This window comes from Centropristis striata, chromosome 7 (assembly GCF_030273125.1).
Source record: "Centropristis striata isolate RG_2023a ecotype Rhode Island chromosome 7, C.striata_1.0, whole genome shotgun sequence".
In the NCBI taxonomy this organism is placed as follows: Eukaryota; Metazoa; Chordata; class Actinopteri; order Perciformes; family Serranidae; genus Centropristis; species Centropristis striata.
In genome coordinates, this window is record NC_081523.1 from 40,511,894 (window position 1) to 40,579,832 (window position 67,939).

Genomic DNA, 67,939 nt, shown 5'->3' on the forward strand with positions numbered 1-67,939 from the left:
AGTAAAAAATAAATAAAATAAAAGTAATTAAAGGGACCTTCCACACACAACACGGTAAAGTGCCATTCATATAAAACTCACATTAAACTTTCATATCAAGGTGGGGGCCACAAAATATCATCAGGATGGCCACAATTGGCCCGTGGGCCGCCAGTTTGAGACCCCTGCTCTAAAGAGTGCTACAATGCAAAAACCAACTGATAAAAAACAAGAAATAAATAACTAGAATTAAGCAAAGACATGCTCAAAACAAGTAAAATGATCTGCCAGTGCAGTAAGTAAATGTTTCTTTGTAAGAAATATTTAAATAAGTAAAAATATCTCGACACTGGAAAAACCAATGATGTCTTGAAATAAATCCAAATATAATTATTTTGAGCCACTGTGGCATGAATAGCCCGACTGTAGTAACATTAAAATAAGCCAGAAATACTTGAAACTAACTCGTTTTGGTGATAGAAAATGCTTTTGAAATATTATTCATGCAACTAAAACTCTCAATTGGAGCCAATATTTTAGGTAAAAACTCATCATATTCAACAATTGAATAGCTTGAAAAGTCTTTAAACAATAAGATAGTTAAATAAGCACATAATAATAATAATAATAATAATTAAATAAGCACATAAAGCTATGGTCAGTGGGTAAATTATACTCAAAACAAGATAATTAAGATACTATTGCTAGATAGAAGAAGAAAATACTTGGTAAGCTTTGTGTTTTTTTCCAGTGTGTAATGTTAACTCTATGGAGTCTTATAGGGCTGTTTTGTCCATTTTTTAATCCTTTTCATGTCTTTTTGTGTCTTTTTTTAGTCATTTAGTGTCTTTTTGTGTCTTTTTTTGTCATTTTGTGTCTTTTTTTAGTAATTTCATGTCTTTTTGTGTCTTTTTTTGTCATTTTGTGTAATTTTTTAGTCATTTTGTGTCATTTTGTGTCTTTTTTTAGTCATTTCGTGTCTTTTTTGGTCTGCTTTGTTTTTACAACTTTTTTACGTCTGGATGTGATGAAGAAGCCATGCTTTGGCTCTGTTGGAGACTCCAGCGGGTTCAGACAGGGCGCTGTGAATGACCATCTCCATCTCTGCAGACTCACTCACTCTGTGGAGTGCTTTAGTAAGTGCTAAATGGACTGCCCTTGTGTAGCAATTTTCTAGTGTTTGCGACCACTCAAAGCTAGAGGAGCGTCGTTCGTGAACATTTTGTTCACTTTGAACTAATCTTTTATATGACTGGGCAGAAATGAGTCCCTCGTCACAGTTATTTTGTCATGTGACAGCAACCTACACTGTAAAAAAAAAAAGCCAGAACTTTACCGTAATAAATACGGTAGAACTTTTTTTAATATTACGCTAAAAAGATATCGGCACTGTTGATTTCCTGTTTAAGATTGCCATTTTATTCCATATTTTACCGTATAAATAAAAAGTTTTTCCATCAAAAGAAACGCTGTTCTGCCATATAATTGACAAGAAAATACTTTATAAATGCTGCATAAATTAAAGATTTTACCATTAAATATTACAGTATATTTTTGTTAGAGATATGGTGTTTAGTACATTTAACAGTGAGAAAAAATATTTTTTACAAAAAATAAATGCAAAAATTACAGTGATGGCTTGTATATATATTACAGAATATTTTAAACACGGTGCTGGTGTATTTTACAAGTAGAGTAATGTATTTTTTTTAAATCCTGTTTTTGCTGATTTATACATTTACGGTGTTTCATTGTTACTGAAACTGAATTAACCCATTTATCATTTTATGGTCTTTTACTGTCATGGTTTAGCAGTTTTTCACCGTAAAATCTACAGACACGGGGCTCATTCACCCATTCATACTGGTGGCCGAGGCTACCATACATGGTGCCACCTGCTTCCATCAGGAATTCATTCACACCCCGATGAACGCAGCATCGGGGCAGTTTGGGGTTCGGTAACTTGCCCCAGAATACTTCGACATGTCAGGGATCGAACCACTGACCCTGCGATCGGTGGGTCACAGTTGCTTTTCTTAGTGTTTTTCAGCTCATTGTTGTTGTTTTTTATGACCCTGGCAGTGCTAATGAAGATTTTGAAACAAATAAAGGAACATTGAGGTAATACGCTGCAAAAAAAGAAAAGTTGGGTGAACTCACAATTTCAAGGCAACAAACTTCGATAAAATTTTAAGTTGGACAATTAAACTCAATATTTTAATTTTTAATTTCTTTGTTTTTGAGTTTGCTCAACTCTGAATTTCTCTGGCACGATTGTAACGCTGCTATGAAATGTCAGTTAATGTTGCGACCACAATTTAGAGTTAGCATTGATACGCTAATGGCTACTCTTGTAGCTGTAACAAGCAGCGCCGCTAGCATCTGTTAGCGGCTAGCATCAGTTAGCCGCTAGCATCAGTTAGCCGCTAGCATCAGTTAGCCGCTAGCATCAGTTAGCTGCTAGCATCAGTTAGCCGCTAGCTTTTGCTAATGACCTAATTTCAGAAATAACTCACCAACTTGTTTTTGAGCAGACAACTGGCTTCCTTTGTTGTGCTAACTTACATTATTGCCCTAAATGTCAATAATTTATATTTCCAAGTTTTACCAAATTAAATCACTGTTTTAGGCCAAAAAAATACAAGTTGGCTTTTTTGCAGTGTAGAGAATCTTAAATCAGTCTCATAGCATAGCTCTGGTCAATCCGAACTCAGCAAACAGACAGACCTGACAGAGCATGAATTCAGCATGCACATTTTAGGTGCACTGGCAGTCATCCAGACAGTCCCAGGAGAAGACGATGAAATCCCTTTAGCTGTATGCACCTCCAGATGATATTAACAATCCAGACAGAGGCAAAGAAAGCAATCACTCATAAATGGTTACAAACTGATCCACCTACAGCAGACAGAGATCGTCAAAGAGATTCATGAGTTGGAAAGACTGACTGTCATTCTGAGATTGTAAAAAGATTTATATATCGCCAAATGGACAAAATGGACATCATGCTGTAAGGAATCAAAGACATGGCTGGTGTTTTCTGCCTCCCTGTTCTTAATGTCACTTGCCTCTCCTCCTCAGTGAACTCTGTTTTTCTTTGTGGTTTAAAAAAAAAATCGTATTTATTGAGTGTGCTTGAAAAAGCACACTATATGTTATTCATCAGGCTTATTCTTATTCTTCTGTGTTTTTTTTTGATTGATTCCTCCTCCCAGAGTTTTGGTCGCACAAACACTTAAAAGGTATCAAATCGACCAGTTCGGCCATGACAAGTGTGCTATGACTTTTCTAAGGGTTTCGGCAAACGGTTTTAAAAACACCCAAAAAAACCCCCCCTTATGTTACCCTATGGAGAGGCTAGAGTGGATGACATCATCGCTAGAGTGCAGAGGGAGAGAAAAATGTGTCAAAAAAAAATTTGGACACAGACCACCATGTTAAAAAGGCGGGAACATTTCTAAAGGAAAGCAGAGGTACCAGTTTCTTCTGATCGCTCTAAAAAGACGATTTCTTCCTTCCAAACTGTAATCCAATAATGTTTGGGTGAGAGTCACAGGTCAGAGTCAAGCACACTCAAAATTTCTTTAGACATTTTTTAGTTAAGTATTATAATGCTTTGAATTTGATGGCTGGAGAAGTCTGGACGTCAGGCAACGATGCTTGTTAGACTGTGTGATTTCTTGCTTTTATCAAAATGAAAATGAAATCTAAGTGGTGAAACAAAAAAGCAGCAATAGTGGTTACCCTGCCAATGGTTAATGATGGAACTTAAATAAACACAAATGTGATCCCGTGGTCAAAAATGACCATGTGCATTAGAAGCGTAGTGATAAAAAAAAGGATTTTTATTTAACCGTTTGATGCACAGCATATGGACCCCCCTTCTAATGCACATTATGGGTAAAAAATGACTCACATTCATTTCCCCTGTTATTTAATACTTGCTGTGTGTTTCTGTGCTCTATCTTTTGATATCAACTTATTTTATGATTGACTATTCCAAGTATTCTTTAAATGTCTTGTTTTTGATAACAACATATCATTATTTCTCATACTTTATGAAGAAAAGAAGGTTTTGTATTATTACATAGCTAACTATTTGGCTAAGTAGCTTGCTTAGCTAACTACTAAGCCAAGAAGTTAGCTATGTAATTAGCTTAGCAAACTACTTAGCCAAGAAGTTAGCTAAGTAGTTAGCTAAGCAAGCTACTTAGCCAAGAAGTTAGCTAAGTAGTTAGCTTAGCAAGCTACTTAGCCAAGAAGTCAGCTAAGTAGTTAGCTTAGCAAGCTAGTTAGCCAAGAAGTTAGCTATGTAATTAGCTAAGCAAGCTACTTAGCCAAGAAGTTAGCTATGTAATTAGCTTAGCAAGCTACTAAGTTAATTTTTGACCCATGTTGTGCATTCGAAGAGTAGTGACACAAGAAGGGATTTTATTAAAAAATGAATAAAGGAAAACATAAAATTAGGATGTATGATGATCAAAAACAAACTAATAGAGGAAAACCTGGAATACTGAAAGATGAAAATAATTTATTGCAAAGAAAACATAAAAACTCTGTCGGGTCACTGTAGACCCATGTTGTGCATCAAAGGGTTAAGCATTTAGCTTTTGGTAGCATGGTAGCTGTCCTCTGCTAAAACCTTAATCAAGAGAACTGAAGGTCCTGGTGCTGATAAGGAGCGATCAGCCCTCTGTCATGGCTGACAGCGGAGGGATTTCCCCTTTCTGTCTCAGTTATCTTCCTTTGAGGTTATAATGAGGTTAGCCAAGGATTTGCTGAGTGGTTTTCGCCTGGCATTGTTTTCCTCCCTATCCCTTCACTCTGGCAGAGGTACTGATCTTTAATCCTCTTCTCGTTTTTGTCTGTCTGGCAAGGTGAGGATAAGTGCAAGGTAACAGCCCGGGGATGGTTTCACGTAAATGTGAGCCACTATCTCCTGTAGCAGCAGCAGAGACGCCACCGCCACCAGAGCCAACAACAAGGTCGGAAAACACGACACAAGTCCTCCTTAGAGCCACTCAGGTAGAAACATGCCTCACTGTTTGACACCAATCTGTCCCTCATTGTAACAGTTCTGTACATGCTGAAAGGAAATCCCAAGAAGTTTTTTTTTTCACATTTTGCACATGATAAACAGAAACTGAACAAATGAACAACTATAATCTTGACAATAAATCAGATAAGATGACAGCCGTCATCCTCACCACCACATGATTGTGATAATGTGTCTCATACATATTTATTTATTATTCCAGTGAGACTGTCTTATTCTAACCAATATTCTTACACACAATCAATCATATATATATATATATATATATATATATATATTTATTTTTTTTTTTTTATTGTTTGTTTTTATTTGTAATTGCATGTTAACTGTAAAGCGTCTTGGAGTACCTTATAAAGCTCTCTATGAATAAAATGTATTATTATTACTATATGTATGTGTGTGTGTATGTATATATGTATGTATGTATATATGTATATATATATGCATGTGTGTATGTATATATATATATATATGCATGTGTGTATGTATATATGTATGTATGTATATATGTATATATATATATGCATGTGTGTATGTATATATATGTATGTGTGTGTGTATGTATATATGTATGTGTGTGTATGTGTGTATGTATATATGTATGTATGTGTATGTGTGTGTGTATGTATGTGTGGATGTATGTGTGTGTGTGTGTGTGTGTATATATGTATGTATGTGTGTGTGTGTGTATATATGTATGTATGTATGTGTGTGTGTGTATATATGTATTTGTGTATGTATGTATGTATATATGTGTGTATGTATGTGTATATAAGTGTGTATGTATGTGTGTATATATGTGTGTATGTGTGTGTGTGTGTGTGTGTGTGTGTGTGTGTATGGATGTATGTATATATGTATATATGTATGTATGTATGTATGTATGTATGTATGTATATATGGATATGTATGTATGTATATATGTATGTATGTATGTATGTAGAGTGTATGTGTGTATGTGTGTATGTATGTTTCTCTGCCATGAGCTCTATGATGGAGTTTGTGGATGTAGATTAGGAGGACAGACATGTTAATCTCTACCTCCTGTGGTTAATAACAGTATCAGACTACAGCTGTCTGAGTCAGGGGAGAATGAACCAGCTGCATGCAGAAAGCTTCCTCACATGAAGGCCCGTCTACACGGAAACTAAAGTACTGAAGGTCAGCACAACAAACACCAGTGACCCCAGAGGGAACAACACTCAGGATGTAGGAGCCTTTAGTTACTGAGGAGGAGTCACTGACCAGCAGGGCAGCAGGACGCAGCCTGAATCAGCAAGTTAAGGACTTCATTCATCCAGATGAAGAACATTTGGAGCTCCAAAGAAATCTTACAGCAGGCAGACTCTTCAGATCACAGACATGAAGACAACCAAGACCACAATGACAAACAACAACAACAACAACTGTAACACACTTGGATCAAAGGGACTCCAGGCGTGCATAAGTGTGAATGAATCCTTTACTTTGTTACTGAGAATACGAGCACATCAACAAACGTGGCTGCGTATGTCAGGTTCCTTCTACTGCAGGGATGGGCAACTGGAGGCCCGGGGGCCACATACGGCCCTCACCCTCACTTGAAGTGGCCCTCAGTACAACTACATGCATTTGAGCATGAAATCTTTAAAGTGCAGTGTAAAAATGCACAAAATGACTTCTTGTAATTAATGTTAGTCTACTGTTCTTGCACTGAAAACAAAAGAAATCACAGTAAGTGGTTATTTTTTATTTGCTTCAAACCTTTTGTATTCCTATTTATACTGAATATATTTATACATGCATTTGAGCATGAAATATGTTTAGTTACTGCACTGTAAACATATTTAATATTGAAACACAAAATGACTAAAAAAAGACACAAAATGACTAAAAAGAGACACAAAATGACTTAAAAAAGACACAAAATGACCAAAAAAGACAGAACAACAGACACAAAATGACACAAAAGACCAAAAAAAGACACAAAATGACAAAAAAAAAGACACAAAATAACCAAAAAGACACAACAACAGACACAAAATGACACAAAAAGACCAAAAAAAGACACAAAATGACAAAAAAAAGACACAAAATAACCAAAAAGACACAACAACAGACACAAAATGACACAAAAAGACCGCAAAAAGACACAAAATGACAGAAAAAAAGACACAAAATAACCAAAAAGAACAAATCACATAAGTGGTTATTTTTTATTTGCTTCAAACCTTTTGTATTCCTATTTATACTGTTAAACATGCATTTGAGCATGAAATATGTTAAGTTACTGCACTGTAAACATATTTAAAATGTCAGTTTCATCATATCTGGTTAAGTGTACCGTCCTATATGTGGCCCTGTGGTAGTGAACATGATAAACTGAGGCCCCCTGCAGCATTTAAGTTGCCCATCCCTGGTCTACTGTGTGTAATCACTCTTCAGTTTTACTCTTTAACATGCATGAAGGAAGAGTTATCAGCTCACTATATGATTCTCCCAGTACAGCCACACTGACGATATCCTGCACACTCAAACAACAGATATCTCAGGAGGGTACAGGTACATTACAGGTTTCTTTAATGGTAAATTACAAGGCAGACAAAATATCATGAATTTAACTTGCAGACTGTGTTAAACTCATATTTACATTACGAAAAGTCCTTTACCATTTCACACACACAAGATGTTGCTGTGTTTATGCAACTGTTCAGCACTTTTGTTCACCTGGAAATACAGAAAATGCAATCACATCCACAAACATGCTGCATACTTCAGGTTCCCTCTACTGTGTGAAACCTGCTTTATCTTAACCCTCTATGGTACGCATTATGATGCCAGTTAGGAAAAAAATGTTTGGAGTGTTTTTTTGTCTTAATATAGACCAAATAAACATAATCTGAAGATTATGAATTTTATCATTTTTGGGGGGAGGAAATTTTTTGGGTTTGTTGACCGTAGGCAAGATTGTACCATAATGGTGCACAAGTGAAAAAGAAAGTTTTTTAAATTCACTTTAACATAATTTATTTAATAAACATGTGTAAAAGATTCAGTGGCTTCAACAGTGTGCAATACATAACATTTTAAATTAATTTTTTTTTTACCAGTTTCTTGTCTGAATGTTGCCTGTAGGCAAGATTGTACCATTGAAATGATTGTCTTGAACAGTCGAAGTGTATGAAACTATCAAAAATGAAGGTTTACTCACCTATCAGTAGGATTTTTTTTTCCCAGATGGAAAAGTGCCAGAAAATTACATTTTGAGTGATTTTTTGTGGGGATAAACGGCAAAGCTGTTTCCTTTGGAAAAGTCTGCAAAAAAGGGTTTCAATATGGCCTCCTGGAGGTCATGTGACAAATTAAAGCATTGCTATTGGTTCCCTATACTCTTCCCTTTTTTTTAAAGTATTGCATCACTCAAAAAGATGCATTGTAGAAATTTGACAGGCCAAAAATGGGAATGTTGCCTGAGGGCAACATCGTACCATAGAGGGTTAACAGCGGACCCCTTAGCTGGCCAACGTGCCTGTGTGAGCTTCACTCCTTGTAACCCTTCTTACCTACTGAAATAATGTTCTTGATCCTTTATTGAACATACAGCTTATGCATTATGAGAACAAAAAAATAATATAATACACATAATGCATGAGATTAATGCCTTAATCACTGTGGACCCCCACAACTGCCTGAGGTAGATCTTGAGATTCCACCATTAAGTAAGTATGTTTATTTTAAGAGCACTTTTAACAGATAAAATCATAAAGTGCTTTGCAGAAAAAAGGACAGTATAATGAATGATTAAAAACACAATGATTAAAACACAATACACAATTAAAATTACAAAATAATCTGTACAGTGCAGGTGGGTCATCCCAACGCCTGTCTAAAAAGATCTTTATCAGAGGATAGAAACAGCAGACTGATAAATATAACTATTCAATTAAATACATTATAAATAAATTAGACATACATGTATATCATGCATTTATTTCTAAATCTATTTTTACTGTAAAATAGTCAACTTTTCATGTCAGAAAACCCTTTTTCAGCTTTGTGAGGAGGCATTTTGTGGCGTCTTCTCTTCTTTTTGTTGTTGTTTTTCCAACACAAACCACTGAGTCACACACTAGAGCAGCTGGAGCCAGAAGCTGCTTCTCCTCCATTTAGTCAGTTTTTATTAAGAGCATGATGGGAAAAAATTGCATGGTAGGAAAAAAAATACTAAATGAATCTAGTTGTAGTCTTGTAAATAGTGACCCTGAAAGATTCACAGTCTGTCTAAAATCTTCGATAAAAAGTTGGACGATTAAACTAAATATTTAAAGTTTTGTTTTTGAGTTTGTTCAACTCTTAATTCAGATTTTTGTCAACTCAACACGATTGTAACGCCGCTATGAAATGTCTAATGTTGCGACCACAATTTTGAGTTAGCATTGATGCACTAATGGCTACTCTTGTAGCTGTAACCATCAGTTAGCCGCTAGCATCAGTTAGCCGCTAGCATCAGTTAGCCGCTAGCTTTCGCTATTGAGCGAATTTCACCGATTTCCCGCATTTCCCAACAAAGAAATAAGAGTTATCAGAACTATTGTCCCTTGTTGTGAACCCCAACTTAAAGATATAAGTAACAACAACTCACCAACTTGTTTTTGAGCAGACAACTGGCTTCCTTTGTTGTGCTAACTTACATTATTGCCCTAAATGTCAATAATTTATATTTCCAAGTTTTACCAACTTAAATCACTGTTTTAGGCCAAAAAATACAAGTTGGCTTTTTTTGCAGTGTGGTAGTCTTCCAGGAGTCTTTTCCAAATCTTTTCCAAGTCTTCTGATGCATTAGTTAGGTAGCATTAGTTAATGGGTAAGCTCTTGATTTTTTATATAATGAAATATAGGATTCAGGGACTTCCGCTGTCCCACGCGCTGACATTTTAATCTGGGGTATAGGCTAGAAACAGTGGGCCATTTGCAGATTTGACCTATGACTGGCCAGTCCCATTAGCAATGTACAATACACCGTGGTATAACCACGAAGGGTCCACAGCAGACTCTCCGAGCCGAGCCCAAAGACTGGCTGATCAGCACTGTTCCCTGCTCCCAATTTCACAGGGGCTTGACCACTTCCACCAGCATGGACAACCTTTGAGAAATAGCGCTCAGCCAGGTTTATTATTGATCACAGCACTCCTTCAGATGAAAACATCACGCTCTGTAACTCCAAAAAAGTACCATCCAAGCTTACTGCAATCATTTTATGACTGTTTGAATTGGGAGGAAATGAAGTGAGAAGTGCAGCTCCGTCAGAAGGATATAAATCAGTTCAGTGGACGGAGGTGACCTGCAGCCTTAGCATGGTAAAGCATGAAGAGCCATTAACAACCAATAGGAATCAGGCTAGCTGCTGTTGGCTTGTCACACATCGCATGTTTCAGATAATGGGGCTGACATGAAGCACGTCTGTGGAGGCCTTACCTCAGCTCTGTAGCGTAAAGCTGGGCCTCCACTGCACTAAAGAACTAGCATGCAATATGCTCTGTTAGCATTCAAGCGCACATGCTACATAGCATTTGTGGGTGAATTTGAGCCAGAGCCGGCCCAAGGCATAAGCAAACTAAACGACTGCTTACACTGTAAAAATGTTGGTAGAAATAACAGTAAAACACTGTCAAATACATCAGAAATAGGGCGTAAAATGAAAAATTGTATATCACTGTAATAGACACTTTTAATTACCGTAAATCAAAGAATAGCACAAAACTTTTTTCTGTCACAAACTGGCAGAAACACACAGTTTTCACACATTTTCATGCAAAATTTATGGAGAAATACCATGATGTGTGAATGAATGACACAATTACCCTAAAAATAACGGGATTATTTATTATTATTATTATTTACATTTAAATTTACAGTAGAAAACCCACTCACTGTCATTTTTACGGTGAAATTCTGGCAACCACAGCTGCCGGTATTTTACCGTAAATTAAACAGATTATTTTTTACAGTGTAGGGCCCCGTGGCCACTAGGGGCCCCCAAGAGCAATTACCAATCATAAAAACAATAATATATTTTTATTTTTTGCATGTATGAGCGATTTCTGTATGATCAAAGATATGTCAACAGAGTGCTGCTGCTGATGTAGGCCTATATGTATATATAATATAATGTATATAAATGTATGTAATATATATTATTTTCGTTTTTAAAATCCCAGGTTGCATTTATAGTTGAATGTGCTACATTTTGAGACTAAAAACCATATGTGACACCCTGGACATCATTCATTTATTGGAATTATTTGTAGTTTTATTGCATTGGTATTATTTATGTTATTAAATTGTTATTAACAATCAATATTATTGGCAGAAATAGAGGGCCCAAAATCGAATTCTGCTTAGGGCCCCATGAAGGCTTGGGGCGGCTCTGCATGCTACGTAGCATTTGTGGGTGATTTGATCTTCCCCCATAGGGAAACATGAGTTGCTCATGTGTTGGTCAATCTCTTCTCTGAGATCAGTTTGAGCTTCTCATATTCATATCATTCTGTGATCATTTGTTTCTGAATTATTTCTCCTAAGGGGCCCTAAGAAGCTAAAAAGAGACATCACTAAGACAGAGGAGGTGAGAACACCATTTGAGCAATACTTAACCCATAAGAACCCAGACCCAGTAATCCTTAAAGGGAAATTATGGGGGATATACCACATATAATACATTTATGATGGGTTTTTTTTAAAAACACTACCTCTAAATGTCAAAGATCTGTGATGTGACATGTACGATACATTGGGCGTTTAAGGTATTTATGTTTATAATATTTCTCATTTTAAAATAAAAAACTAGACACCTTTTCTGCTTAATTTCACACAAATGTGCCTTTTTCTTTTGCATCTCCACAACATATATTAAAATTGTGACATTAATAGTGCTGTTTAAGAACAAATTATTTTTCAGATTTGTTTTTAAGTTATGAAATAATAATAATAAATTAATAACTAGAAAATTTCCTATGGGGAAATTTTGAAAGGGCCACGGGGGCTACTGCCGGTGTGTGTACACTATGACGAGACTCTTCAGAGATTTCAAACTATGCCCTTTAACCTCAAAATGTGTGTGTGTGTGTGTGTAGCGAAAATCGCATAAAGTTACCTGTGTGTGTGTGTGTGTGTGTGCGCGCGCGCTTGGAGCATGTGTATGCATGTGTGAGGAGTGTGAGCGCTTACGTGCATGTGTGTGTGTGTATCTGTAACTGTAATCACATCAAAGATCAAAGCAATCAACAGAATTAACTGACACCTGTTACAGCAGCCAGAGGTGGACTGGAATTTCTGGCCTCGAACAGAAAGCATTTTTGGCAAAACCATAATACCTATCATTGATCCGACTTCACTTTGAGCGTCCTGAGTTCTTCCTGAACGTCTACATATGTTTTTTGTGAAGAAAAAAAAATTGCTTTGTTAGAGCGATCTAAAATAACTGTTAAATATCAGACAGCTCAGAAATCTTCCTGCGTTTTTAATATGGGAGCCAATGAGGATGTTGGTGGTGTTGGTGGATCATCTGTGCGTCGTACGCCCAAACTATAACTCTGACAGCTTTACCAGAGGATTGTGAGTGAGAAGACAAATTTTCCTACGTTTCTATGTATAAATTATTTCTGTAGAGTGGAATTTGCGGCCTGGAGCGCAGTTTTCAAATTAATTTTTTGACAGTTTTACCTCTCCCTCTACACTCTGAGCGATGACATCACACACTCTGACACGAACATTCCGTGCAATACACACCCATTATAATCTCAGAATTTCTCCAAAAATGATCATGGTCATTGAACAGGGATTGATAAAAAACTATATGACCTATCGAAACGTGGATTAATACACCGATACACAAGACTTGTGTCTACTGTTTAAAGTTTAAATGGAGTCTCTAGGTGAAATTATGCCGGAGAAGTAGACGTTTAAAAATCTCCAATGATTTTTCTTTTTTGCTCATTTTTTGTCGGCCGTCCCATTCATTTCAACGCAAAATTTTGAGCAGTTTTTCGCGACTTACGTCGCAAAAAAATTGTATTCTGTAGAGAAAAGTAATAGCACACCGATCCCGATCAAAACGCACGTTTTGATGTATAATTTGTCCTGCAACTCTTCAAGTTGTAGGACTAGTAGCGGGACGAAATTGCGTCCGGAAGAGGAAGAAGAAGAAATCCACAGTATAACAGTAGTGCAGCACTGGTCCCTACAGATATTGCTGTATGGGACCAGTGCTCGGTGCGATTGCCCCGAGGCCCTAATAAATAAAAACAAATAACCATTTGCCTTTTTGTTTATTTTAGGAGAAATAATTCAGAAACAAATGATCACAGAATGATACGAATATGAGAAGCTCAAACTGATCTAAAGAGACGAGATTGACCAACGCATGAGCAACTCATTTTCAAAATGAAAATAATGTTATTTGGGAATAACCGATCAGAAGAGCAAGTGCAGAACCCACGGTAAAATTTGTGTTTCTGTAAGCAGAAAATGCGTCTGTTTTATTCATTTTAAAATAAGAAATATCATAAACATAAATACCATAAATGCCCAATGTAATGTATAAGTCACATTACAGATCTTTGACACTGATGGTTAGTATTTAAAAAAACATCATATATGTGTTCTATGTGGTCCACTTGGTCTCATTTTGTGCCTTTTTTTACTCATTTTGTGCCTTTTTTTGGTCATTTTGTGCCTTTTTTTTCGTCTTTTTTTAGTCATTTTGTGTCTTTTTTTAGGTCATTTTGTGTCTTTTTTTTTGGTCATTTTGTGTCTTTTTTTGTCATTTTGTGTCTTTTTTTTGTCATTTTGTGTCTTTTCTGGTCATTTTGTGTCTTTTTTTAGTCATTTTGTGTTTTGTGTTTTGTGCCATAATTTTCCTCTAAGGATTACTGGGTCTGGGTTCTTATGGGTTAATAATAGATGGGGTGCTAATAGAAAAGGTTCACAAAAACCAAGTTCCTCGGGATAATAATAGACGATCAAATCAGCTGGAAACGGCACATAAAATACATACAGACTAAACTGTCAAGAAAAACTAACAGACATGATTAAATTCCAAACAGCACAAATAATGTACAAAGCAGCTAATAACTTACTTCCAATTAATATACAAAACTTCTTTAAGGGTGGAGACGGGGGATATCAGTTGAGGGGGTCAAATAACTTTAAAGTCAAAATACGTACAAATAGGAAAAGGTTTTGCTTTTCATTCAGCGGAGTAAAAATATGGAAATAAAACAATGTTCAAACATTAAACACTTCAAAATCAAATATAAAGAGCATGTCTTCACACGATATAGGGATGAAAACGTTTGTGTGAAATGACAATAGGCTGTTATTGTTGACGTTTTATGTTTTAAATGTGTGATTACTATTTTTCTTTTTTTGTGTGTTGTTTGTTTGTTTGTTCATTGTTTGTCATTGTGACTACATGGGTGTATGTGTACTTATGTGTTTGTAAGTTATCAACAAGTTATGTGTGTTAATAATGGTAATAACAAGTGTATACACTACATTACTATGTGTTATACATATATACATATATACATATATAAACATATATATACATATATATACATATACATATATATACATATACACATATATATATACACATATACACATATATATATACACATATACACATATATATACACACATATATACATATATACACATATATATATACATACATATATATATACATACATATATATACATATATATATATATATATACATACATATATATATATGTATATATATATATATATATATATATATATATATACATATATATATATATACATACATATATATACATATATATATATATATATATATACATATATACACATATATATATATACATATATATACATACATACATATATATATATATATATATATATATATATATATATATATATATATATATATATATTATTGTTATATAACTGAATATAGTAAATTAACATAGGGAGAAGGGATTTAACAAGCTTTGGCTTCTTCCTGAGTCTTGTTTCATTTTGAATAGAATAGAATAAAATGCCTTTATTGTCACTATACACATGTACAATGAGATTTGAGAGCTGACTCCAAAAAGCAGTGCGACAATAAATAAAATACATATAAAATATAAAAAATATACAATATAAAAATAAACATACTTAGGCAAGTAAATGTAAAGAAGAAAAAAAAGATATAATGTAAACTTTGGCAAGAAAGGGAGGTAAGGTGCATAAGGTGTCTTCAATTCAATTTGCCAGCAGCAGATATGATGCTATATATTGTTCATAAATATATTGCACATTGCCAGTTAGAGTATATTTGTGTTGTTGTCTTGTATTTATTGTTGTTCGTTTGTTTTTAAATGTTCATCTTTTATTTTGTGTTCGAATAAATTCTCAATCAATCAATTTTTTCTACAGGTCTGTACATGCATGTTTCAGTCACATTTTTATACATATACTGTAAAAAAAAAAGAAATTCCGTTGCTTTTACAGAAAAAAAAAATGGCAACTGTGGAATAATTCTGCAAAAAAATACAGCACAAATGTAAACAACTTTACAGAACAACTTGTAAATTTAACTGGTATTCAATGTACAATAAATAATAACTGAATGTTAATGTAATGCTTTTCATTACACAATAAGCAAAATCTGCATGTAAATTTTGCATAAATAAGTAGTAGGCTATAAAAGCAGCAAAATCCTGTTAAATTAGCAGTAAAGGATGCTATAATCTACAACTTTAAAAACGTTTTTTTTTTTTTTTAATTACTACAGTTTTAGGAAAAAAAAAAGTTTATAAGTGGGTGGGAGTTTATAAGTTTTACTTCTTCTCACTCCTTTTCGAATATGTATTCTACGTGTCATGTTAAATATTTTGTCTGACTCTTTTTTTTATTATTATTTGTTTTCATATTCGAAATAAACTTAAATCAATCAATCAATCAATCAATCCTACAGGTCTGTACATGCCTGTTTCAGTCACATTTGGATACATTTAGTGTATGCTCCAGAACAATGTTCACACTGTAAAAAAAATTATGTTGCTTTTACAGAAAAAAATGTCAGCTGTGGTTACCAGATTAATTCTGTACAAATGTAAACAACTTTACAGAACAACTTGTAAATTTAACTGGTATTCAATGTACAATAAATAATAACTGAATGTTAATTTAATGCTATTCATTACACAATAAGCAAAATCTGCATGTAAATTTTGCATCAATAATTAGTATAAAACGTTTTTTTTTAGATTACTACAGTTTTAGGATGTAAAAGTTGTTCTGTAAAGATGTTGACATATGTTCTGTATTTTCTACGGAAATATCCTGGTAACCACAGCTGCCAGTTTTTTTCAGTAAAAACAACAGAAGCATGGAACCTGTACATACGCTGTAAAAATGTCCTAACGGGAATTTCTCCCTTGATGAATATTGACTGTGGTAGGAACGAAGCGGCCATCAGGCGCTGCTGCTGTGGGATGAGTGTCAGAAGTTTCATTGGATTTTCTCTGTTAGCCCATAATTGCTGGCCGATGTTAATTTCCCTCCCTGTGTTTGAGCAGAGGGGAGGGTGGAGTGGGTGGGGGTGATGAATGAGATGAACAAACAGCCCACAGCCAGCCGGACGGGCCCATGTAGTGCTGCTGGACGCTGATCTAGCATGTATTTCCTAATAAATCACCCGTTGGACTGAAGGGTCCAGAGAGGCTCAGTACAGACGCCACCAGCATGAGCCAGACATGATGCAGGAAATAGATACAGGAGGCCATCAATTAATTCTCAGATCCATCCATATCATCGATTTATAGAGATTCAATTATAAACTCAAGTTAGCATGGGCGAGGCTAGCCCATTTTAGGGGTGCTTCAGCAGAAAAAAACTAAATTACTTAAAAAAATCACACAAAATGACAGAAAAAAGACACAAAATGACCAAAAAAAAGACAAAATAACTAAAAAAGACAAAAAAATGACCAAAAAAAACTAAATTACTTAAAAAAAGACACAAAATGACAGAAAAAAGACACAAAATGACCAAAAAAGACACAAAATACCTAAAAAAGACAAAATAACTAAAAAAGATACAAAATGACCAAAAAAAGACAAAATAACTAAAAAAGACAAAAAATGACCAAAAAAATACTAAATTACTTAAAAAAAGACACAAAATGACCAAAAAAGACACAAAATGACCAAAAAAGACAAAATAACTAAAAAAGATACAAAAAGACCAAAAAAAGACAAAGTAACTAAAAAGGACACACAATGACTAAAAGACAAAATAACTAAAAAAGACACAAAATAACTAAAGAAAAAGACACAGAATGACCAAAAAACCTAAATTACTTAAAAAAAGAAACAAAATGACAGAAAAAAGACACAAAATGACCAAAAAAGACACAAAATACCTAAAAAAGACAAAATAACTAAAAATATACAAAATGACTAAAAAAAGACAAAATAACTAAAAAAGACACACAATGACCAAAAAAAGACAAAATAACTAAAAAGGACACAAAATGACCAAAAAAAGACAAAATAACTAAAAAAGACACAAAATAACTAAAGAAAAAGACACAAAATTACCTAAATTACTTAAAAAAAGAAACAAAATGACAGAAAAAAGGCACAAAATGACCAAAAAAGACACAAAGTGGGTGCTCAGCACCCCTAAAGCTCTGACCCGAGACTCGCTCCTGCTAGTATAAACTGGATGAGACCGTGTTGATGTCTGAGGTACAGGAGGTTAAAGGAAATCACTTTCAAACACGTATTTGTGTTTCTTCCATACTGTATGTTCTCTTTTATCTGCCCAGGGGAAATGGAGTGTGCACCAATCAGTGTTTGGATATAAACAAATGGCTATTTGTTATGTAAATGGAACTGCTTGCAGCTATCAACTCAAAGATAATTAGTGTTTTAGTGTATTTGTGCTAATTATTTTATTTTATTTATTTATTTATGGCTCACAACTGGTTTATTTTCCCTGCTTTCATCTTTCCAGACTCAGTGAAGAGGCTACGACTCACTTCAAAGCCTTGATAACATTTATTTACTAGCACTGACTGGTAGTGATTTAGTTATATGTAATTTCAGACATTTACTATATGACTCATTCAATTTTGACTAATCAGAATTTAATTTTAGTTTAATTTATCTAGAATTTAATCTATCATGCGTACAAGTAATAATATATATATTATTACTTGTCCCAATGTTCATTGTAGTTGTTAAAACATGCAAAAGTATCTGCCAGTGGCATAAGTAAATCTTTCTTTGTAAGAATTCTTTAAATAAGTTTAAAAAAAAAATCCATGCACTGGAAAAACAATGATGTATTGAAATAAATCCAAATATACTTATTGAGCAATTGTGGCTTGAATAGCCCGACTAGAAAATGTTTTTGAAATATTAAAACTATATGCAACTAAAACTCTCAACTGGAACCAATATTTTGGTAAAAACTCACCAGATTCAACAGTTGAATAGCTTAAAAAAACATGAAAAAGCTCACAACGTCAATCCTAAAAAGAAGTCTTTAAACAATAAGATAATTAAATAAGCACATAATAATAATACTAATAATTAAATAAGCACATAAAGCTAATGGTCAGTAGGTAAATTATACTCAAAACAATATAATTAACATACTATTGCTAGATAGAAGAAGAAAATACTTGGTAAGCTTCATGTTTTTTGCAGTGTATAATATAACTAGAACTTTTCCTCTGGGGAAATTCTGAAAGGGCCACGGGGGCTACTGCCGGTGTGTGTACACCATGATGAGACTCTTCAGAGATTTCAAACTATGCCCTTTAACCTCAAAATGTGTGTGTGTGTGTGTGTGTAGCGAAAATCGCATAAAGTTACCTGTGTGTGTGTGTTTGAAGCATGTGTATGCATGTGTGAGGAGTGTGTGTGTGTATCTGTAACTGTAATCACATCAAAGATCAAAGGCAATCAGATCAAAGCAATCAACAGAATTAACTGCAGCTGTTAATGAAAGAGTGACAGCAGCCAGAGGTGGACTGGAATTTCTGGTCTCCAACAGAAAGCATTTTTGGCAAAACCATAATACCTATCATTGATCCGACTTCACTTTGAGCGTCCTGAGTTCTTCCTGAACATCTACATGTGATTTTTTTCAGAAAAATGAAAAAATAGCGTTTTTAATATGGGACCCAATGAAGCTGTTGGTAGTGTTGGTGGATCATCTGTGCGTCCTACGCCCAAACTATAACTCTGACAGCTTTACCAGAGGATTGTGAGGGAGAAGACTAATTTTCCTACGTTTCTATGTAAAAATTATTTCTGTAGAGTGGAATTTGCGGCCTGGAGCGCAGATTTCAAATTTATTTTTTGACAGTTTTTTCTCTCCCTCTACACTCTGAGCGATGACATCACACACTCTGACACAAACATTCCGTGCAATACACACCCATTATAATCTCAGAATTTCTCCAAAAATGATCATGGTCATTGAACAGGGATTGATAAAAAACTATATGACCTATCGAAACGTGGATTAATACACCGATACACAAGACTTGTGTCTACTGTTTAAAGTTTAAATGGAGTCTCTAGGTGAAATTATGCCGGAGAAGTAGACGTTTAAAAATCTCTAATTATTGTTCTTTTTCATCTTTTTCAAAAATGTTTTATTTACATTCTACACAGCATTGAAACTCACAATTTTAAAAGTTGTACATCAATAAAACAACAATAGCAGCAAGAGGAGAACAAATAACAGAAGTAGAAATAACACCAGAGTATATATTGAGGGCAATAGGTGGAGTGGAGACTATAGCTCTGTAGTGAAGCACTGATGGTTGGTCTACACCACAGTTTAATTCCTTGAGATGTTGTACTGATTAATACTTTAATTACTGCAGTAAACAAATGTCTTTACTATTGATTCATGCAGCAAAATTGAAAGTAAGTGATCTCATCTTTACTGTCTCAGACTGTGTGTGTGTGTGTGTGTGTGTGTGTGTGTGCCTGTTCATTTTATGAGTGCACCTAAGTGGAATGTGTTTGCATGTGTGTGTTGTCATGCAAACAGCTGCGCCATGTTAAGCATGCTAAAGCAGTGTAATGGCTGGAAACATGCCAGGTGTGTTTATGCATATATTCACCAGCCTGTTAACTCTTCTAGACTCGCACATGAAATAAAACCTCTTTAATGAAGATTAATATAGATGAGGTAACTGAACATAACTGTGGGGATGAAAAATCTCTGTGCAGCTCAGAAATTATTTTTTTTTAACGGGACTTTAATTCAATGGTTTACTAAAAATCCATGTGATAAAAATGACTTCTCACTGTTCTCAGGTCAAATTAAAAAAAATGTTTAAAAAAAATTGTTGCCCCCTCCATCATTTAAGTTGCCCATCCCTGATCTAGTATTTTTTGGGCTATTTTGACCATTTTTGAATCCTTTTCATGATTTTTGTGTCTTTTTTTGTTGTTGTCATTTTGTGTCTTTTTTGGTCATTTGTGTCTTCTCATTTTATCTTTTTTTGTCATTTTGTGTCTGTTGTGTCTTTTTTAGTTATTTTGTGTCTTTTAAAACATATAGCAGCTAGCGGCTAGTGTGCTAAGTGCTAAGCTTTGCACACTACCTCTCACTGTTTTCAGGTCAAATATTTATATGCAATTAAAATGCGATTAATTTCGATTAATTACAAAGCCTCTAATTAATTAGATTATTTTTTTTAATAGAGTCCCGGCCCTAGTTTTTTTGAACATCCTGTTATGAACAAACTGATGAAAAAGGACAAGAGGGTGTAGTCATGTTGAACAAGGCTCCCAGCAGGGTGGAGTCATGGCTCCTCAGTAATGGCCGCCAGCTTGGTATAGTGCGTAGAGTGATGACCCGCAGAAAATGGGAAGACAGAGCACTGCTGAGGGATCTTTGACTCAGAGCTGCGTGTTTGGGATTCTTATTGAGTCTTATTTTGGGCTCAGAGTTACAGCTTCCAGATAGCAGAGAGCTTGAGTCAGACCATAGAGAGTGTATGAGAGGATTACCAGATTCATCCCTCGCCCCGCTACATCCTCCTGTCACTGCTGCAGACGTCTCATTCTGAGCTCACAGCACACATCTTTATATATTTTATTAAAGTGTCCTCTCTAGATGACTGTAATAAACTGTCATAAGGAATAAAGGCTGTGATGTTGTATCACTGACCTTATTAAATATAGTTTGAAAGACAGGTTCCTGTCCAGTTGTTGAACTCTACACTGTAAAAAATGTCTGTAGATTTTACGGTCAAAAACCATGACAGTAAAAGACTGTAAAATGATAAATGAGTTAATTCAGTTTCAGTAACAATGAAACATCGTAAATGTATATATCAGCCAAAACAGTATTTTTTACATTTTTTAAAATACATTACTCCACTGTAAAATACACTGGCACCGTGTTTGTAGCAAAAAATATACTGTAATATATATAAAAGCCATCATTTTTACATTTATTTTTTGTAAAAATAATTTTCCTCACTGTTAAATGTAATAAACACCATATCTCTAACAAAAATATACTGGAATATTTAATGGTAAAATCTTTAATTCATGCAGCATTTATAAAGTATTTTCTTGTCAATTATATGGCAGAACAGCGTTTCTTTTGATGGAAAAACTTTTTATTTTTTAACAGTAAAATATGGAATAAAAGTTGCAACATATTTATTACGGTAAAGTTCTGGCAACCACAGCTGCCGTTTTTTTACCGTAAAAACAGTTTTTTTTTACAGTGTATAATCCAAGATTGACAGATTAAAGCTGCACTACCTTTTTCTATCTTTTAAAAAAAAATAATCAAAAAACTATGTAATTGAAAGTGGTCGCTTGTTGTGACCATCAGAAAATTATAACCCGGCTTTGCAGTTCCCCTCAGCTCTATAGAGCACACACTATTTGCCCAAAATCACCAGCTCTGTGAAAACATAAATTCACTCCAAAAATGTAAACAAAAACATAAATCCAGATGAAGGTGCAGAACAGAACAACATGTAAAAGATGGAAAAAGAAGTCTGCAAAAGAACTGTGTGGTAATGTAATGTAATAAATCTTTGTATAAAATAAGTTTGGGTTAGCCTCACTTGAAGTGGCCCTTAGTACAACTACATGCATTTGAGCATGAAATCTTAAAAGTGCAGTGTAAAATGCACAAAATAACTCCTTGTAATTAATGTTGGTCTGCTGTTCTTGCACTGATAAAAAAAAAAATCACAGTAAGTGGTTATTTTTTATTTGCTTCAAACCTTTTGTATTCCTATTTATACTGTTATACATGCATTTGAGCATGAAATATGTTAAGTTACTGCACTGTTAACATATTTAAAATGTCAGTTTCATCATATCTGGTTAGTGATGCTCCTATATGTGGCCCTGTGGTAGTGAACATGAAAAACTGAGGCCCCCTGCAGCATTTAAGTTGCCCATCCCTGATCTAGTATTTTAACTCTATGGAGTCTTATTGGGCTATTTTGTCCATTTTTGAATCCTTTTCATGTCTTTGTAAGTAATTTTGTGTCTTTTTTGGTCATTTTGTGTCTGTTGTTGTGTCTTTTTTTAGTTCTTTTGTGTCTTTTTTTGGTCATTTTGTGTCTTTTTTTGGTCATTTTGTGTCTTTTTTGGGTCATTTTGTGTCTTCTGTGGGTTTTTTTTGTGGTTGTTCTGTCTTCTCATTTTGTGTCTTTTTGGTCATTTTGTGTCCGTTGTGTCTTTTTCAGTTATTTTAGTCATTTTTTGTCTTTTTTTTGTCATTTTGTGTCTTTTTTTGTCTGCTTTGTTTTCTAGTCTGGTTGTGATGTCATGTGATGAAGAAGCCATGCTTTGGCGCTCTTGGAGACTCCAGAGGGTTCAGACATAGGCCTGTGTGATAGCAACAGTATGTTATTTCCTCTTTAAAATGATCACAGTCTTGCCTTAAGTTTGGTTAGAAATCAGAATTTTAATATTTCCTGAGTTATAATAAGCCATCTTAACTCACAGTGCCATTACAAACGAGTGTCACAGACAACAGTAACACATTAGTCAGCATCTGCAGACCTCCACTATGATCACCTGAAAGCTCTTCATTCATCCGTGAGCATGTAGCTCTCAACAAGAAGCGCTTTCTGCTTGTTTTCCACTCAACCCCCAGTGCTGTTGTCTGCAAACGCATATTGTCTCATAATTGCAATGTGTGTGAGTAATTGCCTGGTGTGCTCCTGTGATGCACCAGGCAATTTCAATCAAGCACTCAACAATGGAGCACTAGAGTGTGTCCAGCCATCTATGTCCGCTTACCATATCTGCCCATTTACCACCAGAGTCTGTGCAGAATATAAATCAGAGGCCCTGCATTATTTAGAGAGTGAGACACAGAGTGAGAGAGGATACAATCAAACTCACTAGTCAACTGTGACTCTGTGATCAGCCAGGCAGTGGTCTGTGTTATAGTCAGGGATCTTAGAGGAGGGGAGCTGCTAACCTGCTACTGTGATGCTATATTTGACCTGAATCTTAATGGTTTTCCTCATAGTGAGCAAAGAACACAGACCAGGAAAGAAACATATTTAAGTGAAATCAGTAGAAGTTAAATGTAACTGAAATCACGAGTCACAAAGTAATAATAATAACTAGAAAATTTCCTCTGGGGAAATTCTGAAAGGGCCACGGGGGCTACTGCCAGTGTGTGTACACTATGATGAGATTCTTCAGAGATTTCAAACTATGCCCTTAAACCTCAAAATGTGTGTGTGTGTGTGTGTGTGTGTGTAATTAAAATCACATAGTTACCTGTGTGGGTGTGTGTGTGTGTGTGCGCGTGTTTGTGTTTGAAGCATATGTATGCATGTGTGAGGAGTGTGCGAGCTTACGTGCATGTGTGTGTGTGTATCTGTAACTGTAAACACATCAAAGATCAAAGGATCAATCAGATCAAAGCAATCAACAGAATTAACTGACACCTGTTCCGGCATAGTGACAGCAGAGGTGGACAGACTGAAATTTCTGGCCTCGAACAGAAAGCATTTTTGGCAAAACCATAATACCTATCATTGATCCGACTTCACTTTGAGCGTCCTGAGTTCTTCCTGAATGTCTACATATGTTTTTTTTTAAGAAAAAAGAAAAAATAGCTTTGTTACAGCGATCTACAAAAACTGTTACATCTCCCTTTTTCAGAAATCTTCCTGCGTTTTTAATATGGGAGCCAATGAGGCTGTTGGTGCGTATTGGTGGATCATCTGTGCGTCGTACGCCCAAACTATAACTCTGACAGCTTTACCAGAGGATTGTGAGTGAGAAGACAAATTTTCCTACGTTTCTATGTATAAATTATTTCTGTAGAGTGGAATTTGCAGTCTGGAGCGCAGTTTTCAAATTTATTTTTTGACAATTTTTTCTCTCCCTCTACACTCTGAGCGATGACATCACACACTGTGACACGAACATTCCGTGCAATACACACCCATTATAATCTCAGAATTTCTCCAAAAATGATCATGGTCATTGAACAGGGATTGATAAAAAACTATATGACCTATCGAAACGTGGATTAATACACCGATACAAAAGACTTGTGTCTACTGTTTAAAGTTTAAATGGAGTCTCTAGGTGAAATTATGCCGGAAAAGTAGACGTTTAAAAATCTCCAATTATTGTTCTTTTTCGCTCATTTTTTTTCGTCCGTCCCATTCATTCCAATGCAAAATTTTGATAATTTGAATAATTTGTCATACATATGCTTCAAACACGCACACACACACGTAACTTCATGGGATTTTCGCCACACACACACACACACACACATTTTGAGGTTTAAGGGCATAGTTTGAAATCTCTGAAGAATCTCATCATAGTGTACACACACCGGTAGTAGCTCCCATGGCCCTTTCAGAATTTCCCCAGAGGAAATTTTCTAGTAATGAACTTACAATACAAGTAAATATTTAAAAAAAAAAAAAATCATGAGCCCATCAGTGATGAGGGTCATATGTTGATTACAAAACAGTGTGTAAAATACCATTTGGAACATTTTTTATTATGTAAATTCATTTAATTATCAGTTTCAGTGTTATTTGTCACAATATTGTACCCTCTCTATTAACCCGGGCTTGGGACCGGCACTGATGCTGCAACAGCGTGTCTTATCAGAGGCTAGATTGGTGTATTGTTGTTTATTTTTATAATTTAACTGGTGTTAAATTATGGGAGAAACCTGAGCAACCAGGAGAAAACCCTACATGAGATCGTCACTGACTCATTTTGATCGTTTTTTCGAAATATATACAATATATTTACGGGTAAACCTGAGCGATCCAGGAGAAAACCCTACGTTTTTTTCAAATATATAGCCTACTATATATTAACGGGAAACCCTGAGCACCAGGTGAAAACCCAACATGAGATTGTCAGAGAGGGGGAGAGGAGTTTTTTTTTTTTTAAATATATACATTGGGCCAATTCAGAGTGTTGAATTAGCCTATATATTTTTGGGAAACCTTGAGCACCAGGTGAAAACCCAACATGAGATTTTTAGAGAGGGGGAGAGGAGTGGAGGAAGAGAGAGCTACTGACAGGCAGCAGCCTCCTCAACCACCTTATCGCCATGGACAATCCTATTCTTCTCCTCCTTCTCTTGCATTTTCCTCTTCATTTTCTCCAGCTCCGCATTTCTATCATCGATCTTCTTCTTGCCAAACCAGAAGCCTTTCCTCTTACTGTATTGGTCAAGAGCGATGTCCTGCCAGCTCTTCGTCTCAGCCAGTTGGTCCCTGAACCTCTTCTCCAGGTACTTGTTGTCTTCCCTCATCCCTCTTTCCTTGGCCTCCCAGCTCTGTATTTGTTCAGCTAGGTCAGTGTCCCTCTGGTTTGTTATGACCAACTGTGCCGTGAGGGAAGTCTTGTCCTCCTGCCACTGGAGTTGTCCAATCTTTAGCTGCTTCTCAACCTCTTTAAGAGCAGCCACAACGGTGTTGTTGTCCCGTTTCTTCTCCTCCAGTTGAGACACATAGGACTCTCTGGCCTTCTCGCTTTCCTCTAGCAGGGAGGTTTTCTCCTGCTGCCATTGGAGACGGCTACTCTCAAGCTGATCTTCTAGGTCTTTCTTCAGTGCAGCCACGGTATTCATGTGTTTCTCTGCCTGCAACTCCGACTGGGCGTGATATGTGGCCTGGGAGTTTTTCAGCTGTGCCAGAAGGGAAGTCTTGTCCTCCTGCCACTGAAGATGTCCAATTTCCAGCTGCTTCCCAACCTCTTTAAGAGCAGCCACAATGGTGGCGTTGACCCTTCTTTTCTCATCCAGCTGTGCTAAGAGGGAAGACTTGTCTTGCTCGGCTTCCTTAAGTGAAGCCATGAGACGACTACTCTTGTCTTTCTCAGCTTGCAGCTGAGCCATCTCATAAAGCAGACTGTTCTCCAATTCCATCTCCACCTTGGTTTTTTCCACAGCAATCAGCCTCTTTTCAGCACGGAGCTCGTTGTTCTTTGCCTCCAATTCATTTTGGAGGGCCTCCTTCTCTGCTTTCAGTTGCTTTGCAGACTTGAGCTGATCTTCAAGCTTTTTCTTCATTTCAGTCATGGTGTTCTCGTTTTCCTTGGTCTGCATCTCCTGCTGGGCAAGATGAGTGGCCTTGGATTTTTCCAGCTGTGCCATGAGAGAAGACTTGTCTTGTTCTGCCTCCTTCAGTGAAGCCATGAGATGACTAATTTTGTCTTTCTCGGCTTGAAGCTGAGCCATCTTATCGCTCTCCAATTGCAACTCCAATCTGCTTTTTTCCACAGCATGCTGCTGCTTTGCAGACTGAAGCTCCAACTTCAGAGTCTCAACTTCAGCCATTAGCTTCCTGTTTTCGTCTTCCTTGCCGTTCAGTTGAGCCAGACTGGAGGTTGAGCTGTTCTGTGTCTCCTTCCAAATAGACTCTTTTTCCTGCTCAAAGCGATGACGTTCAGTCTCCAGCAGATCTTGTGTTTTTTTCAGGTCTGCAGCAAACCTTGTAGTCTCAGCTTTCTGTTTTTCTAATAGTTCCTCCGTCTTTCTAAACTCATGTTGTAGCTTCTGAGTTTCAGCCTTCTGTATTTCCAAAAATCTCTCCAGCTCAAAGTCGTTTTTTGCCGCAGCCTGAAGCTGCTTTGCAGATTCAAGCTCCAACTTCAGAGTCTCCACTTCAGCGATGAGCTTCCTGTTCATGTCTACCTGTCCGTGATATTGACCCAAAAAGCAGCCTACGTAGTTCTGTGTGTACTGCACAATACTGTTTTTTTCCTGCTCACAGCGAATACGTTCAGCCTCCAGCAGATCTTGTGTTTTTTTCAGCTCAAAGTCCACGTTGTTTTTTGGCACAGCCTGAAGCTGCTTTGCAGACTGAAGCTCCACCTTCAGAGCCTGTACTTCTTCTCTCGTCTTCGCATGTTCTTTAGCTTCCATCTCCTGCTGGGCAATATGTTGTTTTGCCTCCTCCAGTGAAGCCATGAGATGACTATTCTTGTCTTTCTCTGCTTGAAGCTGAGCCTTCAGTTTCCATGGATTTCTCTCCAATCGCAACTCCGAGTTGTGTTTTTCCACAGCCTGCTGCTGCTGCTTTGCAGACTGAAGCTGATCTTTGAGGGCCTCACTCTCAGCTTTCACCTGCTCCAACTCTGCTTGTTGATCTTTTGTGTTGCAGGTCTGATGTTTGACATCCTTTTGTACTCGAAACTGATCCATGTAATTGGCCAGCGTGTTCTTCTGCATTTCCATGGGGCTGTGGTAGAATTTCTTTGGGGGTTCATCCTCCATGGAGTAATCATCATTCATGCTTTCCAGCATTGCTGCCGCGTCGATTCCCCGCTGTTTTTTCTTCTTGCCTGGCATTGTCAAAGTATTATTTTTATTGGCCAGCGCTGGCCAATTATTTTTATTGGCCAGCGAGTTCTTCTGCATTTCCATGGGGCTGTGGTAGAATTCGTCCACCGTGGGGCAATCATTCATGAATTCCAGCATTGCTGCCGCGTCGATTCCCCGCTGTCCTTGTTTTTTCTTCTTGCCTGGCATTGTCAAAGTATTATTTTCTTCTACAGTGTACTTTGAAATAACAATAAAGTGATCTTGAAGAAATCCTCTAATTCTCTCGGAACCAAACTGTTGATTGAGTCGAACTGTGTTTGGACTGAAAATTCTGTCTCCTATTCATAGATTTAGAAACAGGATCTGGTGACCTCGTGTGATGACATCATGAGTTCCGATCCTCATCAAAGCATTAAAGAACCAGAATCTGGTGACATCGTGTGATGACATCATGAGTTCTTATCCTCATCAAAGCATTAAAGAACCAGAATCCTGGTGACGTCATCTGATGTCCCCCCCGTGCATGCCCCCCCCCCATACATAAAAAAAATTGGAGGACGACGACAAAGATGAAGATGATATCATTCCCCAATCTTCTCCAGACATCAGTGAGTCCTCGGACAGTGTTGTTGTCATCCAAAGATGGAAGAAGACACAACACGCAACTGTGGCTGTGCCTGGAAAAGCTCATGTGAGAGGTAAGAATGGCATAACTTGAACCACCTGCCCTGTTAGCAACAAGTGTTCATGAAAAGTAATTAAAAAAACAAGTTTAAGTAATAAATGTGTTGGAAGAGCTGTTAAATACATGTTCTGAAGTAATTATGAAAATAAATCTGAAAACACATCATCAGTTCTAGATTCTGAATTTACTAGAAATTTGATGATGAATAAAAATTGAATCTCTAAAGTAAAAAATGTAGCTTTCATCAAGAATTATGCTCCATGTTTTGCAGCATTCACATTATTATTATTCAACATCAAATGTATTGCTAGAAATATTTCTCTCTCAGAAGTAAATATGATTCTGAACTGTAAGACTTACCATCTAAACAGATCTTATAGAGTATCGTTTTTGTATTGAATTCTGAACCACACATTGTGTGTGGAATCATATCAGGAGATGATCAGAATGTCCCATTACTAGAATATGCTTCATACTTTTATCAAAAGAGAAGTGACCAGTTTGAGCAATTTCAGCCGACCATGAGCCATTGTTTGATCTCATTTCTGGTGTTCTTTTGTTTTTATTTTATGTGTTTTTCAGTGAAAGGGCCAGCTGAGGTTATAACTTTAAGGTTATTATAAGGTTATAACTTTAACTCGGAGCGATGGATTTTTTCTTCTTCCTCTTCCGGACGCAATTTCGTCACGCTACTAGTCCTACAACTTGAAGAGTTGCAGGACAAATTATATATCAAAATGTGTGGTTTGATCGGGATCGGTATGCTATTACTTTTCTCTACAGAATAACTGCCCAAAATTTTGCATTGAAATGAATGGGACTGCCGAAAAAAAATTAGCGAAAAAGAACAGTAATTGGAGATTTTTAAACGTCTACTTCTCCGGCATAATTTCACCTAGAGACTCCATTTAAACTTTAAACAGTAGACACAAGTCTTGTGTATCGGTGTATTAATCCACGTTTCGATAGGTCATATAGTTTTTTATCAATCCCTGTTCAATGACGTATTGAACAGGGATGTTCAATATGTGTGTGTATTGCACGGAATGTGTATTGTGCATAATTATTGTACGGAATGCGTGTATTGCATAGAATGTTGTGACATCACCGCCAGAGTGTAGAGGGAGAGAAAAAACGGTCAAAAAATACATTTGAAAACTGCGCTCCAGGCCGCAAATTCCACTCTACAAAAATAACTACTATTTTAGTAATAAAACAGTAAAAACAACATAAAGAACGGTGGACAACATCACACTGAAACAAGTCTAAAAAAAACGAACAATTAGGAATCAAAAATCCCTCTTAAACATTTGAAGAATATTGTATTGTCTTTTTTATTTTTAAATTAATCTTTATTATTAATCTTTTTTAGTGATTTTATGTCTATTTGTAGTCATTTTGTGTCCTTTGGTCCTTTTTTGTCTTTTGTTGACATTTTGTCTTTTTCATTCTTGGTTGTTTTGTGTCTTTTTTTAGTCGTTTTTAGTTGTTTTTTAGTCGTTTTTTAGTTATTTTGTATGTTTTTGTGTCTTTTCTAGTCATTTTGTATCTTTTTGTCATTGTTTTGTCTTTTTGTAGTCATTTTGTATCTTTTTGTAGTCATTTTGTATCTTTTTGTAGTCATTTTGTGTCTTTTGTAGTCATTTTGTATCTTTTTGTCATCGTTTTGTGTCTTTTGTAGTCATTTTGTATCTTTTTGTCATCGTTTTGTGTCTTTTGTAGTCATTTTGTATCTTTTTGTCATCGTTTTGTGTCTTTTGTAGTCATTTTGTATCTTTTTGTCATCGTTTTGTGTCTTTTGTAGCCATTTTGTATCTTTTTTTAGTGATTTTATGTCTTTTGTAGCAAATCTGCATCAAGGGCAAAAGGTAATATAGGCAATAAAACAGTAAAGACAATATAAAGAAGGGCGGACGACATCACATTAAAGCAATAAATTGTCTTTAAAAACAAAAAATTAGGAATCAAAATTTAATGTTAAGTAAGTCTCCATAACCCTCTAATGCTCTTTGATCAAAGAGCAGGACCTGAAAACAAGTGTTGAGAAGTTTACCTTTCACGTCCTCCGTATGTCCCCTTCACTTCTTCCCAGGACACCTGTGGGTTGCAATGCAAATTATCACAAATTTACATAAAACAGACTTATGATGATACAAAAATCTTTCTTGTACAAATGGAGAATAAAAAAGCCATTTTTCATCTCGAGTGATTGTAGGGAGCAAAACTAAGATGCAACAATTTGACTTTTTATAGTTTAAACTTATACTTAAAAGACAGTTCACCCAAAATCAAACAAACATATTTGTTCTCTTACTTGTACTTGTACTATGTTCTTTCTACTTTAGTTCCTACATGAAACCTGTTATGAGTAACCAGGTCATGACTTCTAGGAAAAAACGTTGCTGTTAAGTTTTTCAAATGTATTTTTTGCCGCTCTGAGCACCACAAATTTAGTGAAGTTTAGACATTTTTATCTCCCAACATTCAGCAACTTGCACCAAAAAAATGGTATTTGGTTTTTGTGTTTTTGTGGGGATTTAAATGTTGTTTTGCGTCTTTTGTCATCATTTTGTGTCTCTTTTTAGTCATTGTCTTTTTTTGTGATTTTGTATATCTCTTGATAGTTTTGTGTCTCTTTGTACTCATCTTTTTTTAGTGACTATGATTTTTTGTAAGCATTTTGTGTCCTTCATGGGTCTTTTTTAGTCTCTGTCTCATTTTGAGTCTTTTTTTGTCGTTACTTTGTCTTTTTGTAGTTATTTTGTTTGTTACTTGGTTGTTTTGGGGTATATTTGTTATCATTTTGTAGCCATATTTTGACTTTTTCTGGGTCTTTTGGGGGGGTTGTAACACAGTAAAAAGGCGGACAAAATCACATTAAAGCAAGTCAATAGAAAATGAACAAATATTGGGTTGTAGCCATTTTGTGTCTTTTTGATCACTGTTGTGTCTTATTTTGTCTCATTAAGATAAACTACTATTCAAAACATCTCAGAGGCTTAGAAATAAGGTTCTACATGAAAGTTTTCATGTCTAACTATGCATTGTGATTAATTAAAAAGTGTTTCATTCACAAATATTTTAAGAAAAAGCCTTTGACAAGAATAAGTCATGAATAAATTGCATTAAAGTGAGACAGTTCTAGTAGTTTACCTGCTCTACGTGGCTGTCGTCTGCGTAGTACCAGCGCTGGTTGCCACGGTGACGGACGTAGGCGGTGTAGTGGCCGCACATTGCGTGACCACAGTGCACCACCACCGCGTGCAGAGTGTACCTGCAGTCGTTCTGGAACAACAAACACATATGTAGTGATGGATGAACAAAGATACAACATGCAGATACTAGAAAATTTCCTCTGGGGGAAATTTTGAAAGGGCCACGGGGGCTACTGCCGGTGTGTGTACACTATGATGAGATTCTTCAGAGATTTCAAACAATTAATACTAGTAATGTTATGATACTATATAATATACAAGGAGCACACCTACAACAAACATTCCTCTTCAAGTATTTATTTATACAACCTATGCCCTTTAACCTCAAAATGTGTGTGTGTGTGTGTGTGTGTGTGTGTGACACATTTGTATCTGGAGGAGTGTGCGCGCTTACGCGCGTGCGTGTATCTTTAACTGTTATTACATTAAATGACCAGTGTGTGTGTGCGTGCGTGTATCTTTAACTGTTATTACATTAAATGACCAGTGTGTGTGTGCGTGCGTGTATCTTTAACTGTTATTACATTAAATGACCAGTGTGTGTGTGCGTGCGTGTATCTTTAACTGTTATTACATTAAATGACCAGTGTGTGTGTGTGCGTGCGTGTATCTGTAACTGTAATCACATCAAAACATCAAATCGTTGGGGTCGACCAATCAGAGCAGAGCAATCAACGGAATTAACAGCTGTGGAATCTTCTGGCAGAGTGAAAGCAGCCAGAGGTGGGCAGAGTGGAATTTCTGGCCTCGAACAGAAAGCATTTTTGGCAAAACCATAATACCTATCATTGATCCGACTTCACTTTGAGCGTCCTGAGTTCTTCCTGAACCTCTACATATGTTTTTTTTAAGAAAAATGAAAAAATAGGTTTGTTAGAGCGATCTAAAAGAACAGTTAAATCTCACTTTTTCCGAAATCTTCCTGCGTTTTTAATATGGGAGCCAATGAGGCTGTTGGTGGTTTTGGTGGCGCATCTTTGCGTCGTACGCCCAAACTATAACTCTGACAGCTTTACCAGAGGATTGTGAGTGAGAAGACAAATTTTCCTACATTTCAATGTATAAATTATTTCTGTAGAGTGGAATTTGCGGCCTGGAGTGCAGTTTTCAAATGTATTTTTTGACAGTTTTACCTCTCCCTCTACACTCTGAGCGATGACATCACACACGCTGACACGAACATTCCGTGCAATACACACCCATTATAATCTCAGAATTTCTCCAAAAATGATCATGGTCATTGAACAGGGATTGATAAAAAACTATATGACCTATCGAAACGTGGATTAATACACCGATACACAAGACTTGTGTCTACTGTTTAAAGTTTAAATGGAGTCTCTAGGTGAAATTATGCCGGAGAAGTAGACGTTTAAAAATCTCCAATGATTGTTCTTTTTCGCTCATTTTTTTTCGGCCGTCCCATTCATTTCAATGCAAAATTTTGGGCAGTTTTTCGCGACTTACGTCGCAAAAAATTAATATTCCGTAGAGAAAAGTAATAGCACACCGATCCCGATCAATCCGCACCTTTTGATATATAATTTGTCCTGCAACTCTTTAAGTTGTAGGACTAGTAGCGGGACGAAATTGCGTCTGCAAGAGGAAGAAGAAGAAATCCACAGTATAACAGTAGTGCAGCACTGGTCCCTACAGCTATGGCTGTATGGGACCAGTGCTCGGTGCGATTGCCCCGAGGCCCTAACTAGAAAATTTCCTCTGGGGAAATTTTGAAAGGGCCACGGGGGCTACTGCCGGTGTGTGTACACTATGATGAGATTATTCAGAGATTTCAAACTATGCCCTTTAACCTCAAAGTGTGTGTGTGTTAGTGTGTGTGTGTAATTAAAATTGCATAAAGTTACCTGTGTGTGCGTGTATGAAGTATGTGTATGCATGTGTGAGGAGTGTGCGCACTTTAGTGCATGTGTGTTTGTGTATCTGTAACTGTAATCACATCAAAGATCAAAGGCAATCAGATCAAAGCAATCAACAGAATTAACTGCAGCTGTTAATTTTCCGAAAGAGTGACAGCAGCCAGAGGTGGACAGACTCGAACAGAAAGCATTTTTGGCAAAACCATAATACCTATCATTGATCCGACTTCACTTTGAGCGTCCAGAGTTCTTCCTGAACGTCTACATATTGTTTTTTTTAAAGAAAAATGAAAAAATTGCTTTGTTAGAGCGATCTAAAAAAAAATTTTTTTTTCAGAAATCTCCCTGCGTTTTTAATATGGGACCCAATGAGGCTGTTGGTGCGTGTTGGTGCCGCATCTGTGCGTCGTACGCCCAAACTATAACTCTGACAGCTTTACCAGAGGATTGTGAGGGAGAAGACAAATTTTCCTACGTTTCTATGTATAAATTATTTCTGTAGAGTGTCAAAAAATAAATTTGAAAACTGCGCTCCAGGCCACAAATTCCAATTTCACAACTCTTCAAGTTGTAGGACTAGTAGCGGGACAAAAATTTGTTGAATGAGGCCTGATCATTTCCGTATTATTGCTTCAATATGATCAGTGTACTAACTGATAGACAGACTGCACAGGATTTAATACAGCCCCATATTCAGAAACATAACATATTTACCACACAGTTTATGATTCACCATATCAGATCTTTAAAACAATACTTTTACCATACTTTAGACTGTTTATTTTGTTATAGCCTAAATATCTCCTCACCTTTGTGTCTCACAGCAAACCTGTCTCCTACAAATTATGTTTGTATATTACTGTTTAATACTTAGTCTCGGTTGTCTGGTGATTATGTTAAGAAACAACAATTTTTTGAGTGAATGAAACACTGATTTTCCTCATTATGTTAATAAAAGTAATTTATAGGAGACAGTAGACACCTGAGACACACACACCTGGGCTAACGTTACACACACAAACGTGTTTTTACAAGAACGGGCGGCTGCGACTTCCGACTCATTTTGGTGGAGCGCGTCACATATATAGAAGAGGGACTAAGAAACAACACAGAACCGGCAATCACAATGAAGACCATTTCTGTCATTTACTGTCTTCTTTATGGTAAGTGTGTCAATGGAATACATCCTTCATTTATTTAAACAACAACAAAGATGCTTTAACTCTGCACATAATTTTATTTTGACAGCTGCACGGATAGAGGGAGCAGAAATCTATGCAGAAGGAGTTGAGGGGGGAGAAGTCTCGTTCCGGTGTTCACACAGACTTGCATGGAAAAACGATAAATACCTCTGCAGGGATACATGTGGCTCTGAAGATAAGATAGTTACTGTACAATCTGGCAGAAGAGCGGAGTCGGGGAGGATAACTCTGGTGGACTCAGGGGACGGAGTCTTCACTGTGACCTTCAGTCAACTCCAGCTGTCGGACTCGGGGATATACTGGTGTGCAGCGGACCGGCCCGGTTTGGATACTTTCATTGATGTACAGCTTACAGTGGAGAAAGGTACTTGCACGATCGTATCAGTCTTACCTTGAATAACATGTATCCTTACACTGATCACTTTTAATTCTGTGTCTCTGTTCATGAATACACATTTCCCCCTTGGTGGTGGAAAGTAACAAGTAGTAAAATTTAAATTTGACATACAAACTAGTAACGCATCCAAAAAAAAACAGTGACTTGTAATTAAACTTTAATTTAAACGGTTAAAACCCTGAAACTAATTGAAGTTAATTGAAAGATTTAACCTAAAAAAGTGGAAAAAATATTAATCTGTTATATTTTTATAGCAGTTTTTGGAAGTGGACATTTTTGATCTTAATGGCCTTAAAGGGCAGTGTTTTAATGTGACCGCACAAAAAAAATAATGCATCAAAATCAATGTTGTTGCTAAGCTTTTTTTAGATCTGTGATTTAAAAAAAATCCCCATCATTTATTAGAGTCAAAATAACTACATTTAGGTGTTTTTGTCATAACAAACAACAGTGACATCATGTAATCAAACTGCCATTTAAATGGTAAAAATCCTGAAACTAATTGATAGAAAGTTAATTAAAAGATTAAACCTAAAATGTGCAAAAAAATATCAATCTGTTATATTTTTATAGCAGTTTTTGGAAGTGGACATTTTTGTTCCTAATGGCCTTAAGGGGTAGTGAATTTTAAATGTGACTGAACAAAAATAACAATGCATCAACATCAATGTTGTTGCTCTTTTTTATATATATCTATGATTTAAAAAAAATGCCCCATCATTTATTAGATGGAAATTTAAAGAGTTAAAATGCCAACATTTAAAAAAAAATATATTTGGTAGTTTTGATCAAGACCGAAGTTGATTAGAAGATTTAACCCCGAAAAATGTGGTGGAAACAAATATCTATCTATCTATCCATCCATCCATCCATCCATCCATCCATATATATATATATATATATATATATAATGTTTTTATCAAAGTTTTTCAACGTGGACATTTTTGTACTTAATGGCCTTAAAGTGTATCTATTAAAGTGATACCTGAAAGTAAAAGAACTGAATACTTCTACCACCACAGCTCACTATACAGCTGTTGCAAATCTGACAACAACTGTCATACCTGAACTTGAACCTGATCTTTCTTCCACATGGACATCTGAGAACATTTCAAACTCAACCCAGCCAACATCTGGAATGGACACCAGTAGGTATGTGAACCTTTCAACAGGTAAGAAGAAGATATCGTCAAATTTCATCCCAAAATACAAATCATAAGATCAGACATTCACAGCTGTGATGCCTTTCAAACATTTCAAACCATTGCACTTGCGTAATAATATCCAGTTAACCCTATAAAGCCTGAACCATGAAATAATTGCCAGAAAATTCAATTTTTTTTTAAAACCGAGTGCTTATTAACTTGCTGACGAATTTTAAAAAATAAATAAATTGCATATATGAATTCTAATTTGTATCAGATTTGATACATCAGGTCTTTTTGTAAAATTTGTTGCTCACAGTTTGTTTTTCTTGAACTAACAAAAACATCAGACAACAACATTTTTAACTTTTCCTTTTTCCTCAAACATGCAAAATACATATTTTTTCCATATATATCATACATCTGCAGATATGAAGTTTTTTAATGCAGCAATGACTGATCCACTAGTGGAACCTGCATATCATTTTTGCTACATCTGGTATTTTTGTGCAATTTGTTGCTCAGTTTGTTTATCTTCAACACATGTATACATCAGGTTTTTGATGATGTAGAGGTCTCAAAAATTACTGTATCTAATATGATACACTTGTCTTTATAGGGTTAAACACGCCTTTAACCTCACTACCATGTTGAGGTTGGTGCTTTTTTCTGCACTTTTTATTTTTTTATTTTTTTACAGAAACTAATATTCGATCCAACCTTACAGCCTCAAACGGCACTAATGGAGGACAACAGAACAACAGCACAGGTGAATTCCCATTTCATCATTTGGTGCATGACTGTTTGTGTTTCTGCTTGTGGCTATGTGTAATTGCTGAGCCATCTCTCTTGTTCCTGCTCAGGCCCTGTGCTGTACGCTACGGTCGGGGCTGCAGCTGTTGGTCTCACTGTCTTTCTGCTGGCAGTGATCATCAGGAAACGCAGAGAAAACTCGAAACCTCAACCACAAGTTTGCTCCAACAGCACAGAGCTCATCAGTGCAGATGAAAGAGGTACGAGACACAAACTGGAGCTCAGTCTCAACACGTCAGGACGTGTCCTCACAGCACAAGGACTGCCTGCCAGCAGAAACAGGCTGATTGTGTTGACAACAAATCAAATGAAGCTTATGACAGTCAAGTTTACTTTCCTGATTTCGGAGGTAAATGTGCAAAGAGGGTTTTTCCAGAAGTCTATCATAGTTCTCTTTATTTGGTTCTGTGGTGTTCTTATTGTCAGCGGTGCAGGAGTGCTGCATTAAAGGATGTTTAAAGATCATAATTGTAGGAAATATGTGTATTTGCATTCTAGCTGAGAGTTAGAGAAGATATAGTACCTCAATCTATAGTACTATCTATAGTACCTATACTATAGTACCTATAGATGTACCAGGCATTAAAAAGGCATTAAAAAGAACTAATATTTTTATTGTTGTTATCATTATATTTTTTTGAAAAAATAGCTCATAAGAGATTAATTTAAGAGCTGATATCTTGACATTTTCCATGGTTTTCTTTGTAATAACCAAAATCATTATCTAGAAAACCATGGAAAATGGCGAGATATCAGCTCTTAAATTAAACTCTTATGAGCTATTTTTGTTGTTATCATAATATTTGTCCCAACAAATGTACCTTTAGTTGTACCAGGCATTAAAATTAACAATAAATTGAAGAAAACAAGGGTGGTCTAAGATTTTTTCCATGACTGTGTATACCAGCAGTCTTTCTGTAAAATATACAGCCAGGACACGGTTTTATTTTTGTTATTGATCACTTTTATTGTTATTTATTGGTGAGTTTTAGATGTGCTGATGGGTGGCTATTGTGACTTTGAGACATATCCAAGCTTCACCCAGCTTTCAGTCTTTGTGCTTAGCAAAGCTTCTCTTGGCTTCTAACTTCATATTTACCTCTGCCAGTGAAGGTATGTTTTGGCTAGGTTGTCTATTTGGCAGTAGGATTACGGAAAAACTACTTGTCCGATTTCTGTGAAACTTGGTGGAAGGGTATAGTAAAGGCCAGGAAAGAATCCATTACATTTTGGAGCAGATGTGAAGTGAGAGGCGGATACACAAAATATTCTTCACTTTTGTTAACATTGTAAGATTTGTCTTCTCATTTCCACCCCGTTCACTTTTCTGTCTATAAGGTGGATGAAAATGCATCCACCTGTTTGTGCAAAGTGAAATATTGCAAATAAGTTTTCAGGTTGAAAATTTGGTGATAAGTAGATAAAAGCAAAATGCTACAAAGTGAGTGATAAATTATGGCATACACTGTCACACCGTGGTGAGGTCTTGGGTTTTTTATGTTTTGGTCTCGTCACTGCTTTTATTTTGAAAAGTAACTCACCTGCCCCTCCCTGTGTGTGTCACCTGCCTGAGCGTCTCCCCTAATTACCAATTGTGTTAAACCTGGTGCTCCCTCCCTCATGTGTTAAATAGTCTGTGTCTCCCTTGTCCTGTGCCAGTGTGTCGTTATCGTCTCGCCAGCATTTCCACAGTTCTTGTCATCGCCACAGTCATCTGCCTTGCTTCGTTTTCAAGTTTGTTCTCCTCGTAAGAGTGATTTTCTTTTGTAAATTTTCACAGCTTAGCTGCTCCCTTAGTTTGTTAGTTGTTTAGATTGCCTTTTGTTATTCCTCCTTAAGAGTGATTTTGAGTTATTTAGTTTTTCTCCCTTAGATCGTTCCTCCATTTTACGGAGTGATTTTTAGTTTAGTCTTTTTCCCTGTTAGGTTTTCCTCCCTTTTGGAGCGCCCTTTGTTTATTAGTATTTTAGTTTGTCCCTTTTCCCCCCTTCCCTTGTCTAATTATTTGTTCATTACCCCGTAGGATAGTTTGCCCTGAGTTTCAGGATAGTCAGGAGTTTTGTGTTTTTTTCCCTCTTTGTAGGGATTATTATTGTTAGGTCTTTTAGACTGTTAATGTTCATAGCCTTTTTGTTTCCTCTGTTCGGGGAGTTCCTCTTGCTGACCAAGTACCTAAATAAAGTGCTTTTGACATACTCTGAAATATCTCTGCGTCTGAGTCCTGCTTCGAGCCCGGCCTGACATACACAAAATATGTGACTTGAGCTGAAGACAAAAAACCCCTTCAGATTATAACACTGTAACCTTCCTCACCACAACACATGAAACAAACAGAAATACCATATGTACATATAAAATATGTTAAGTTACTGCACTGTAAACATATTTAAGATTGCAGTTTCATCATATCTGGTTAAGTGCGGTCCTATATGTGGCCCTTTTGGTAGTGTCGATAAAAAATGGTGGCCCCCTCCAGCATTTAAGTTGCCCATCCCTCATTTAGAGTCACCAGTTAAACCTAAGCTGCATGTTTTTGGTCTGTGGGAGGAATTTGCAAATTCTTTTGCCAATTTTCTCAAAATTCAGTTAAATTGGCCATAAATTTGGGCGCCTCCCATTAGAGGTGTCATGTTCTCCGGCTTGAACATGGAAAAAAACAGTCTTAGTTATTATTGGTTTAAAAAACTGCATTTTGTAGTTCAGTTATTTTTTTTCTCGTTTCATGTAATTATTAGGAGAGATACAAATAAAATGTTTAATTTGTGAGAACCAGAGGGAGACCTTGTTGAATTTGAACACTTTTAAATACTAAATTCCATTTAACAACGAGTATAAACTTGAAGTCTTTTATATAGTAAATGTGCATAATTGAGAAACAATAAAGTGTTTCCAACAATTAATGAATACTAACAAGAATAGAGATTTTTTTTTCCAGAAATACTATTTAGAAAATTATGACCCAAAATTACTAAATACATTTTTATTTATATATTTGTTTTTGTTTTTTAATCAAAATTAGCTTTATATGTAGTGCAGTAAACTTAATTTTATTGAGTGGATTCTGTGCAGACACTTTTGAATTCAGCTCTCTGACACACTAATATCTGCTGTTTTTTTTAAATTTTCATCTATGCCACTTTAACAGTCCGACTGCGACTACGATGACATTGGCGAATAAGTGCAGTCGATAAAACAACAACCCGAGAGGCTCTCCCGTTCTCACCACCCAAAGCAGGATCCACCAACAGCTGCATCCACAGCAGCCGAATGCAGCGTTCCCTTTCATATCTATGAAAACATCTCCAGCGGCACAACACATTCAGGACACTCTGTTGCAAACGCCCAACACGAGCAAAACATCATGTCTGGGATCTACATCAAACCTTTGCCACCTTTAAAGGAACACTCCACCGTTTTTTCATATTAAAACATGTCATTCGGTCAAGTAAGACGAGTTGATACAGACCTCTTGCGTCTCAACGACCAAGTATGGCGACACAAAATAAAACGTGGCGCTTTTCTAAGCGGATAAAAAGGATAACTATAATGTATGGCGGAATAGCACTTGGGAGCACTTCGACTCGGCGCAGTAATATCATCACTCCTGAGGGGAGAAGATTTTTCAGGAGTGATGATATTACTTTTTATCCACTTAGAAAAGCGCCACGTTTTATTTTGTGTCGCCATACTTGGTCGTTTAACTACTCGTGTAGCTGTATTTAAATAGGGAAAACGTGGAGGAGTTAGGTCGCTTCTAACTGTCCATCTGTTTGGGTCCTAATGAATGAACTGGGCTAAGCTAAGTGCTAGCCAAGTGGCGCCGCGCGCCAGGGCGATTGAGTGCACGCATTGAGACGCAAGAGGTCTGTATCAACTCGTCTTACTTACCCGAATAACATGTTTTAATATGAAAAAACGGTGGAGTGTTCCTTTAAGAGCTGGCAAAGGCTGTGATAGCACAAATAAACCCACAGAAGAAGAGAGGCCCAGATCCCGTTGGTTTGGTTTGGATTTATCAGGAACAGTGTGAGTTACTCTCCAACGTGTGATTAGTGGGAGTTTTTTGGACATTGATGGACAACAGAGCTGTTCCTCTCCAGTTAGACAGTCAGGGCTATACACAGGACATTATATATGTGTATAACAAAGAAATGTGTTTTTCTAAATTCACTGAGATACTTTACATCCTTTTAAAATATTTGTCTTGCTTTAATTGTGAGTTCATGATGGATTAAGAAGTAAGGATGAGTGAAGGTGATGAGAGTCTAAGTTCAGATAGATCAATAAAATGTATAAAGTCTTGTAAGAGTTTAACTATAACAAAGTGTTTGTCCTTTTGTTTACATGTCTGCACGAAGGAATTCTCTATGACACAATGTCAGCAATAATTTATCATGATAACCTTAACAGGAAAAAAACATATTGCACTGCTGTTACACATTATACTGCCTTACAAATAGCGATGTCTCATTGGTGAATGATTCATTCAAAAGAACGAAGCGCTTAGGTGAAGGAACCATACTGAATCACTTCCTGAAAAGGTCCGCCCCTCACTGCAGACTTTTTCTTCTTCTTTTTGTGTTTTACTTGCGATTGGCAACCACTGTACTAGGTGCACTAACGCCATCTTCTGTCTTCTCGCCCTCTCGAAGGAACTGCCATTCACTGTATTCCTGGTCAGTCAGTAGTCTCTTTCATAGTGTGTTCATAGTGATCCCGCAAAGGAGGGATATTTGTACCCTTTCATAGTGCAGTCTGGCGTTGCAGAACGAGGTGGGAGGAGACGATAGTGACATGTGACAGAGCAGCAGCAGTGCTGCGCAGTAGCACAATGCTAACAGGCTACACAGTTAGCTCTGTAGCAGTACAGTATGTACGTGCTGCAGCCGGATTTGTTCACTTAGCGATCTCCATTTTGTTTACAACAAGCACCGGACACTGTGCACAGTTAGTGATGTCGGTTTGTTTACGATCAGCAGGGACACCACGTGTACAGTTAGCATGCTGGTTTGTTTACAATATGCAGCGGATGCTGTGTGTAACATAGTTAATCAGGTATTAGGATTCCACTTGCCATCTTTAAAAAAGCCCACAGGTATTGAACGCAGCACCCCTGGGGTTTAGTGTCGTGCACCCCGGGGGCAGCTGCATTCAGACCTTGTGGGATAAACGGTAAGGTTACGGGCTATGAGCTCCGTCTTTTTTCTTTAACTTATTAATTTTATTTTATTTTAGTAGAAACTTAACGTGTCTTTTAATTTTATATCTTTCAGTGGGATGCAATTGTTTTATTTCGTCAGGTATGATTTTTGTATTTCATGTTTGTTGTATTTCATGTTATTGTATTTCATGGCATTCAGACCTTGTGGGATAAACGTGGGATGCACTTGTTTTATTTCCTCAGAATAAATGGCTGGATGCCAACACGATGTCCTGGTCGACTTAATAACACAACGCAAAGAGAAAGTACTAAGCCGATACATGTGCACAGTTGGCAACGGCGGCCGCAGTAAGCAGGGATTAGATGACTGTCGGACCAAGTGGGAGGTGTGTGTTAGACGTCATGTGCGACATCAAATGTCCCGCCATGAAACGTCACTATGAAAGAGACTAGTGTTTCAGTTTGTGTACTGAAGTTACTAGTAAAGTGAACAGGAGCCCTGATTCACTCTCTGAATGAACGGGAGTCCTGTGAGAGTCGCCATCGCTCAAGCTCACCCCCTCTCTCCCTCTGTCATGTTTCGAGGTAGGAAGTACTGTCAACTATTCTGTTTAAAAATTAGATGTTGCTAAAATATGATTGTTACAGCAGCTTTCGGGTTGCAAACTGTAGCTTTATCCAACTTAATTCTCAGCTGATTGTTCTTATTCACATTCACCGTTCTCAGTTCACTTAGCGAGCAGAACTCAATCTTTCAGCTCAGTGAGTACTGAAGTCATACCTCCAGAATCGTCTGTACTTGTCTTTTTAAAGAACGGATTCTAGTGATTCAGTTCACTGAACTGCCGTTCTCACCGCTACTGCCAAAGGCAGAGAGCAGTAATTAAAGAAACATTTACGCTAAGAAAGAAGGTGTTTGAAGGTTTAAGGCTTTTAGTCAACTGTAATTGAAAACTGTCCAAAAAAACTTAACTTTATGCCTTTTTAAGTTTATTATTAATCATTTTTTTAAAAGATATTCAGATACTGATTAATCTGAAAAAAACTTGCTTTTAGATGATTATTATTATAACAGACAGTTTTAATTGTCATTCAGATTTCCATAAAATTGACTAAAATTGAATTTGTATATTTATAACATATATTAATGAATTTTGCGAAACAGTTTCACTATTGTTCTGCCTTTTCTCTCACTGCTCCCAGATAACTATAAAAACATGATTTAAACAGCATTTGTATAGGAATGACTGATCCACATATGCAGCTGATCACTGTATGTGATTTATAGGTTTATCCAGTGACACAGAGCCGGTTGAAAATCGACAAAATTTCATTCTAAAGGGAACATTATGTGGCTGCGTATTTTCAATCCACTTACTGAGGGCGGCTTCAACCACAGGTGCTTTCCCGGTGCACATTTGTTTTTTGTCTCCATGACAACCAGCGGTGACCATTTCTCGTTGTTTGAGTCGACTACAGAGGGAATCCAGAGGCACACCCAGTTTCACTGCGGCATCTCGTCGGCTCGTTTTTGTCAGTTTGTCAAAACTTTGAGGAGACTGCGTTTTTCAGTAAGAGAAAAGTAACTAGAAAATTTCCTCTGGGGAAATTTTGAAAGGGCCACGGGGGCTACTGCCGGTGTGTGTACACTATGATGAGATTCTTCAGAGATTTCAAACTATGCCCTTTAACTTCAAAGTGTGGGTGTGTGTGTGTGTGGGTGGGGGTGTGGGTGTGTGTGTGTGTGGGTGTGTGTGTAATTAAAATCACATAAAGTTACCTGTGTGTGCGTGTATGAAGCATGTTTATGCATGTGTGAGGAGTGTGCGCACTTTAGTGCGTGTGTGTGTGTGTGTGAGTATCTGTAACTGTAATCACATCAAAGATCAAAGGCAATCAGATCAAAGCAATCAACAGAATTAACTGCAGCTGTTAATTTTCCAAAAGAGTGACAGCAGAGGTGGACAGACTCGAATTTCTGGCCTCGAACAGAAAGCATTTTTGGCAAAACCATAATACCTATCTGGTTTGTAAAACTGTTCCATCTTCCTTTTTTCCAAATCTCCCTGCGTTTTTAATATGGGACCCAATGAGGCTGTTGGTGGTGTTGGTGGATCATCTGTGCGTCGTACGCCCAAACTATAACTCTGACAGCTTTACCAGAGGATTGTGAGTGAGAAGACAAATTTTCCTACGTTTCTATGTATAAATTATTTCTGTAGAGTGGAATTTGCGGCCTGGAGCGCAGTTTTAAAATGTATTTTTTGACAGTTTTACCTCTCCCTCTACACTCTGAGCGATGACATCACACACTCTGACACGAACATTCCGTGCAATACACACCCATTATAATCTCAGAATTTCTCCAAAAATGATCATGGTCATTGAACAGGGATTGATAAAAAACGATATGACCTATCGAAATGTGGATTAATACACCAATACACAAGACTTGTGTCTACTGTTTAAAGTTTAAATGGAGTCTCTAGGTGAAATTATGCTGGAGAAGTAGACGTTTAAAAATCTCCAATTATTGTTCTTTTTCGCTCATTTTTTTTCGGCCGTCCCATTCATTTCAATGCAAAATTTTCGGATTCTGTAGAGAAAAGTAACAGCACAACGATCCCGATCAAACCGCACGTTTTGATATATAATGTCCTGCACAAAGTTGTAGGACTAGTAGCTGGACGAAATTGCGTCCGGAAGAGGAATAAGAAGAAATCCACAGTATAACAGTAGTGCTCGGTGCGATTGCCCCGAGGCCCTAATAATACATTAAATTTATATAGCGCTTTTAAAGGTACTCAAAGTCGCTTAACATGACAGGAAATTAGGTTTTGGTGGGTTTTGAGTTGGTTTTTGAAGGCGTGGAGGGAGTCAGAATTGCGGATGTGAGTAGGGAGGGAGTTCCAGAGGGTTGGGGCAGCAGTGGAGAAGGCTCTGACTAAGTGAACTAAGTGCTAAGTGAACACCTCCTGCAGCAGCAGCACATACACACTGTACTGCTACAGAGCTAACTGTTAGCACATACACACTGTACTGCTACAGAGCTAACTGTTAGCCTGTTAGCACATACACACTACTGCTACAGAGCTAACTGTTAGCCTGTTAGCACATACACACTGTACTGCTACAGAGCTAACTGTTAGCCTGTTAGCACATACACACTGTACTGCTACAGAGCTAGCTGTTAGCCTGTTGGCACATACACACTACTGCTACAGAGCTAACTGTTAGCCTGTTAGCACATACACACTGTACTGCTACAGAGCTAACTGTTAGCCTGTTAGCACATACAGACTGTACTGCTACAGAGCTAACTGTTAGCCTGTTAGCACATACACACTGTACTGCTACAGAGCTAACTGTTAGCCTGTTAGCACATACAGACTGTACTGCTACAGAGCTAACTGTTAGCCTTTTATGACATACACACTGTACTGCTACAGAGATAACTGTTAGCCTGTTAGCACATACACATTGTACTGCTACAGAGCTAACTGTTAGCCTATTAGCACATACACACTGTACTGCTACAGAGCAAACTGTTAGCCGGCTCTGTGACTGCAGCTGGGAGAGACTGCTGCAGGAGGAATGTGCGCTTCAACTCGTTCTTACTCCTCTTAACGAGCCGCCAGCCCCGCAGCTTGTTAAGAGGAGCGGAAAACTTGCTAATTATAGCAACAAAGTCGGTAAGTTCGCAACAGTGCTTCGCTGACTTTTTTCTGAGTACTACGTCAACAGGGAGGAAAAAAATCCCGACAAAAGCCGGCTCTGGACTGCTGGTATTGAAATTGGGACGTTTCGGCGAATGAGACCCGCCTCATCCTGGTTATTGCCCGGTAGTGGAAACAGCCCTATTATCTGTATCTGTGTCTGTTCCACAAACTGAATTATCTGTCTGTGCCTAGAGTGGGTGGAGTTTAAACTGGAAGTGGGCGTGGCTTAAATTTTAAGTGGGTGTGGCCTAACCTGAAGTTGATATTTTAAGCCTGAAATGCATATGGGTTAATCAGATGTTGCTACATTATATTTTTACACATATTTTTCTTATTAGAAAACTTTGGACTGAAGAGAACCAGTATTGAGCTTCAGGTGAATGTTCTTTATCACAAGAGTAAGAGCATTATTTACAGAACACAGATACTCAATAAGGATTTTCCCTGTGTCCAACACAGAAAGACACATTTTACTCAGGTGATACTCATATTTATAAGTAATGCTACCTATACACCAGAAGACTTTGAAAAGATTTGGAAAGACTCCTGCAAAACTATCAGCTCACATCTGCTCACATCTAAAGACAACTGTTGAGAGTTTTTAGTCCCAGCCTAGTCTCAGACTGAGGTTCTACAAAGACTGTGAATCTTGCAGGATCACTATTTACAAGACTACAACTAGATTTCCTTTAGCATTTTTTACCTACCATGCAATTTTTGTGTGTGCAGTGGTTTGTGTTGGAAAAAAAAACAACAAAAAGAAGAGGAGAAGACGCCACAAAATGCCCCCTCACAAAGCTGAAAAGGGGTTTCTGTTTTTCTGACATGAAAAGTGACTATTTTACAGTAAAATAGATATAAGGAAGAATAAAGGAAAGGAAACTGTAGAAAAGAATTCATGATATACATTTATGTCCTATTTAATTATTTGTTTAAATGAATAATTATACTTATCAGCTCTATCAACTTTCATTTAGTTAATCACACATTCATCATCAATTATTTATTACTTATTTATGTATACATTTATTTATACATTTTAACTGGGTCTGCTTACTGTTCTCTTTACTAAGAAACAGCGCCCCCAAAATCCCGCTTGTGGCCATAAATATATTACATCTCTATTTGTATTTAGGATTGAGTTTACTAACATTATTGTGATGTAACTTTTTCCTGTTGAAGTGGTTTTACTGCCGGTCTGGACCCGCTCATCTATTGGTTGTTGATTGTGTTCCGTCACTGCGACTTGCGATCATATCAAACACGTTTGATATGATCGCAAACCCAAGACTAGGAAAAGACTGATAAGAAACAGCGCCGATTACTACCTTACACTTAACGATCGGGATGACGGGAGCGCTGTGACTCCAGTAAGACTCCTAGATTTACTAAAGACTTTCAGTTTTTAGTCTGGGACTGGGTAAATCGTTTGGTGTAAGCCCAGCATAAGTAAATATTACTGGATACTCATTTCATCCCAGTACTCTGCTCAACCCTGCCTTTTCTTTTTTCTGAATATAAACAACACCAAAACATTTCTGGTGTAGCTTAAAAGAATAATGGCCCTCATGCTAGAACATCCTTGTATCTTAACTTTCTCTTATTTATCATTTCTAATTCATAGTCAATATTGCTTTGAAGTAATGAAATATGCAATCCATTATTTAAAGACTACATGACTCCTACAACAGTTCTGTGTCATTAGCAGCAGCCTGCTCTTGTTTCCTTGTTTGGGTTTTCTCTACCTGTGTTCCTCCGTCTGTCTGTCTGTCTGTGTGTGTGTGTGTGTGTCTGTGTGTGTGTGTGTCTGTGTGTGTGTGTGTGTGTGTGTGTGTGTGTGTGTGTGTGTGTGTGTGGTGTGTGTGTGTAGCGACCCGATTCCACTCTGCCTGACACACCTGCTGCTGATTGCTCCACTCTGCTCATCCATCACACCTGCCACCAATCTACTCATCAGCCTGCAGTACATAAACCTGCTCCCCCAGCCGTTCATCGCCACATTGTTCAATACCAGCACAGTAGAGATCAGCCCTAAGTCCTTTTCGTTTATAATCTTTATCTTCAAATTCAGTTAGTTTTGATTTGTTTTTTAAATGAGTTTTAGTTTTTTATTAGTTTTAGTGCTACTTTGTTTTTTGTAATGGGCTATGTGTTGGGTGTGAGATTCAAAGTGGTCATAATACATGTTGCCTTCATTTCCTTTGGTTTATCCATCTCAGCCCCAATAAGGTTATTAGGGCCTCGGGGCAATCTCACCGAGCACTGGTCCCAAACAGCAATATCTGTAGGGACCAGTGCTGCACTACTGTTATACTGTGGATTTCTTCTTATTCCTCTTGCGGACGCAATTTCGTCCCGCTACTAGTCCTACAACTTAAAGAGTTGCAGGACAATTTATATATCAAAACGTGCGGTTTGATCGGGATCGGTGTGCTATTACTTTTCTCTACAGAATACGAATTTTTCGCGACATAAGTCGCGAAAAACTGCCCAAAATTTTGCATTGAAATGAATGGGACGGCCGACAAAAACTGAGCGAAAAAAAGAACAATTGGAGATTTTTAAACGTCTACTTCTCCGGCATAATTTCACCTAGAGACTCCATTTAAACTTTAAACAGTAGACACAAGTCTTGTGTATTGGTGTATTAATCCACGTTTCGATAGGTCATATAGTTTTTTATCAATCCCTGTTCAATGACCATGATCATTTTTGGAGAAATTCTGAGATTATAATGGGTGTGTATTGCACGGAATGTTCGTGTCACAGTGTGTGATGTCATCGCTCAGAGTGTAGAGGGAGAGAAAAAATTGTCAAAAAATAAATTTGAAAACTGCGCTCCAGGCCGCAAATTCCACTCTACAGAAATAATTTTTACATAGAAACGTAGGAAAATTTGTCTTCTCACTCACAATCCTCTGGTAAAGCTGTCAGAGTTATAGTTTGGGCGTACGACGCAGAGATGATCCACCAAAACCACCAACAGCCTCATTGGCTCCCATATTAAAAACGCAGATTTCGGAAAAAAGGAAGATGGAACAGTTTTTTTAGATCGCTCTAACAAAGCTATTTTTTCATTTTTCTTAAAAAAAATCATATGTAGACGTTCAGGAAGAACTCAGGACGCTCGAAGTGAAGTCGGATCAATGATAGGTATTATGGTTTTGCCAAAAATGCTTTCTGTTCGAGGCCAGAAATTCCAGTCCACCTCTGAACCTCTGCTGTCACTCTTTCATTAACAGGTGTCAGTTATTTCTGTTGATTGCTTTGATCTGATTGCCTTTGATCTTTGATGTGATTACAGTTACAGATACAAACACACATGCGCGTAAGCACGCACACTCCTCACACATGCATACACATGCTTCAAACACACACACACACAGACATTTTGAGGTTAACGGACATAGTTTGAAATCTCTGAAGAGTCTCATCATAGTGTACACACACCGGCAGTAGCCCCCGTGGCCCTTTCAAAATTTCTCCAGATGAAATTTTCTAGTTTAAATGTGCTATACAAATAAAGTGAATTGGATTGGATTGATATCCGACTTCTCTGCTTGGTGACATGACGTGTCCACATATTGAATAAACTGACAAATCAGCAGATCGAAAGGAGGCGACTTCTGGAGAGATCTACCTACATTTTTTAAATTAAAATTAGGTTACGTTATAAAAATGAGTATAGGGAAAGTAGACTTGGTTCAGCCTTCATGATCTGACCAGCCTACTGTCATGTCAGGGATGTGTGGAATTAACCCAGAGACTCTGTAAACTGCACATTTATTGACATATTGTAATAAAGTGAAGTTAAACGGAGAACTTTTCCCCATCAAATGATCGGCGCAGATAAATAGGTGAGGATTTTGTGTTGGAGTCCGATCATTTAATTTAAAATAAGGTTTCCTCAATGCATTTCTCCACACCACTGGTTCATCCTTTTGTAAATAAAACCCTTAAAACTTTCCCAGTGTCTGCCTTCCTGCATTTGGGTTCACAAAACTAGTCAGCTACCGTCTGGACCACTTGTACATTGTGTTTGTGCCTCAGAGAGCCACTTGAGATTGAATCTGTGCCAGTGGTTCTTGCATGAGGCCAGATGTTTTCTATAACTGGGCATCTTGACACATGATGAACCCAGCCACTGGGAGCACTGGGATTCATTCCCCAGTGGCCATGGTCAGCTAATTAGCTTTGAGTGTCAGGCCGGTATTAAAACTGACTGCAAAAGCAAGGGGCAAATCAAAGCAAAAGCTTCAAACAGTAGAGGAAAAATGATCATGGCAGGAAAAAGAAAAAGTGGGTCTGGGTGAAAGAGCATTAAACACTACAGTAGTTTATTTCAGTGATGTTCACCAGCAAGGGACATGTTCGCGTCCCTTGGTTGAAACATGCTAGCTAGGCTTAGAACCTCATAGTATCACAATGAGCCTTCTGAACTTTACTGTAGGTTATAAAAACAAATACATGTCAACACTTAATCAAGCTTTGCAGTAAAGCAGAAAGAATCTGAATGGAAATTGTATTTACGTACGCCGTTTTTCCTGTACACACCACATGTATGAAAAGTTAACTTGGGCAATCCTTCCAGCTGCCGTGAACAGGCACCGCAAACTATTGTTTGGTAGAAACTTCTGTCTTTTATGCTCCGTTTAAAACGTGTTTCATATCTAAACTAAAACTACACCAACTGGCATCGTGTTTACAGTTTATAGCTCTCGGAGAATGGAGTAAGATGCTTTTTTTACACCCTCAATAACCCGTTCTAAATATGAGGGGATGGAGGATTTTTATCATCCATTATTATATTTTAGATTTCACCTGCGTACTGCTGCTTACTTGTGCAATAATAATATGTTGAAGTGTGTATTTTTTTTAAGTCTGTCTATTTTCTAAGATTGTAGGTATATTTTCTTAAATCTATATATTTTTGTTATTTCCGCCAAACCGAATTTCCCTCCATCCATCCTAATACAGCGACTGCTTAGGGCCCCGTGGCCACTAGGGAAATATAGATATAGACATAGAAAAACCCATGCTGCTGGTTTCAGAAACATTTGGACAATGCCACATTGACAAGATATTTGAGATTTTTTGCAACAACAAATCACAGATGATACTCCTAAATCATAACATATTACTTTGTATGACTCCTTAAAATAATTTTAATTTCAGCTAATAATCATCTTTAATAGTCTCCTGTGAATTAAATTAAATAAAAAGTAAGATGCAGTGGCAGTTCTAGACCAATTTTACTGTGGGGGCCAAGGAGGGGCCAGTGTTTAATCAGAGGGGCACATTAGCACATAAAAAAATGGCAAAGATGATATTTAAGCATTCAAAATCTTTATTTTAGCTCATTTAAACATCTCATTTAAGTATATTTGGAAGATACAAATACATTGATTTAAATAATGAGACTCACCAACAATGACATTTCTCATTTTTGTGCACAATCACTTTTTTATTTTGAAAGTGCAGTAAAAACAAAGCAGACCAAAAAAAGACACAAAAAGACAAAAAAAGACAAAATGACCAAAAAAGACACAAATTACCAAAAAAGACGCAAAATAACTGAAAACGACACAACAGACACCAATGACAAAAAAAGACAGAAAAAGACACAAATGACCAAAAAAGACACAAAATGACTTACAAAGACATGTAAAGACATGAATAGGATTCAAAAGTGGACAAAATAGCCCAATGAGTCCATGAGTCCTGGTTTCTAAAACGTGAAACATTTATCTGAGGAATGTAGTGAATTGTGAAAAGCCTGTTGGATAAATTAATTAACATTTTGTGTCAGGGTGTTTGTTTTTTCCAGGGTCACGACCAGATCTGTGCAGACTTTTGAAATTGAATCATTTTTAACTTTTTTATTTATAGTTCAACCCCTCTGACAACATCTAGGTATAGACGCCATCTCAACTCCTTTTCAACGTTGAAATATTTCCTGGCTGTCATAACTCAGTCAAATTTTGACCCACATATGCAAATATGAAACACATTTAATATCATTCAGTGTGACTTACACTTCCTGGGGATATCATTATCTTTGATGTGCATCACATATAAATGTCCATAAATCCTCTTAGAGATCAGAGATAAAAAAAATGCTTCAGAACTTGCCAGAGAGAATTTTCTTTAGTATCAAAGTAATCCAGTGATCGATGTCTGTAGATCCATGGCTACACTGCAAACACAAGCTGCTAATAGCCAAGGTTGACAAATCCGATACAGCATAGTATCGCAATGTTTTTCATGGTGATATTATATTGATTCATGGCTGCCAAGTACTGATATTTTTTAAATAATAATTAATGGAAAATATGAAGTGAATTCTACGGTACTTAAAATAAAATCAATTTGTGGCAGATCAGCCTGCTTATAACACAAAATACCATCATTAACCATAAGTGTGCAGGTAAGATTAGCCTTCTAGCTGCTAGCTATAGCCTGCTAGTTGCTAGCTATAGCCTGGTGGGTACCACACTAGAGTTACAGTTAGAAATAGCAGCTTATTAACATTAATTTACACAGTTTATGTACATTTGTTGTTTGTTATGCATTATTTTCTTACCACCCGCAGCACTTCCTGGTTGGTGAAAGGACCCGAGGACAGTGAATGCTGCCCTTTTATTTGCCTGTGTTGAATGTGGGACATAATTGGGCCGAACCAATGTTTCCTTTATTCCTCTTTGTTTCAGGGCTCATGGGTTGAAGTATTGCTGTAGAATATGTATCACCATGTTGATTTAAGCCTAAAATATCTGGGTGATGATGTCCAATGTACTTATGTATACATTTAAACATGAATTAAGGGGGAGGAGCTTAGACTTTATATTGATGGTATTTTTGCTCACTTATGGTAGTCGCTGACCCGTGCTGACCCCTTGTAGGAGATTTATTTTTTGTTTCTTCTTTAATATCTATTTGATGTGTTTGTAGTTTTCTTTTGACATAAATAGTTCTTGTGGTCGACCATAACAAATTGGATTTTTTCACCTTCCCTTATTGACTGCGGCTTGTCATTATCTCCGTAAGGCTTTTTTTTTACAAATCGGTTTTTGGGGGAATTTTTTCCAGTCTGCCAAATGGTAGTGATGGGATAATCATACCTCAAGGAGTGTATTGACACACTGCACAAACTGTGTCGGCACTGTATTGATACTGTGCTGGTCACCCGAAAGTGCCCCCTGCAGTAGTTATAAAATCATTGCAAATAAAGACATTCCTTGGTTGTGTAAATGCTAAACTGAGTTGGTATGTAAAATAAAGCAAATTTGAGTTACAATTCAGAGTTACAATTTTTAACTTATGTACACAATTTTGTAAACTTAACTGTTAAATCATATGAAATAAAAGACTTGATAAAAGAAGTGATTTGTTTATGCATTTTTATTGAGGAACAATAGTTTTTGTAGTGTCTTTGCTCCGTGGCGATTTCTCCTCTTAGACACCAGTTCCCCTGCCTTAGAAAAGACTCTTTCACAAGGCACAGATGAACTTGGTGAGCACAGAAATTTAAGTGCGAGTTTATGAAGGTGTGGATAGGTTTTCTCATTGTTTTTCCAATATTGCAACGGGTCTTGTTTCCTGGGTATGTTGCCTTCTGCCAGGTAGCGTTGGACTTCTAATATGGAATCTGCCGTTGCATTGGAGGTCTTCTTGTTCCCCTCAACCTCCATGTCGAGGGTTTCCCAGAGATTGTGCCCTAAAAAAAAAGTTAAAGTTAATAATTAGTTTATATCACATGACAAAGTGCCACAGAAATATTCATACCTGAACTGGGTTCTGATCCATGTGAGGAGCTAGGCTCTTCTTCTGCTGGGTCAGGCTCTTGGCTCCTCATTTCTTCAGCACACTCCAACTTTAGTCTTTTGACTGCTTCAGTTGCCTTAAGTGTACTGACGAATCCAATCATTTTGAACCTAGGATCCAGCAGTGTTGCCAATATTTTATTTTACACCAATAAAATATAGTTATATAGTACAAAAACATAACAATCACCTTTCTTAAACATACCTTCCTGCTTGGTAGAACATACGAGGGTATAATAAGCTTCAGCAGCTCCCTGAATCCCTCGTTCTCAACAAAGCTGAGTGGCTGACAGTCTTTGATGATCATGTTGACCACTGCCTCATCCACTGCTTGCTTAGGACCTGCAAGCCAAAAGGAAATATTTTGTTAAAAGCTTATTAAAGGTCTGTAATTTTTAACAAACAATATTAGAGTCACACAAAGCATTTTGATGATAGATAGATAGATAGATACTTAATTAATCTCGAAGAGAAATTCAACAAAAAGATTTGTTCCCTGACCGGGAGTCGATCCCGGGTCGCAGCGATAAGAGCACCGAATCATAACCACTAGACCACCAGGGAGTAATAACTTCTTCCAAGTCACAATTTTTTGAGAAAATTTCAACATACCTGGGGTACTCTCACGAGTACCTGCCACTTCTTCAGTGCTGCCATGCCGAGCTCTATAATGCCTCAGCATCGATGAAGTGCTCGTATTGATGTTAGATAGCTCTGTAGAACAGAGCCGACACTTCACCTACAATAACGTAAAAAGTTTATTTATCTGAAAACAATTCAAACCTCTTACCAGAATAGAGTAAAAGCTACGGTGGCGCATTGCATTCACTTGTCAAAGATGAATGACAATGACACGACATAGGGTGTCTTTATCTCGTTATTACGAGATAAAATGAATAAAGCAACTGTAAGGCTCTTTCACTGACTATCATATGTAACACAGGTGACGTTGCGCCACCCTAAAAAACATATACTATATAATGGAAAAACTAACAATTAACAATGGAGAATTAACAATAACAAAGGAGAAAAAGATTTACCTTGTTTGGCGTCACAAGATCGAAATTATTCCACACCGGAGAAAACTTCCTTGAACGATCCATATTCACGCAACTGCAAAACTCCATCCAACAAACCCACGACATGTTGGTGCAGTTTGTTTCCTTATAAACACACTTTGGCACGACACATCCAAACGATACAGTTCCTGTATCAGTCACGTGATTCGTTCTTAAAGCAATACACGCACCGATACGGGGTTTCACTCTTGGGCTCTCGGGACAGTGCTGACGCAGCAGTGTCGCTCGTCCCATCACTACCAAACGGCAACCTACCCTCACTCTGAGTCAGAGTGTGACACAATTGTATTATTCTGGTGAGGTCAGTAGAGGTGACGGTCAGCGTGACAGAAGAAGTTGGTACAACAAAGATGGCGGCACCGGAGAAAAAAATAAGGACAGCCCCGTCCATGTTTAAGTCAAGTGTTTGGACTCATTTTGGATTTTCTAATAAGGAAGGGACGAATGAGATGGAAATGACACATGGAGTTTGACACATGGAGTTTGCAAGAAGTGCTGCATGAAAATAAAATACTCGGGGAATACAACAAACTGGCTCATCTAACTCGGCACCATCCTGAGATAGCATCAACTGATGACGCCAAAGCTAACGCTACATCATCGCTACCGAGAAACCTGATGACGCCAAAGCTAACGCTACATCATCGCTACTGAGAAACCAGCCGACACTGGACTCACTGAGTCTGACTAAACCCAGTTCAGAACGCAAAGAAAATAAGTCTTTGCACATGAAGAAAGCAATGGATGTGTTGAGGCCATACAACGTTGTGGAAACGATGGTTTTAGCTACATGCTAAAGACAGTGGAACCAGGTATGTGACTCCGTCGCAACGTTATTTTACAGACACAGCCGTATCAGAGCTATACACAGCAGTGAAGCTTGAAGTTGAGGAAAGTTTGGTAACAGCAGAAATATTTGTGATAACTTGGCGCGGGCAGTAGATTCATATGTGACTATAACCGCTCATTATGTGACATGACAGGAAGCTTCTGTCTCGTGTTCTTTAGACTCGAGCAGAACATTACAGTCACACCGGAGCAAATGCTGCACACCTCCTGCAGGATGCAGCAGAAGGATGGGGGATAAATCTGATGGTCGTTACAGACAACATTGCTAATGTTTAATTCTAATTTGAAGTAACTTAATTCCCCATTTCTTAGTTGCTGAAGGGATTGCACAATTAATCTTGAACAGTTACAATTTGCATTGTTTGCATTGTTGCATTGTTTTGCAGACAAACTTAGCACCCCCTGCTGGAATTTTCGGTAGAATGCAGCTTAAGGCACTTCCTGGTTTGCCTCCCTGCTCAGACCCGGAGGTTGTCAAAGTCAGGCTTAGCAGGAACCAGGCGGCAATGTCCATGTAAAATTTAATTAGATTTTTCTATGAAGGTTTAGACAAAATATGCATACATTGTTTTCATCATATTTGACCTGCCATTATGAAAGAATAAACGTTCTATTATTTTGCCTAAGAACATACAAACTGAATTGAGTCTGAAATTGTCACAATCAGTTTTGCCCAAAAAAACAACCATTAAATATGTGTGTGAGTACATAATTCACCTAAATTAATTAAATCCATAAATGGACAGAAATAATGAGGACACACATGTATGTTCCCCAGAAGATGAACAAGGACATCTAGCCTGAGCCAGCAGGTCGAGTGTCCTGTTTGTCCAAAACTCATTTTATGATCAAATACCTGTTAAAATGACAGCCACTACTAACTCCAATCTAACTGCAACCACCAACCCTGACAAAAGAAGCCAATGAAGAGAATAGAATAGATTAGAAGTGCCTTAAACCTGCGTTCTTTCTAATAGCCAGCAGGGGGCGACTCCACTGGTTACAAAAAGAAGTGAATTTATATGTAAGTCAATAGAAAAATGACCCTACTGCTCACTTGATTTGTTATCTCAGCAAATCTCATAATAATTTTATAATTTGAATCACTTGTTTCAGGTCCTCTTCATTACAGCATTATGTTAATTTGATAGATTACGGTCCTATTCAGGGGGACGTCATGTAGGACTACACTGTAAGTTAGCACAACAAAGGAAGCCAGTTGTCTGCTCAAAAACAAGTTGGTGAGTTGTTGTTACTTATATCTTTAAGTTGGGGTTCACAACAAGGGACAATAGTTCTGATAACTCTTATTTCTTTGTTGTGAAATTCGGTCATTAGCGAAAGCTAGCGGCTAACTGATGCTAGCGGCTAACTGACGCTAGCGGCTAACTGACGCTAGCGGCTAACTGATGCTAGCGGCGCTGCTTGTTACAGCTCCAAGAGTAGCCATTAGCGTATCAATGCTAACTCAAAATTGTGGTCGCAACATTAGCTGACAAAGTTAGTAGAAGTAAGGATTAAAAGTTATTACAATGTAAAATTATAAATTAGTACAACTTGCAGTTGAGTTGACAAAAATCTGAATTCAGAGTTGAGCAAACTCAAAAACAAAACTTAAAATATTTAGTTTAATTGTCCAACTTAAAATTTCATCGAAGTTTGTTGCCTTGCAATTTTGAGTTCACCCAACTTTTCTTTTTTTGCAGTGTATGTCCATTATTTTCTAACAGTCTCACTCCAGCTCAGCTGAGCATTGTCCCTGGGACTTACCTTTTTCCCTGCATTAATGTCATATTCACCTGTCAGGATCTATCATCTCCACCGCTGTCATGTCTGTTCCCAGAGCCTGCTGTGTCCTCTGCCTGGCCAAGTCATAAAAATGAATCTGATATTAAATTTTAAAAGTAATTTTGGAATACTTAAGGGTTCATCTTCAGGATAACTCTGACTATGTGACTTCACTGTACAGTTTAAGAGCAAATAAAGCATGTGCTAAATTAACATTATAATATTCTAAACTTTCCTCATATTTGAACTATCATGAAAAAAATATCCAGAAGTCACATGAAATCTTCAGTTGATTCTTGTTGATGGTGTCCATGTCAGATTAGTAAATTCCTAAATGGAAGTGTCAGAGGTCATATTAACCAGATATTTCAAGTCACTGATGGATTTTTTTTTTTACAATGATGGAAAAATCTAAAGACCTGCAGTTAAACCTCAGGTCATAACACATGGATTTCAAGTATAACAACCTGTAATAATTTGTTTAACCCTCTGGAGTCCATCTATTTTTTGAAAATACACTGATCATGTTTTATTTACAGTGATAACTTTATTTATGTATCATATGTAGACAAGCTTCATCCAAGTAGACATGTTTTAGATGTTTCTGCTGTTTTTGTGTGTATAAATAGTGGGGGGAAAATGGTACATTTATATAAAAAAAACCTATGTCCTTTGTTTGTATTTTGGGTTCCTGGCAGCTTTATACTTGTAATTAAAAAAAAAAAAGAAAAATCTGACTGATAGCCAAACTTGTGTTGAGAAAAAGGAGGCATGCATGTGATGTAAGGAGTCCTGACACTAATTGTGAAAACAGACAGCAGGTTTACCCCCACACTGTGTGAAAAATTAAATTATGGAGATGTTTAATTCAAAGCAGATAATTTGGGGCTGTTGATGCCGGTGGGGATTTTGGCAACAGAATCTGTAGTGAGAATGTGATGTAACCCATGGTGTAATGTTTCCAGCTACATGGATAAACAACCTGAGTCTCTTCTCACAGTATATGAAGGTACTTAATCGTATATTTGTAGGCCAACCCGGAAGTAGCACAAGGCACAAACAGTAGACACAAGTCTTGTGTATCGGTGTATTAATCCACATTTCGATAGGTCATATAGTTTTTTATCAATCCCTGTTCAATGACCATGATCCTTTTTGGAGAAATTCTGAGATTATAATGGGTGTGTATTGCACGGAATGTTCGTGTCAGAGTGTGTGATGTCATCGCTCAGAGTGTAGAGGGAGAGGTAAAACTGTCCAAAAATAAATTTGAAAACTGCACTCCAGGCCACAAATTCCACTCTACAGAAATAATTTTTACATAGAAACGTAGGAAAATTTGTCTTCTCACTCACAATCCTCTGGTAAAGCTGTCAGAGTTATAGTTTGGGCGTAGGACGCAAAGATGATCCACCAACACCACCAACAGCCTCATTGGGTCCCATATTAAAAACCCAGGAAGATTTCGGAAAAAGGGAGATGTAACAGTTTTTTTAAGATCGCTCTAACAAAGCTATTTTTTCATTTTTCTGAAAAAACAAACAAACATATGTAGACGTTCAGGAAGAACTCAGGACGCTCAAAGTGAAGTATAGTAGTATATACATGCATCACTGTAATTTTTGCATTTATTTTTTGTAAAAATACTTTCTCACTGTTAAATGTACTAAACACCATATCGCTAACAGAAATATACTGTAATATTTAATGGTAAAATCTTTAATTTATGCAGCATTTATAAAGTATTTTCTTGTCAATGATATGATAGCAGCATTTCTTTTGATGGAAAAACGTTTTATTTATACGATAAAAAATTTAATAAAATGGCAATCAATGCATTTAAAAATGAATTAAACAAAGTGTGTTGGGTGCAGCAAGATGTAACTAAGTGTACCTTTATTTCCACACAAAACCTTTAAGATGACAATGAGCTCAATGAGGAATTATGCTCTGACATCCATTTTACAAATATGACTTGCAGTATCGGGGACACACCTCATCCTGTTGCCCTCTGAAATGAAACAAACAAAGATGATTGACTTTGACACGCAGGCAGAACTTTAAAAAAAAAAAAAAGAACTGAACAACGCCAACATCCATTTTCTGAGTCAGCAGCTGAATGCTCTGATCATATTGTCATATCATCAAATGGTGAATGCTTTGTAACGTTACGGTCTGGTCCCCGTCTGAGCAGCTGTCTGGGTGTTTCAAGGTTATAATAGTTTTGGATTTTTCATTAGTTTTAGTTTCAATTTCGTTGTGATTCTTTGTTTTCAAATTCAGTTAGTTTTAATTCATTTTTAGGGTGAGTTTGCTAGTTTTAATTAGTTTTTATTTTTTGGAAAATGCTTGGTTTTAGTTTAGTTTTTATTAGTTTTAGTGTTAGTTGTTTTGTAATGGGGTATTTGTTGGGTGCCATGATTCAATAAGGTCACAATAAATGTTTCCTTTATTTCCAGGGTTCATACGGGTGCTTGAAATCCTTGAAAATGCTTGAATTTAAATGTTGTATTTTCAAGGTTTAAAAAGGATTTTAGATAAAGTGCTTGTAAATGCTTGAAGTTCTTACTGTATTTCTTTTGCAATCTGACTATATCCATCTATAGACTATAGATAATCACATGTTCAATGTAAAAAATAATGAGTAGCCTATCTGAAATGAAGACCGTTCCTCCTAAAAGTGTAACACCATCTCTGTTGGTATGGTTCAGTCAAATCTCCCCTTTTTAGTGTGTAAGAACTTATCTTACACACTTAACATTTATCTTAACTTATTGCATGTTTTAGATGAAAACATGCAGTTTACAACAGGTGGAAGATACTGGAAAAGACTGAAAATTTACCTTGAAAGTCCTTGAAAAATGCTTGAATTTGACCACTGCTAAAGTGTACCAACCCTGTATTTCCTTTGTCTGATCCATCTCAGCCCCAATAAGTTTATTAAGTCATAAAACCAGATAGATGAAATAGATTTCATATCAACCAAAAAGGTTTACGAAGGACATTTTCACTTTAATTTTAGTTAGTTTTGTAACCACAAAATACAGTTTCAGTTAGTCATCGTTTTTTTTAAAAACTCGTTTTTATTTCAGTTAACAAAAATGTTTTTTTCAATCCTAGTTTTCGTTATTTTGTTAGTTTTCGTTAACTATGATAACCTTGTTGTGTTTACAGGCACAGAACTTTTGCATGACAAGTCTTTTCACCCAATTTTAGTCACTGTAGGAGCCAATATTATGTTAAAGACAGTTGAGATTGTTACTGTAGACTACAGCGTGTTTTATATTGGTTTATTGCCTTTTATTGTGTAGTTGAAATTTACCACAGCACCTGAAGTAGGCGCTGAGCATGCGCATTACTGTTCTGAAGGACTTGGTAAAAAGGTAAAAAGCAGGGTTTGTCTCTACACACAAAGCATTTAGAGAGCAACCCTTGACTGCAGTGCACCAGCTACAAACCCAGTCACAAGAACAATAAGAGCATTTCTGCATCCATCTCCATGTTAACATCAGAGGGGCTCTGAGCCCAGTGTGGAGGATTTAAACACTGGCTCCTGTTCATGGATCCTGTGTGCCAGGCCTCCTGCTGGCCAGTGTGGAGACGTTAGATTGCTGCATCAGTTTCCAGAGAGATGTTGGGGCCTGTGGTGTTATTTGTAACACCAACACTTGTTGTGATCCTGGAAGGAGCTGTTGGACCTGGGCGACTTATTTTCTGTGTTGTAATCTGGCAGCCACATTCTGCTCTATGGTGGTTAATGTACCAGTGCTTTTCTGTGGTTGTACCTTGTAAGATTTGACATGATAAACATTTTGTTTTTTACAGTTTTGTAATTTGTCCTTGATTTTTAATGCACATAATGTGCTTTTTTTTTAACCCTTTGATGCACAAAATGGGTGTAAAGTGACCCGACTTTTTATGTTCTATATCTTTGCAATAAATTAATTTCATCATTCAGTATTCCAGGTTTTCCTCAATCAACTTGTTTTTGATCATCATACATCCTATTTTTTTGTTTTCATTTCTTATTTTTGTATTTAAAAAAATTCATTTTGGGGTATTGTGTGTATAATTTGAAGGAAAAATGAATTTAATCAATTTGGAATAAGGCTGTAACATAACAAAATGTGTAAAAAAAGTGCTGTGAATACCTTCCAGATACACTGTATGTGTGACAAAATGATACATAAACATGTTAAATATATTAAATATATGAGTGTTCGGCCCCTCTTACTGCTAAAGTAACTATTTGACAAAAACAAATTACTATTATTATAGTATTAGGTTATTTAATTTTAAAACAAATTTGGATGAATGAGTCATTTTTGACCCATGTCTGTAAAATTGATGTAATAAAGTATGAAAGGAAAAATGGATATCATGCCTGGCTGTAATTTAAAAAGAAAAAGATATTTAAAGAATACTTGGACTTGGAAAATAAATTGATTTAAAATAGAGAGCAATAGAGAAATGAATGCGGGTCATTTTTGACCCATGTCTGTTCAATTGATGTAAAAATACAAAACATTTTTTCTTCAAGTATGACAGGAAAAATGGATATAATGCCAGGTTGTAATTAAAAAAAAGATATTTAAAGAATACTTGGAATATTCAATCATAAGATGAATTGATTTAAAAAAGAGAGCAATAGAGAAATGAATGTGGGTCATTTGTGACCCATGTTGTGCTTTAGTAGGTGTGTCCATATGTTGAGCATCAAAGGGTTAATGACATTTGAATTTAAATGACCTCTCTCTCCCATCTGGGCCCAAACACGTCACACATGTTGCTAGAGTGGAGATGATGTAGCTCCACTTCATTATTTCAGTGAATCCGCTGGTGACAGATTCAGTCAGTCCCATTTCCACCTTCCTCTCTCACTGTGTGTCCGTTAAAACAGAGATAAAACATGAGGAGCAGGGCTGGCTGGCTTATGTTGCTGCTTTCAGGGTCACAGTCCGTTTGATGCCCATGGTGTTGGTTGGTTGCTACGGGCTACGAGGCAGAGGCGAGATTGACTGATGGTGGCATGCGCTCTCTTTGTGCGGAAACTCAAACTGAAAAAAAAAGAAAGAAGAGGAAAGACAGGAGCCAAAGCAGCATGCCAGCCACAGACAGGCATGTGTGCTGCAGGCTGACACACAGGCTCCCCACAACAAACTGGGCCATGTTTGAAAAGCTTAATTGCAGCTGCCTGCTGTGTTTAGAATAATATAACCTCATTGTAGTGCACTTGTTTGAACTTCTGGTAAAGATCCACCGTCTATGGAAAAATGACTCCTACGTCTTCTTTCCTCAGGGAGCCTGACGAAATCGTATTCTATCACCAGAGGCAGGGATTTCACCCATAAATCCTCAACCTTTAGGAATGGCCTATATATTGCAGCTCATGCTGCATAAGACATATGGGAATAAGTGGTTTCTGCACTCTTATTTCAATGGGACACTTTGCATGTATATGCTTTGTTGCTAAGTGCAGCAGATTGTAATAATCCTTTTTAAGAGTATACTGAAAATACATGCAAGTTGATGGGAATTTTCAGCTAACGTGCTAAGCCTATGAAGGAGGTGGGAATCCGATTTTGGAAATGATGCAGAAGAGGGAAGAATTAATACTCAGTGCTCAGCTACAACCACTCCTCCATAATGCATATCATGAATATATTCCACTACTGAGTACTAATGAGATGCAAAGAAATCTACAAATGAACCAAAATAGATCATCTGGCCCTGACACATTTTCTCTCCATTTGGTGGCCAACATGCAGCTGTGATCAAAGAGCACTTCTACACAGGGTGGCAAGGCCGACCCGGTCTCCCACTGAAAGGTCACAGGTTTGATTCCCACGGCAGCCGGCACGTCAGTTATCAGTCAGTTACCCTGCTGAGCGCCTACCTGCTCGCTTTCTGCAACACACACTGGATGAACGCCAAAAATGTTAATGTGGTGCACAGAAGCCCCCGAGGACGTGACATGTTTCCTGTTGCAAACATAGCTTGTCGTGACAGTCCAACCATCTGGACCATGGGCTCCGTGCTCAAGGCCAGATGAAAGACATTTGCTCGCTCTTTTGTATTTTTTTTCTCCCCCTCCATCGAATGCAATTCTGTGCTGACCTGATAATCTGACCTAGTTGAAATCAGCAGTGAAGATATTTTGCAAATTGCATTGCCGACCCTATTTGCACATAAATGTTTCCCTGCAGCTACGCACCGCCTTTAAACCACAACCCACATTCTGAAGCAGACCTCCGAGGAGGAGGAGATGCTGAGGCCATGTCTAGGTGCTTGTCTTATCACTATCTATTTCATAATATTTTGACTCATGCTGTTTGTGTAGCATGACAGCTGCTGCACAACCTGCACACCACAATCAGTATAATTTGGTTCAATGAGGAGCATAATGCCGAAGGATTCCATAATTACTTGGTTATTCCCATCATAGGCTACAGCAGTGCTTCTCAACCTTTTTTCAGTGATGTACCCCCTAACCAGGGCAAAGCATTTTTGGTTGGAAAAAAAAAAAGTTAAAAACAGAGCGCTGTGCCATCAGTGTCTGATTTATTAAACTTTGAATTTTGCATGTGTTTATCAGTGACTGCTACGCTTCAACCACGACTCCATCTTTGAGTTTTACAGTGATTGACAGGTGATGCCAGGTGATTGACAGGTTGGGTCCAACCATCCTGGTGTGGGGGAGACTCAAATAGCCTACTGAATATAAAATGAATTTTATGAACTTATACTTATATTTTTTCATAAAATATTTAGTAAATAATTATTTTTAAAGGATTTTTGCATCGGTGTTAATTTTTTTTTTCAATGCATATTTTAAAATCTCACGTACCCCCAAGGGGTGGGCACTCCAACTGGGCTACAGCAACTGAATTACTTGTCCTACTGATGAAAATTGTTGCAGCAATAATCTTAAAACTACTGTATGTTACATTAGTCATTCATGGAATCGGGACAGGAGGACCAAAATACAGTCAACACTTGCAACTGCTATCTTTTTACACCAGGGTTTCCTGCAGACCTTATTTGGCCAGGCGCCCCGCCCGGCCTGAAATATGTAGCGCCCGGGCTAGAATATCCGGCAAAAAAAAAAAAAAGATGCAATGCATTCAAGCGACACGGCAGCTTGAGAACTAATCTACCAGCACGCATAGATAGATGTGTGTTATAATGAGTTAATGTTGATTAATGTAGTGCTGCGCTGTCTGCCTGCAGTGCATTCTGTGCCATGTATCTCTCTCTCTCTCTCTCACACACACACATCATCACTCTCATATACAGTTTGTAAAAACAATAAATTGCTAATGTGTTAAACATTAACTACTTGTGTTTTTTTCTATTTCATTTGAAAACAGGAAGTATTTTATTTATTTATTTTTTAATCAAACACATTCCCCCTTACCCGATTATTCGGAAAACCTGCAAAAATAAGAAAGCTCTTATAACCAAATTACTTTGCCAGAAATCCTTTTTTATTCTTTACATTTATATAACAACATTATGTACAAGTATAAAATGTTAGTACAGTGTCGTTGATCATTTTAAATCCTGTTACAGCTGAAATCATGATTATTTAAAGCATCCATTAAAGTGGTTGCCTTTGTTTGGATTATATCATTGTTTATCAATCATTATCCAACACTTTGAACATATTCAGCAGTTATTAATAGGATTTCAGTGCAGTAGTATTACTTGAATTACACAACTGAAGACTTGTTTGCATTTTTACGCTCCAGTACCCGTTTAATTTCACTGTAGCTGAAAAGTTTACAAGCTATCTGTTCAGTTTCTCTCTTTGTCCCACACTCCATGAGACATGCAAACCTACCATCATCAATGTAAGCCAGGTCTGAGTAACCACTGGGTCCTCTGTGAAGGATGCAGGGTTCGCTCCATGTCTCTGGGTTGCCTGGAGATTTATTCAGATACACTCCTAAATCGATCCTTTTGCACTTGTTGCTTGGGTGGCTGAAGAGCAGCCACTTGTTTTTGCTCTGGCTTGGGTCACCCTCTGTATCTGCACCTTGAGCTGGAAAGGAGACCACACTTCCCTGACAGCCTTTCCCTGTTTCTGGAAGTCTTTTAGGACTAAGCGTGGAAAAATCCTTTCCTTCATTTCTACTGACCGCTTCTTCTCGGTTGCCTCCTTTAGTACGGGCATTGCAGTAGATTGAGCTTTCTTGTTTCTCATCAAAATACTCGGCCATTTCACATTCAAGTGACTGTTGTTGTAACATTTCGCCAAATTGCCATGTGTTGCCCCCATCGACACTGTACAGGGAGAGAGCATGTGGAGTGGAGCAACAACACATTATGCAACAGCAACAGGTTGAGCAACAGGTTGAGCAGGATGAAGACGCATAAGCATAAAGGGGAACAATCAATCTACCAGTCTCTGTTTGAAGACCATGGCCCGGCCCAACAGCAAACGTGGCCCAACATTGCTCCTTTACCAGTTGGTCTGTCAAATCAGTACAGTCACTCCAACTTTGGCCATCATCTGTAGTTTTAACATAGCAGAGACGAGCCTTGTTACAGCCTGTGCATCTCTGACGTGACTCTGAGACTCTGCCTTTAACACAGATGAAAAACAGGAAAAGTGTTTGGCTTGTCTTCTCATAAACTGGGCAGGGGTTCATAGGTCGGTATCCATCAAGGTGTGCCTCCTTTACTGGTTTTAGCTCTGACCACTAGAAAAGATATTACACAAAGATGAATACACAGCCTCCATACAGTTGAAAGGAAAATCATCACAAGTAATAAAAACAAAAACAGCAGCTTGGGATAATTACCTCATGAGTGTTTTCATCCATGTTCACCGTTGCTGTCTTCATGACCAGCTCCAATGAGCTGCTATCATCCTCAGTCCTCCGCTTCTCTGCAAAGGCCATGAGGGTTTTGTTGTTTCGGTTGTAGAAAAGAGCAGGGATCCTGTACACTTCTCCCTTTTTGGATTTAAAGACGGTTTCCTCTTCTTCTTTTAGTTCATGACAGTGACGTGGGTGTTTCTTCCCCATGGTTGCATTCAAGTGAGTTCAAGCTTGCCCTCTGAGGGAGGAGTCTTTATTGCGAAACCCAGCCTGATAAAACCCTCATTCACAGACTGTGACTAAACAATAAATTGCTAATGTGTTAAACATTAACTACTTGTGTTTGTTCTGTTAATCTAACTGTAACTGCAGGTAATTTTTAAGACCTCCATTGAAATGAGATGTGCAGTCAACATGTAGAGAGGATTTATATGTTTGAACTGTGGTTGTGTCTGGTTATTATTTGACATTTTACATGTACTGATGTATACAAAAACATACTGTAGGTTGTTAAACACAATCAGAACATAAAAGTTAGTTTTGTTTTTCCACCTGACTGATGTGAACAAAGCCTGACCTTAACTTGCTTTCCTGACATTTCTTCCAGTTAAACAATTTGATCTTTTCATTTATTAACCAACATTTAGTTCAACACCTATTATTCTCTCTCTCTCTCTCTCTCTCTCTGTCTAGTATAGCATTAACGACACATCACTTATTTGTTAAACATAAGATAGTTCAGTAAAGTTTCCTGTAACACTATAGTGAAACAGTTGCAATAACCTAAAGTACACTTGTACTGTAACCAGTCTCCCTCCAGGGTTTCCTGCAGACCTTATTTGGCCAGGCGCCCCGCCCGGCCTGAAATCTGTAGCGACCGGGCTGGAATGTCCGGCAAAAAAAAAAAAAGATGCAACGCATTCAAGCGACACGGCAGCGCTTGAGAACTAATCTACCAGCACACATAGATAGATGTGTGTTATAATGAATTAATGTTGATTGTTTAATGCTGCGCTGTCTGCCTGCAGTGCATTCTGCGCCATGTATATATCTCTCTCTCTCACACACACACACACACACACACACACTCACACACGCCAATTGTGGCCCTCGTGACAATATTTTGTGGCCCCCACTTTGATATGAAAGTTTAATGTTAGTGCGGTCCTTTAGGCACTCGCTATCCCGGTGTTCCCGGTGATGTTCATGTCATCATGAAAGACATATATATTGAGCGCAAAATGAAAAGCAAATGCTACTGGACAGTTTATTATCTGCAGTGTTGTTTGTAAACTATATTTTGTATGCTGGAGTAGACAGTCTGGTCTTCATTTTCTGTTAGAAAAACTGCAGCTACTCCTGATAGTTTTTTATCCTCTTTAATTGGTTCACATATGAACAAGGTACAGGACTAGCTGTGGTGAGGTCTCACAAAAATAAAACTCTTTGTGCGGGATCACGCATCACAACATGG

At 37.3% G+C, this 67,939-nt stretch overlaps 2 protein-coding genes, 1 long non-coding RNA gene and 1 other non-coding gene across 4 annotated transcripts; 1 reads left to right on the forward strand and 3 right to left on the reverse strand.

Moving 5' to 3' along the window:
- Nucleotides 1-25,613: 25,613 nt before the first annotated feature.
- LOC131975405 (myosin-9-like) lies at nucleotides 25,614-28,334 on the reverse strand. Its single transcript, XM_059338072.1, has one exon. It carries the CDS (start codon nucleotides 28,092-28,094, stop codon nucleotides 25,632-25,634), a length of 2,463 nt encoding a protein of 820 aa, XP_059194055.1. The 5' UTR covers nucleotides 28,095-28,334; the 3' UTR covers nucleotides 25,614-25,631.
- Nucleotides 28,335-36,173: 7,839 nt separating this feature from the next.
- Nucleotides 36,174-37,310, forward strand: LOC131975424 (uncharacterized). Its single transcript, XR_009394722.1, has 3 exons — nucleotides 36,174-36,435; nucleotides 37,109-37,177; nucleotides 37,272-37,310. It is a non-coding gene; the product is annotated as an uncharacterized LOC131975424 (long non-coding RNA).
- Nucleotides 37,311-54,416: 17,106 nt separating this feature from the next.
- On the reverse strand, nucleotides 54,417-54,488 carry trnak-cuu (transfer RNA lysine (anticodon CUU)). The gene has a single exon. It is a non-coding gene; the product is annotated as a tRNA-Lys (tRNA).
- Nucleotides 54,489-65,035: 10,547 nt separating this feature from the next.
- Nucleotides 65,036-66,672, reverse strand: LOC131975423 (sialidase-3-like). The gene is made up of 2 exons (XM_059338102.1): nucleotides 66,444-66,672; nucleotides 65,036-66,347 (listed from the first exon to the last, which is right to left on the reverse strand). The coding sequence occupies exons 1-2, from the start codon at nucleotides 66,670-66,672 to the stop codon at nucleotides 65,353-65,355; spliced, it is 1,224 nt and encodes a 407-aa protein (XP_059194085.1). The 3' UTR covers nucleotides 65,036-65,352.
- Between the last annotated feature and the right edge of the window lie 1,267 nt (nucleotides 66,673-67,939).

Coding starts and splice junctions, on each gene's coding strand:
- LOC131975405 (XM_059338072.1), bottom strand. CDS start 28,094: ATGCCAGGCAAGAAGAAAAAACAAGGACAGCGGGGAATCGACGCGGCA.
- LOC131975423 (XM_059338102.1), bottom strand. CDS start 66,672: ATGGGGAAGAAACACCCACGTCACTGTCATGAACTAAAAGAAGAAGAG. Junction 66,348..66,443: donor TGAAAACACTCATGAGGTAA/TTATCCCAAGCT, acceptor AATATCTTTTCT/AGTGGTCAGAGCTAAAACCA.